Source organism: Stylophora pistillata, chromosome 3, assembly GCF_964205215.1.
Source record: "Stylophora pistillata chromosome 3, jaStyPist1.2, whole genome shotgun sequence".
In the NCBI taxonomy this organism is placed as follows: domain Eukaryota; kingdom Metazoa; phylum Cnidaria; class Anthozoa; order Scleractinia; family Pocilloporidae; genus Stylophora; species Stylophora pistillata.
The window spans coordinates 43,413,254-43,468,746 of NC_142521.1; the positions used below are offsets into that span (position 1 = coordinate 43,413,254).

Here is a 55,493-nt window from a genome sequence, read left to right on the forward strand (position 1 = left end):
ACGTATGTAAACATCAGATCGTAGGCGCGCGCGCGAGCACACGCAATTGTCAGCGATAGCTATAACAGATCATGAGCAAATATCGATCTTATAGAATCCAGATTCTTAAATGCGCGAGAACGCGCGTGGAAATTGCTAAACTCACGAAAGCTATTGCATGAAAACAAGTCCGGTGACCCCTTCTTTTTATTTTTCAAATATGATAATAACGTCGAAAGGAATCGTCGGAAAATAAACTGGAAAATTCTACGGAAGGAAATTTGCGATGTCTGAAAATTGCCTTCTTTCTAGATTTTCTGAAATTCTGCTCCACAGAATTTTTTAAAAATCTTTGTGCATTTTCCTTTTCAAGTGCCAAAAGCAATCACTGAAAAAAAATCATGCGGTCACCGGGTTAGTTTTCGAATTATTTAAGCTACAAACTAAAACATGCGTCTGAACAGGCTTATGAAAGCGTTGCCATAGAAACTGCTAGAGACGAAATGACACCTATTTTTGGATAACCAATGATTATATAATTTAAGCCCGTAAAAGTGTTCAACTGGCCTTGGTCAGTCTTTCTGTTTTATTCTTTCAAAGTTACAAACCATCAAAAAGATGAAAACAGGTACCAGCCACCTCAAATCTTTGCGAAGGTTAGAACTCCTGTACAAAGTTGGACCAACTTTTCACTAGTTTAGTTCTTCCTCACATGACGTACGGTCTTCCTGTGTGTGGCAAAGCCGAGCTCACCAGAATTAGAAGCTTTGAAGATAGATTTCGTAATCGCATATTTATGTATCTAAGGCCATCAACGCATTTGAAAAAACTAGAAATACAGCTCAAACATATTTTTCGAAAAAGTGGCAAAATTAACCTGTTTCAATCCTCTTAGAAATTTAATTCTAAAGAACAAGGAGACGAATCAAGCCATTGCACCATGGTTAATACAGACGGTTTATATATCTTATTAACCAAGCGCGAGGGCCGTACAGGGAGAATATCGGCCCGAGGTCTTGACAGTACGGACCGAGCGCAGCGAGGTCCGTACAAAAAAGACCGAGGGCCGATATTCTTCCAGTGCGGTCCTGAGCAAGCTTGGTTAATAAGAGATTTATTATACAACTGAAGTTCAAAGGGACACAAGTGCGGTATCATTCGGGACCATTCGGGAAAGTGCCCGGTCCAATACTTAGAGAATATCGGACCGGCAATAGAGCATTTTGATTGGTTGATTTCAGTTATTGGCCCTCTGACTGCCCGGGTCTTGTAATAATAAATATTATTATATAAATCGTCTGATGTTTGAATAAAAGGTAGCGTAGAAAGTTTATAAGTTCTTAGATGTTTTTTACCATTTTTGACCACATTGCTACTTTTTAACGTTTTACTTTGTAACGCGGTAAGGTCTGGAGTTTTACCGGCCTGTGAGGAGATAAAGACCACTTTTAGTATTGCTACACTACTATTCTAGGAACTGGAGTTGGAGGGTGAAGACACTAGTTTGTTATCCTTTATTTGTTTCAACTCCCAAATTTTAGTTAAAAATTTGAATAGATTTAAATGTTTTTATAGCGCGACAAACAAAGGACTAGAGGCCTTTACATTTCGACTGTTTCTAGCTACTTATCCCCTAGTTCCAGTTTGTCGTACTTGCTGCATGCATTGATTCCTGAGAGTTTCACTTGGTGGAGCGGGCGAGGATGCTGGCACCTTATGAGCGTGGAGTCCGCACTGAAATTTAAATAATAACAGATCTAGAGTTCCCCGCAAGTAGAACCTTATAAGAAGAAGCGTTAAGGTTCATTCAGCAGTATCATTGGGTATTGCAATAAAAAAGCTTCAAAAAAGAAAGAACATGTTTTATTGCTTGGCAAAAAGAAGTAAAACAGACCTGTTGTAAACTCAGTTTATTTTGTTCCATAGCATCTGCCCACCATTTTCATGCTCAGCTTTTTATGAACATGCATAAGTTTTAACTCCACAATATTTACAAACTCAGGCCTTAAAATGTTTCAAACAAGAGCTTATCTATACTATTTGCTTAGGCAGTATTCCCCTAATCACATTTTTTTCGAACACTTCCTCATAACTTGGTGGTTTTTTTCTTTTTTATTTTGCTCATTACTACAGCATTGCAAAGCGCACACAAATTGAAAAGCTCAACAAATCGAATTTTTCTTAAGATTTAATGACCTGGAGTGAGAGTGCAGGATTTTTATCCTCTACTTAGCATACCACGCATACGTACATTCAGTTGGGAATGACCCAAATAATTGATCAAATCAGGATATTGAAATTTTACAGTCAGGACGAGTTTAGGAGATCTTTTCCCACAATGGAATCGATCGAATGATTTATATCAGTTCATTTCTCGAGCGCCTAGTCAACATTAAAACTTTTCCATTAAAGAAGGATCTCAGCTAGCTTCTAGTGTACGTAAGAAGGACTCTGATATACCCAGTATTTTCGCCAAGATTGCAAAAATCTCAACATTAATTGGCTAGCAGTGGTTAAAATTGTCTCGAATTGTTGAATAGTGTCAATGTACCAAATAAAAAAAAATTAAAAAAAGGAGACATTTTAAGTCAGCATTGTCATGCAAAAATACTGTATAACTGAATAAAACATACCCCTGATACCTAATTCTTAAAAACCCTGATTAGGCCTGAGGCTTTGTGGAACAAGTTTCCTATAAACACCTGATCCGTATTAACAAAAATAGTTGTGTCGATTTCCGGATGAGCATGTTCGTGTAGCATTATGGCTTACTTTTGTTATTATGATAGTCAAGATAAAGACAGGATTATAATCCGTCAGTAAAAAAATATCCTGTCCAATAAAAGTGCGGTTCTGGAATTTGTAAGTTACATTACTAGAAACATAGGCATCCAGTTGTCTTCTCCTCTTTTGCTTCTTTCTTTTTCTTATCGTCGTCCTCGCACCAAGCAAGGCAAGGACACAACTCCATGATGAAATTATAGAAGATCTTGTAAGCCAGGAAGCCGACAATGAGAATTACCCAGAAAACCAGTCCAATCATGAAGATGATGTCGGAAGGTCCACCGACTGCACCTGCCAGATCTGGGATTTCTACCATGACTCTGAGCTTTGCAATGCCCATACATGGAGCCAGGATCATCACCATAAAACCAAGCCCGGCTGGTGCAGCGATCAAGAACCTTAAGGGATAACAGCTCCAGCAGAACGGGTTCCCAATCCAAAAGTATAATGGAAGGATCCCTGTGGAGAATTCAATAATTGGAGAAGGAATCGACAATAGAACACAGGAGTCTAATTTTAAAACTTAACTTCTCCATATGACCTATATCTAAAAGTTCATCCCACTGAGGTTGTTATTGAGCTAAAAAATTCTGGCCTCCCTGTAACTAATTCCACAAATGGCACGGAAGTTTGGTGAACACCAAATAGACATCGGGTAGGATTCCTACAAGAGCAGAATCAGTGAAATTTGATCTGTTTTCTGATAGCTTCCCTAGATCACCAAGAATAGGGATGATTTCATTCTCTAATATCTCTCCACCATAACATTTAAGGAAAGCTTTTTATTTCAGTTCAAGGGTTATTGGCTTACTAAAAAAGAGATGATTTAAGTGGTACATTGTAAACTTTAAACAAGTATTGACTCGCAAAACACGGTAAAATATATTGGTTTACATTTCAGCTAGTCATTTCAGAGATCATCAATAAGATCAGAAAAACAGAATGCTAGAAGTGACGTGATTTCACTGTCATTGCAACATTTCATGATCGTCTTGTGGCGACGTTTGCAATACAAAACAAAATCAGACTATTTTTTTGAGCCTTCGGGAAAAAAAAAAGGAAAAGAAAATAGCAAAAAACCATTAATTATGAGTTTGGACGTAAACAGTGCAAACAGAAGGTGGGCGTTCTTTGTTTATGTCCCACACATATTGGCCTGCCTATAAAAGCAGCTTTATTTTTTTGTATTTTTTCATTCTGATGGATTTTTTCTTTTCTGAGAAAAATCTTTTGGGTGGGCCGAATACGATCTGGACAATCGACAAAGACTAAAACCCGCCAAATTTTCCTGCTGCGTTGATTTTAAGTTTAAAAGCTTTCCTCTTCACCCCTGTGGAACAGCCCAAAAGAGTTTATCAGTAGGTAAACGGTGTCATCTCTTTTTCAGTTGTCTTACCTTTATAGATGGTGATTAATGCAACCGCTGACACTTTAAGCCCAATCCACAGACTACCTCTTTTCAAAGAGAGCTCGGCGGGAACCGAGCTGGCGCTTATTGCGCATTCCCAGCAGTTTGCTGACCCAAAATAATGTACGCTCAACTCCACAGCCAAACAGGATACGGGAATGTCATGAATAAATGTCTCTATGCACATAAACATGGTGTGAATGTGTACAATGCTTCGGTAGTATTTTGGTGTATCTAGTGAGCCAAGGTCGTGTTCAAATTCTGGTTCTCGACAATGCTTGCATAAATTTGGCAGTAGTGTGCATACATGTGCGATGTACAGCGCAAAACCAATCCCAGAAAAAATTAGGAAAAACCATTGTAGAATTTCCAGAGTTGTGATATGCTTGTCGAGATCTGATGTTGTAAAGTTTCCTGGTGCCCTGCAATAGATCCTTGCTCCTCCCGGGTCGACTTGAGTTCCATTGGCATTCGAGTTCTCTTCCAGTTCATTGCATTTCCTTACAGCGTTGAAAACGTCGAAAAACATTCCTATGTCTGAGGCGACGTTGTATCCTTGTAAAATGCTGTATATGACAAATTGGACAGTATAGGCCGTCTTCATTGTCATTTCTCGGCAAAAGATGGCGCAGATCGTTGAACAACAACCGATGCAAAGCTCACAAAGCCTATCTGCCATTTTGTGTCGCGAAGATTTGAGAACTGAACTTTACGAAGGTTCAGAGCTTTTAAGATTTGTAGTCTTAGGGAGGCTGGGAATCTAAGTATTGAAAAGGAGATGTCAACAAGCAGTAGAATTTCATAAACTTATTTTGACAATTCCTGGTTTATCAATATTTTTGTTAACGCACTTTTGCTATTAATTGGCTGTCAATCACGTCTGAGTTCGAAAACAATCTTTCTCGTAAGTCATCTCACCACAGCACTAGATCTATTACATTTTGCTGGTTTTAGTTGTGGTTTTGACTTCACCTTTCACGGGAAGCTGATGTTTGAAAATACTATTTATGCCAAACTTATGTTTAACTGTTTCAGTGTTCAGAGCACGATACTTAGTCAAAACCAAGCACCGGTATAAAAGCATTTATCAAATACCTTTACGTCCAGAAAATGTTTGTCATCTGAAGGATCATCCTGGTCACCTTTTGACTATTAATAACTTAAGAAAAGCACCAAAATTTCCCTAAACATGCTCACTTGAGTTTTGTTGAAGGTAAGGTTCTAATTTATGCAAAGGAAGCGACGAACCCATGAGACCGTAAAGTACTTATTGTATTGCGCTGATGGTTCAAAGAAAGATATATTTGCATAAAGTTGCGAAAACAGGTCGAGCGTTACTTATTTGGGAAGTAATTATATTGGTTTAGAATCTTAAAATGTTTTCGCTTTCATATAAAAAATTAGCAAGTAGCATCGCTTCCAAAGAAGCTATGGTTATCAGGTTCTGGTCAAAAGGGGATGTTGATCAATGGTTTTACTTTTGAGATTCAAGCTTGAGAAAGCACAAACAGACGAAAACTCTAGTGAAGCGTGCGGTTTTTGTTGTGTAAGCAAGACATAGTGTGTCTCTGAATCGTGGTACCGATGGGTTACTTCGTTATGACGAAGCGTTCGTTGCTAGGGTATAAATTCCAGATATGACAATATTTTTTCTTCTTATTTCGGGAAGGCTTACAATCAATCAACTTAACCACAAACATTTCCAACATATTTCACCCTCACTTAAGGGCTGATTGTGTATGTTGTCCAAAAAGGATCATTTATTGAGCCGCGTGACTTTTGTAATAGTCCCTCCCCTGGGAGTATTTTCCCAAAACTTTTATAACTCGCTTTCATTGAGTTTAAAAAAAAATTCTTGTAAGGAGACGAAAGATCGATTCTGTAGAGGCAGGCAGGACAAGAGATAATCGCGTGAACCACATTTGCCGCACCAGTGATTCTCTGATAAACTCACTATTATTTTGTATGCTTGAAAATGATGATGTGAAAACTGAACCGTTAAGTGCAAAATTCTAAAAATGAACTTCAGAAATAACAACACCGAGGCGCCAGAGAAGAGCTCTTGATAAACATAGTTGATACTGGCTGTTGCACGATGGCCCTAAAATATGCCTAAACTGGGGACTGGTTACTCACTTCTATGCTCCAAGAGATTATAAACTGTATACAATCTCTTGAATGCATTTCAATCACTCTTAAGCCACTTGTAATTTTTAAGTGTCTGTAAACGAGATTCTAGAAAAAGAGTTGTCATTTAGCTAATAGATTATTTTCCAAGCTCAGAGATGCGTGTAAACAATATTTACTGCAAAATTGTTTCGAAGATTGCTAGTCAGTGTTATAATCATTGGAGAAAATTATTATCTGCGTCTTTATCTAAGTAATGAGCCTAAATAATCTGCCATTGCGCTATTTCACCTTGCAAAGCTTGGAAGCAAACGTATTGTAATTTCAAATTCTCACGTAGGAGTTTATGGATTCATATTATTTAAGGTTGAGGTACGTACATATTTTGACACTATGCTTCGTACTGCACTTAAAGATATGGTTGGCAAGAAAAGGGAATAAAAGAGCGCATATCGTCATTTTGACGAGTGGCGAGAATCCGCAGAACTCGGCTTCTGTTTTTCCTGATACGTACTCATTCGTTCGACTCTTACAAAAGGGTGGAAATATCGTATTATTAAAACCCACTGACAGAACAAAGTATTCATTACTGCACGACTTTGAAAATAATAATTTATTGTTTTCGTACGATTTTACACTTAAGCAATACAGGTTAGGTTGTTTTTTTTTTTCATAGCAGGTCAAGAAATGTAATCTAAAGCAATAATATCAGTTCAATGAGCCGTTTTCAATCCAAGTGTAAACATAATGCTGTGTAAAAGTAGCTAATTGCAAGTTAAACGATGATCGTCAATCAGCACCTCCTGTTTTATCACAAATTTGTAACCGAAGCATCGCACTTTCAAGATTATAAGAAATTGAAGGGGTGATTCGTTACCAAATCGTCACTCTAGCGATTTTTCGCCGCTATAAATCCCTTGCAATCGTGACAACCATATCTCAAGAGCTGTAGATAAATCATCGAGATTTGGTTTTCTAGCAAGATATTACTAAAGCGATCTATTGCAGAGGATAAGATACGTAGCAGCGTTATGTGTTAGATCTAGCACAGCAAAAATAAACTCTAATGAGCCCCTTTTACCATGATATTGTGAGTGAAAACTACCTTAAAGGAAAATTTAAATAGAAGTATGTTCTTAACCACACAAATGTATCTATTTTCCTTATTTAAACTAATTATTTAACTTTATAACATAACCAAAGATCAGCGCGCGCTCTGATTGGTCAATTTAGCGTCCCCCATTTGCCCATGGGTGTACGCTGCCGACGTGAGCAAATGCAAAGACTATTTTTCCGCGCGCGCTTGTTTTTTCTGGTCGCGTAAGATTTGTTAAATAAAAGGGAACTCTTTAGCTACAATGAATCAATGTTATGTTATAAAACAAATGGTAAACACCACAGCGTACACTATTGAGTTATGGATGCACTTGGGAGGTTTGCTAAGCACTCAAGAAGCTAGAGTCGCTCTCGGCTATCGAGTCGAGCGACTCTTACGCTTCTTTCGTGCTTAGCAACCTCCCGCGTGCATCCATAACTCAATAGTGTGCGCTGTGGTGTTTACCATTTGTTAATTTTGGGCGCAGTTACTGCCACGCTCATCACTGTTATCTTGTTACTCCAAAATTAATCTTTTTTTCCCTCCAGGAGATTATAACTTGTAACTTTTGCAAGGAACTTTTCAGCTAACCTCCTATTAGCCCTTCCACCTTAAATTGGTTTGCAGTTTGTAAACACTCTGGTTTACTTACGGGTTAGCTTACTTGTTTCCATGTGAAAATTATTTTTTTGAAGCTTGCATTTCAGTCAAGTTTCAATTTCTCACTACTGTATTATGAAAATAGTTCATTTAAAATCATTTGACAACTGCATTTCCCTGGCTACCCAGTAAAATGCCTTTCTCATTTGAGATCAACCTAAAGGAATACTTCTTAAAGTATAATAATCCATGCCAGATAAATGCAAGTTGTGTCAATTTGATAGAACAGTTTTCAGTTGAGCGTCGAAACAACAAAACCAAAGTAATCTCAGCGATAAAAATAATAAAATAAAATAAATAAATAATAAATACGTAAATTGAAGCTCCCCCTAAGGGGCTTTTCAGCCGCAATGTAAACTGACTAAGTGCTTAAAAATCTTCACTGGCAGGAGGCAGGCCTGTGAGCTATTTACAGAGCGCAGCCGAGGAGTTGAACCAGGGGCAACCGAGAACAAATCCAGCGAGTGGCAGGGTGGAGGACACCGGATTACAAGTCCAGCACCCTAACCACTCGGCCACGCCGCCTCCGCGATCAAACAGAAAAGAAGCTTACATCAACATTAACCAATGAGAACTCAAAATAAAACAAATGGAAGCACGGGAAAACGGGAATGACTAATTCGTGATTGTTTTTAGTTTTACATCTGATTGGTTGAGAGGTTGGGCGAGTTTTCTTGTCAAATCGAAGTGCAAAGTTTAATAAAACCAAAGCGATCCCGGACTACTTTCGGCACTCAATTGAAACTTGCTTTATGAGAGGTTCATGCAACTTATATTGATTGAATATGTCTTAATTTTTTTTTTCCAAAAATAATAGGTCAGGTTGAAATGCAAGTGTAGATACATGATTAATTTGTATTTTTTTTCATATAATGACTTTTCGGATATTGATAATAGTAAAAAGCCCATGTCCAACTAATATATTCCACAAGATAGAAAGATAATTTCCCAATCACTTTCATCAAAGTCAACCAGTTACATTTACAAAATTTACATAATTTGCTTATATTATTTAATACATATTTAATGGATGTTAACTTTATAGAAATTAAATGAAATTAAACCGGCGATTACTTTTCTAGCGAGTAAATTACAAAGAAACTGACTGTTTTAAGACTTTGAAGTACTTCCCAAGTTATAATTATTTGAAGCAAAACCTCTTTCCTAATGTCCGTGTTCTTCCTATCAAGGAGATTGTATTATAAATACCTACTCAGTGTTTTGGTTTAGTGTTTCCATTTTCATCTGCTTTTTCTGCTTTAGTCTATCGCAAAATAAAATATTATATCTTTACTGAAACTTTGTACAAAAAAAAAATGGTGGAATGTTAAGGTGAGAGCTAAGAAAAAAAAACCTTCAAGAGTTTCAAAGCAGCTCTTTTTCTGCCTCGGTAAAGAAAAGGGCTGGTCTCCTAAAGGAAATGCGATACCTCCACATCTTATTTTTATTTAACTTTATACATGACTTCAATTAAAATAATGATAATAATAATAATAATAATAATAATAACAATAGTAATAATAATAATAATGAAAATAATAATGATAAAATAATAATAATGTATCCTAGCAGCACGAATATCAGAACACTGAAAATCTCAGGATGACAGTTTAATGTTCTGAAATCTTCAGATATCAGCATTATTTTTTCGCAATAAGACGTGAAGCAATGTTATAAAATACATAAATATATGGAAAATATAATGACAACTAATATAACTTATTCTAATTTCAACAGGCCCATGCCGAACACTGGCATGATCCCAGTGGTATATTTCTTTATTCTGATTGGCTGCTGCGCTTTCTTCGACTTTTGCTTTTGGTGAGCCAAGGCCACTACTCCCTCAGAGTGTGGAATTGGGTCACGGTATCTCTAGTAGTTGTAATAAGGATTACTCAAGCCTCAACCTCGAAAATAAACTGATTCTTAGTATTCGGGTTGATGAGATTCCACTTAACTATTCGAAACAAAAGACTGGATAGGACCACCCTTTTAATCGAGTTACCATGCCATCAAAAAAAATTTGTTGAGTAAAAAATAAAATAGCTTTCAAAACGTAAACAAACTAGTGTTGCAATCAAGAAACTAAACAAATTCGAAACAATTCGAAACGAAACAATTCATATCTCATCGTCTTGATCTCGTTAACAACACAAACATCCCTCCTTGGAGCCATCGGCTTTTTCCTTTCTCTCACAAGGACAACACAACATACATAGACATTTACCACAGAAATACCAATAGAGGAAGGTCAGCAAAAAGATGATACCCCAGAAGAACAAGCCAAAGGTCCAGATGGTTGATGCTATGGTTCCCATTTCGTCCTTCATCTGGGGTGCCACTTCGAACAGGCGATTTATGGCCACTCCCATGGCAGGGGATAAGGCGAGCACACAGTAAAGGAACCCAGCTGGAAGCACCACGCACACGCGAAGCGGATAGCAGGCCCAGCAGAAAGGATTACCAATCCATGCATAAAGGGGCAAGATACCTGAAAAGAAAATTTCATTTAAAGATAGGGGCAGTTCGTCAAGAAAAGGTTGTTTGCAGTCTCGAGTTGATAAGTAATTACTAGTCATAAGTCAAGTGAACCGTTATTAAAAATTAAAGAGGGTAAGTTTCTAACGAAACTGTGGTGCTGTATCCGTTAAGATAATTTGATTTTATCAGCTGAGTTGTTAAAATAAAATGGCCAACGTTAAGACTTTCTAAGCTGAGGTTTGGAGTGAGCCCTTCGTCAGAGCTAAAGAAACTTCACCGAGGAAAATTGTGAGCGAAGTAAATAAATGATTACAAATAGGGAAAGACTTTTAATTTTAATTCTGAAACTATATTGAAGTAATACAATGTTCCTGTAAATAGGTTTTCCATTCTTTGTTTTGTTTTAGTCATGTCTTGTCTTGCTTTGATTCTTTTTTTTCCTTTTCAGTGTCTAGGTCTATGTTCCTAATCAAAGCTAAATCAAAAAATTAAAAAACGATAAAAATAACCTCTTCATTACTTACCCTTATAAATGCTCACAATTGCTATGGAGCCCAGGAGAAGTCCCAGCCACATCTCACAATTGATCTGCGCCATGGGATTTTTAGGTAGCTCTTGAGGTGTCATGGCGCAGTCCCAGCAGTTTATGCCACCGGCTCCCCACATCTGCGCACAGAGCTCTACAGCCAGACACGACATGGGTACATCGTGAACCAGCGTCTCCAGCAAAAGAAACAAGGTGTGAATTTGAAGGATCTTCTGGTAGTAAGGACCAGCCTCGCTGACCATGTTCTCGAAGTTTTCGTCCTTCCAGTGTTTGCACGTGTTCGGGAACAGCACCACTATGTGGATCACGTAGATCCCTCCAGAGAGGCATATGAAGAAAAAGAAAACACCCTCTAGGAGTTGAAGCGTTGCCGCCTTTTCACCTAGCAACGCCTGCGTTGCGTTTTCCGTTGCGACGCAGTAGGGACGCGTTAGGTTTGTGTCGTTACTTAGAGGTTGAAGTATTCCGGTTGAAAGCTCATCGCAGCGCGCGTACGTCTTAGACGTTTCCAAAAAAACGCCGACGTCTGTGCCAATGTTGAAGCCTTGGAATATGGCGTAAAAGATGATTTGCAAAAGAAAACCACAACCAGGAGAAACGGCGTTGCAGAAACACCGGCAAATTCCCCGGCATATTGCCATACAACTCTTGCCAAGGCATTTGCAACAGTTTGACAGAAAACTCTGGATGCAGCTACAAAGACAACTGCAACACATATTGGTGACTCTTTACTCAGTCTACGGATGAAGTATATTATAAACTAGGAATTCCAACTGCGTTTTTCCCTTTAACGCAAGTCCTAGGTATGTTGCTAAAAGCCTTTTCACTTTGTTGAAGGCTTTTCAGTTCTGCCAGAAGATTCCGATTCAAGATTTCGAGGAAAAATTGTTCGCCCAAGTTTATGATTTTTCGACCCAGATAAATCAATATGGCCGCCGCTCAGACTGTCACAACTCGTCGCGAGAATTGCCAAGGGATTTACTTCAGTTAGCGAGAAGGCTGACCGGGTCAAACTGATGAAAGCATCTGATCACCAGAATTTTTGACCACTCGAGCCAGAATATTTTTTAAAAGCTTAAAACATGGTATACGATCCAATCTTTCTCAAATCAAATAAATTTACTTTTGTTTTCTCTCGGTAGTTTAAGCGCTCTTGTTCGATGATTTCTGGATGATAAATCACTGCTAACTTCCTGGGAAAGTCTCTCTTGATTCTCTGTTGGCTGGAGTTGTTTTTCTTAAAGGCTGACTGTATTTTGACTCAATCTGCCGAATTGTACTCTTGTATTTTCAGATTTTCCGTAGCTATCTTGACCTCGTAGAAATTTGCATTTATCCTGTGCGTACGATTCGATGTGGTTAGTTTACAGCTGCAAAGACAAAAAGGCGAAAAAAGGTGATTGATTTCGCGATAGTACATAAAGGTTTAGCGGGAAAAAAAATCAGAAGGTTCTACTATTTCCAACAAACCTTGAGAGAAGATCGCATAAAGATTTTTATACAGAAGGACGCAAAAAACTTCGATGTTTTTAATATTTAATTAGACAGTTTTTATACCGACCTGTCAAACAGAGTGGAGGCGAGCCTTATGAATAACGCATCGAAAGAAAATATGTAAGCAAAGATTATGGTCTTGTGGAGATTAAGTAAACAAATCCGGGTAACGAAAGCGCTTTTGATATTAAATCGCAGTTCTTAATAAAATTAAGATTTTGAAATAATATCGAAATAAACTAGATTTTACCGCGAGATAGCAACTTTTTTCTTCGAAGTTTGTGAGCGAAATTCCCACTAAGACCGACGGTATATCATCCGATTCATCCTAAGATGATTTGCATAAATAAAAACTCCGGCATAAAAGGAAATACTCTGAAAGCGATAAATGATGCTATTTTCGCTCATAGCATCGCATAGATTTTTTCCTTAGACGATTTTAGAAATAATGGTTTCTATTTGACAATCAATTTAAAACTTGACAACTATAAAAGAAAGCATTGAAATATTATAGAACTATTCCTTCAGTGTTTGGTACACATTTTAAAGGGAAAATGAAAATTACGCTCGCTGGTAATCGAAAAACGAAAAAGAAAAGTATAGCACTAGACGAAAATACAAATTTCAATCAGAAATCATAGAAGAAATGCATTTTGTCGGTAAAAATGATACCACCAAACTCAAACTCCATATTGTTTTTTTTTATCTAATATGAAATGGTTTACGTGCGCGTTGCTTGTTATGCTAGTAAAAGAAAGTTCGAATGGTCAGTGTTACAGCTCTTTTGGGGAAAATATATCTCGGTATTTCTAAAATATACGATCGCCTGCAATTTTTGATATTTTAAGGAGATGAACAACACACACAACAACAAATTTGGCACTTGATAGTTTGTTTGGAAGAAGTGTCACACTGGATAAATATACAAGGCAAATATACAAAACATCCTGCCCCGTTTGGCGGTCAGACACAGTGGAAAATTTGAAATTCAAATTATAGATAGACCGTGGGCATTTCTATTGGTCTAGTAATATTGATGTTAACAACAATGTGACATAAAAGAGGGAAGCATCAAAAGAATCTGATCGAATATTCTCGCCGAGGTAGACAATATCTATGGCACTGACTGAGAACTGCCGAAAGTGAATTCGTTGTAGGTGTCGTCTAGAGCCCCAAAATATTATTTTCATCTCGACATTTTGGAATTTGAGATCAAAATAGCTGGCCCTACAGTTGTTTTTGACCCAGGTTGAAAGTAAAAATCAAATTTCGTTCTGCTAGTACTGATGCAAGTATTGTTAAATCAAATCGTTCAGGGCTTCTCATCCTTTGTTTTAAGTTAATCGCGCTGGTTTGTTTCGTAGCTGGCTGTCTCGTCGCTTCCCTTTCCTGATTCAAGCGAACGAAGAAAAAAAAAAAAAAAAAAGAAAAAACCCAGCTACGCTACGCTGGCTATTACACTAAGTCCTCATCACCACGGGGGAGAAGGCAAGGAGAAGGGTGGGGAGGGGGATGATTGCTAAGCAAGGAGCGCTCCTTACCAGGCCATTCTCACTATGTTTTAATGTTATATCTGGGTACCTTGACAAGTGAACCAGTTATTTCTATTTCGCCTTAGAGTGAACTTAAGGAGATTATACTCTTCTTTTCGATGATGAAATGCTACTCAACCGCACTGGTTCCTCCACTCCTTTCCTATTCCATAATTTTTCAGAATTCCCCAAATTAACATTTGGAAAGATGATGTTAGAAACGAGTAAACTCTGCATGCAGATCTCATTTTACAAGACAGTTTTAACCAGTGATTTCAAGCCTCTCAGGTATAAAGAGATTCGTATTTTATTACCCTAAGGAACCAGTTACTGAACTCTCGGCGCTTACTTATACTAATACACAGCTAATTCTGGTACCCGCTCACAGTATACCGTAAATGAGAAATTGTAGTAATCTGAAATACTCTAAATGTAATAAGTAATATTCGAAACCAAATTAAAATTGGCAGAACACTATTGTAAAGGTTGGCGGCTTTGTCTATGATAACCTCATATGTTTATTCAGAAAAAATGACACTCACAAACGGGCAATTTACCCAATAGAAAACTGTTCGCTAATTTACTCTCGAAAGACGACAAAGAAAGATGAGTTTTTAGGTTTCGCGGCAAAGTACGTTGAATCTGAAAAATCGATTCGCAACTGGAGGCCACGTTCTAGTTTTGTGAAAGCTTTTTTTTTTTCTTTTTTCTTTTCAATACCGTTCACAAAGCCAAGCCATATTGTCATGATATGGTAGCCATTTGATTTAAGTTGGCGAACGCCAATGGCGGGGATATGATAAACTTCAGCTTCTCCCTATTGCATCAGGCACCAATTTACAACATTCAAAGAAGTAAAACATTTTTGTTTAGGGTCAGAAAGACTAAAGCGATCAACCCGTTCTCTTGCGGATAAAATGCAGTCCTTCAAAGTTCTCGCTTTATTCTGATCTGCTTTACTTTGACAGCTGTCGTACAACTGTTGTTGATCGTGGTCCAAATCGCTGAAAATCGCTTCATTGAAAAAGCAAGGAAATTGGAAAAAACCATTGCTAACCACAGAAACGACTAGAGAAACAGACGGAAAAACATCTAACGTAAAACTAAAACCCTCCATTTTGATCATGAATCAATATGAGGCTTGCCTCAAATTTCAAATCACCTCCGCTATATTTTAAAGAAACACATAAATCTATCTTTTATACAACAAATCGGTCAGTTACACACAGTAACTTACCTAAACCAATGCTGTCTTAGAAGAAAATCAAACGGTTTACCTAGCTTCGCCCTGACTTCACCTTCAGATTTTCCACAGCGACCGAAGGCGAGCGGAAGCAAGCGAAAAAAGTGTTTTCTGTCAGCGTTATCGTATAAATTAACGATGGAGCAGGTGTCTTAGCTATGACAAGTTTCCGGCCCTTTTATGTGGTTGTTTCGTTCATTATTCTTCTTTTCCCCTTCGCTTTATTTTCATTTTTAATTCAGATTTTTACAAACCGCGACCGAACCAGTGGTGCACAACGTTGGAAACGGTTGCCGAAGATTCACGCTGACAAAAAATTTTAAATCTGGAATAAACCCATATTGGAATTTTTAGTTAAAAATCTATTGATCAACCTAGAATAGCACCCCCATTACAACAGATTGGATGTAGCTGCGAAGAACCTATCAGTGAACCGTTTTTGTGTTCTTGTACTCGCTATAAAGTGCCCTTACAGGTCTTTAAATTTTGTCCAAGCAATTCTAAACTTTTTCCACGTGGTTTCCTGTGCTAAGGCGTGGTCCTCGAGATCCCCACCGAACACCCAATGAGCTATAAAGTGCTCTTACAGGTCCTTAGATTTTTTCCCAGGAAATTTAAAATTTTTTTCCACGTGTTTTCCTGTGCTAAGGCGTGGTTCTTGGGATCCCCACCATACACCCAATGCTGCTTAAGTGTCTTCATATACGCTGCATTACATAGTGGAGTATAGGGGGGTTCAATTATGTGACCAGCATTGTGCTGCCGTAAAATGGTACAAAATGATTCCTTTCCCTTTGCTTTCAGACATCCAGATATACAATTTGTGATAAATTCCGAATCAATATTCTGATCATCAGTTCCGTAAACAAGCAAAATAGGACAAGTGATTCGTTCCACCGGTGTGAGTGCTGGTAGCTCGGCTGAAGCAAGAGCAGTTTCTTTCGCACGAGCAACACAATTCTTCCATATGATGCCTTCATCAGTTACTTTCATCTGCGCATTTTCCACTTGAAATACATTTGACAGTTTACCTTTATATCGGTAAGGTTTCCAGTAAGGAGCATTCCATGGTGATATTGCTACCACAGCTTTTACCAGGTCATTTCGGTAGCTTGCAAGAAGAAGCGCAAGCCAGCTTCCCATACAGATTGAGTGCAAACCCACACCACTTGACACAACACTGGGATAATTGCGAAGCCATTCTGCTGCCTCTGCAAAATAATCAAGATTAAAGTATTCTGGTTCGACGGGAAGATCGTCGTATGCAAAGTAAGCCAGTGCTAGTGCAGCAAAGCCATGAGAAGCCAGAAGACAAGCCTTGTATTCAACCAGTCCACCGACTCCGCCCAGTAGATCTATGATACCTTTATAAAAAAAAAAAAAAAAAAAAAAAAAAGCAAACAAATATTTTAGACCAGCATTGCAGGCTGTAACCATTTTGGTCGCCACAGCAAGTGATAATAAATTTTTCTCCGTTGGACTTTTAAGCACAAAAACCAGAAATCAACATTTTCAGTTGGGCCAATATTGCGAGCTGCAACCAATTCGATCGCCACGGCAAATGATAACAAATTTTGTCTGTTAGATTTTCAAGCACAAAAACAAGCAGACAAACACTCAGGGACCAACACTCAGGGTCTTAAAATTAACTGAGAAGAATATGCTTCCTTTCTTTAACATCTAGAAATGGTTAGATATTCTAGTCTTCTCGGATAGGGACGAATAAATGGAGGTCCCGTCTCCTGCAGGGTTAGGGGCAGGAGACGTTAATTTCCCACGCACGAGATTACTGTGTGATGGATGTCCTCCCCTGGGGTGGGATGGGTGGGTTTCCACATTTGCATTTAAACGAGCTATAGCTCATATGCGATATGTGGTTAAATAAAATTACTTACTTACTTACAAACAACATTTTAGACCATGGTAATTGATGACGACCCTGTATTAAGCGGTTACATGAGCACCTCAGCAGCTGTCATGTTTTTCATCATCCCTGTTCGGGGCCTTAAGTTAAAGCAATAGAAACTTTTGCATTAAATTTAAACCAGTATTTTCTTTCTTTTTTTTTCCGTTTTCTTGGCTCTCGAAAAGGCTCCACACCACGGATCAAAATTAGCTACAGTTCTATATATATGGTGTGTCCATCCTAATATTTCAACTTGACCCTAGTGCAATAATATTGCAAGTGGACGTTAGAGGGGCGCCGGGGGATCACATGGTTTCCAGGGAGATCAATCGTTGCCTACAGAGTATAAAGGGGAAAAATAGGAAATTAGGTGCCAATTAAATTCCAGTGAGGAGAGATCAAATAATATTATAGAGCCTTAAAGGGAAATCAAGTAAATATCATTGTGACACAACCAAAATCCTCCAATGCAGCCCCTCTCCTTACCCTCCCCCCCCCCCCAGGGCAACTAATAATGACCAGTCTCTAAGTGTAATCTGAGAAACCGTGGGGTAATGATATACCAATTGAAATCATGTGACTGCATCTTCCAGAATCCTTTCAAATTTTGCATTTGTGTGCAAATAAGAACTAAACGGTTATTCTAGCCTCACTAGGATTGCTGAATGCAAATATACCAGTAATTGGAAGAGCAAATGAATTCTGCTAGCTGTAGCATAATGACATCATTGGAAGTTGGCTGCTATCACTTTTAAGTGCTTGTACTGGTTATGGTGGATACATTGTAGTTCTAGTTGTGATCTATGAATTTCAATTCTAAATTTTAAATCTTGTGTGCACCTTGATCAGCACAGACATTAAATGACTTTCGGCATTTTACTACCTTTAATCTGAGGACCTCTTTCTTCATTCCAGGCTGACATGGTCTAATATACATGGAGCTTACAGTAACCTGGCACCAAAATGTTCCCTTAACTTTCTTTATCTGTTGTTTCCTCCATGGCATTCTAATTTTATTAATAATTATTTCCTGGTCTGTGACTGGTCAAAGCCTATGATAAGCAACTGTGCAAAAGCACTGCTGATGTCATAGAAATCCTGTTTTCTTTGTTTTGTATGAGGCTGGAAATTTAGAAAAAAATGCGAATTTATGTGCTGGAAACGGGCACAAAAAGTGACATTGGAGACATGGAAAAATTCTCACAATAGTGCAAATGTTTGACCAAGCTGACCCCTTAGCCACCGGTCATCCACAAAGCAAAGCTCTTGGCCACCTGTGGCTTACCAAGCTAAGCTGTATTCCACTGTTCTGCATGAAATTACAATTATAATTCCTGATACAATGAATTGCAGATTGCAAAAGAAGCTCATCTGGGCCAATAGCAGACAAATCACTGAAGGAGGGCTAGCAACAATTCTCAACCGCAACAGTGAGGTGGGGAACTCAAGTGGAAGGCAGTTACGGGCAAATTTTTAACGAAACTTATTCAATTACTGTAAGGAGCGTGTGGGGGGGGGGGGGGGGGGAAGGGGGAGCAAGTTGCCTGCAAAGGACTGGCATTCCATCAGAAAAAGGAAAAAATAATCCTTGTTTCTTTGGGAAACCCATGAGACCCAGATAAGCTCTGACAGTGATGGATAGCAAGATAGCAGAGGGATAGAAGGACAGTGGTAAGGTTTAATCTTAAAATCAGAGTGAATGACCCAAATTTAGACTTTTTTTGCAGAAATTGTTAGGTACACATATTTTACACAAAGCCCAACAAATCAAATAATCCAGAGATTAAAAAACATCGAGACAAACACTTTGCATTTTAAACATAAATTCAAAATAATACAGTATCCCAAAGGGTCCTACTTCTATTACTGGCCAGACCAGTACAAGAATGCTTAAAATTAATAAATGTTGGTTCCAACCTCATCATGTTGATTACATGTGCATGAACCTCCTTAGAAGTTGAGAGGTTATTTTCGTCAAAGTGGGCATCTTCCATTAGTTCAAAGTTAAGGTTGATTTTGAAAACATCATTTCAAAATGTCGATTCAAGCAAATGCTGCTAGAAATATGCCCTAGTTTTTCTTAACGGCATAAATAAATTACAGAAATCAAATGCATAGGCAAAAAAGAAAATGAATACATAAGTAAATGAGTAAATAAATACACTGCTGACATATTTGGTCAATTTTATCATATAATACAAAAGAAATTGCCTTCCAATTTCACTATCTTGTCAGTTACCTATCAAAAATGGTTTGGACTTGCATAAGGAAATAAGATAGGATGGGTAAAGAACAATGTATCAATCAAAGTGTATTACTGTTAAATTCTGTGAGAAAATAAACAAGAGCTTATGCATTTCTCTTTCATGGTTTGACTTGTCTTGTTTGGTTTTTCATTCCTATCATGTTTTTTTTGGCAGTTTAATGTCATCGAAAACCAGTAAGTTATAAGTTTTGCCCCTAATATATGGTGCACCATTCAGAGTCACTCCTCTATTTTTACTTTCACCCCAATGTATCAGCCAAGTTCCTTCCCTGCTTAAATCAATTCCATAAAGCTATAACAGATGGCTACAAGTTTTAAGAATACTTTGATTTTGAGTTTTTGAAATTGATGCACAACAGAGGAAGAACTCAGAATAGCAAATTAAATTGAGGGTGAAACACACCTTCCCTCTCCTTCATTTCACATTTGTATTCTTGTTCCATTGTTAGTTCATGTCGCTTTTTTCTTCTAATGTGTCGTGGTTACTTGTTTGTTTGCTTTTCTTTATTTAGGTTTTGCTTTCTGCATTTTGCCTCCTTGTGTATGATTTTTGTCCCAAGCTATACACTATGTGAACTACAACCACACTCCCAGACACATTGCAAGATGAATGAATAAAGGGGGTAAGTTTCTAAAGAAACCGTAGTGCTGTGTCGGTGGGTGTAACAATGTAATTTGGTTATATCAATGAAGTTGAAATTGAAAGTTGGCCACTGTAAAGAGTTAGTTGATATAACCAAATTACATTGCAAGATGGCATAGACACATTGGTAAATAACAACATTGTAAGGGGAGGAGGAGCAAAAGAACATCATAGACGTTGCAGTTTTGAGCTTGGTAAAGAAATAGAGAGAGATGTTTTTCACGTCGCCAGTGTGGGACAAAAAAAAATTCTTGGTCTTAATGAAGAATCTAACCTAAGACCTTTAGATATATTTCTGCACTTCTATGAACTTCAAATTGGGCCTTGCTCGCCATGGAGTCTGTGGTTCAGCAGTGGTAGAGCATCAGAGCCCAGAATAGGGAATCAGAATTTTGTCTATGTCTCACCCCCGTAACAAGAGGAAAAACATCTTTCTCTATCTCAAACGTTGTTATGGAAAATTATTCTCACTAATCATGTCGGGAGAGCACTCACATGTAGAGTGCTCACAAGTTAAGTCAAACAACTGACTCACAAAGCCTACTGGTTTAAACTTCAACTCAAATTACCTGGGAATGGTCCTTTACCGGGTGGTAGAAATAATGTTCCACGGATTCTTCCTTCTTTCACAGGAATTCGCCTCACGCCATTAGCCATGTACCCCTTCAGAAATGTCGTGATAGCCATGGGTTGATTGGATGTTTCGCTCAGAGTTACGTGATCACTGAAACATTTCAGTTCGATAATATACGGTTTAGTGACATCATATTTCATCAGTCGAATTCCTTTTCTCTGTCCTGGTGCTGGTTTCATGCTCCATAACAGTCCCATGGCTGAAACTCCGCTGTAAGATCCACCCACAGACGGGTCACGACCAACGTCAACCTGGCCATGTTTATCAGCGATGAAGTGCGCGTGCGACTCGAACACTCCGCCTTTATCACCCACAACTTTTGCCGTAAGTGTAATATTTTGCAGCGGATTGAGTTTAGAGACCCATATTGTGGTTATTTTGTCGATTAGCGAAAATTTTGGCTCCACAGAGAACATCATTATAACCAAGAGGTCGGTAAAATTGTGGTAAAATTTATGGTCAGGTGATGATTGAGCAGGCCTGGGCACTAGGGCCGTAACAGCCCGCGATTTTTCGGACCGCGGACTTATACATAGGTAGGTATGGTGGTGTAACAATCATATGGTGGCTTCGTCTATTGGAAGCTTCCGCCTAGACGAGCGTGAGAATAGGAAGTGAGCGAGCGGAAAATAGCAGCTATCTCGACTGAAAAGGATACAAAAAAACGTAATCTTTTTCAGGAGAGCTGAGGTGAACACAAGGCGAACCCAAGGAGCGAGATCCACGCGTGGGGGAGAGGTATTTCTTCACTCTGCTCCACATGCGAAAGGGGGAGCACAAGGACTACTGACAATGAGCGCACGCGCGCGTAGCCCTAAATCCTGCTTTGAGCTATGCTTTGTTGTGAGCTGTGTGCGGGTGGACGAGGGTTTTAGCTTGCGTTAGTCTATCACTGCAATTTCCAAATTCCAATATTTAAAAACTCCGTGTAAAAGAATAAATTATACCACGTACAAAGCTACGAAGAATAACCCCTCAGCTCAGAATGACTTGTAAGATATATTGATATTTGAGCCCTATTATCATGGGAGGCTTATCAAAGAGAGGATCTTTTGAAAATATCATCTTGTCCTTTGTTTTCATTGACGAGCTTTTAGTATAACTATGTCGATATCTTAGTATCTAAATGCACAGAACACTTAGCTTGCAGAAAGGGTGTGTTAAATGATGGGCTCCTGATGTGATTCCATAAATGGGTGCAGCATTTATAATTACATGCACCTCAGTATCTCAAATAAACATCTCCCTACCTCCGTCTCATGGTGAAAACCTCTTGTGCGTCATTCCTTAGTAAGGGCTCTCATTATGATCATATATAAGTTTTTAATGTTATTGAAAGTGAGCACAAGCAAAGTCATTGATGAACAAATTTTTGATGAATAAAAAAAAAAAAAACAGAAGCTTTGCTGTGATCGGAGTACCAGTCCTACCGCAAAAATGACGCTGATTGGCACAAGAGATTCATGCCGTAAAGAGCGTTCTACGCTCCATATCTAATTATTCTCTAAGTGAATTTCAAATTTCCTGTGGTATAAACCAGGATAAACTTCAAACTCGTTCCCAAGGAATCTCTTCCTCTCTTCTTCTTTTCGCTCCCTCTCTCTCCAGTTTCTTTCGCTCCAAGCGGCAGGGAGGAGAGAAACCCTTACAACGATCTAGTGTCACTGCATTTTAAGACAAAGTTTGAAAATGAAACCAATCTTCCGTTTAAAACCGTCTTTGTAATGAAAGACTATTGTCGATATTAACCATTGGAGTGTGAATACAACAAATACAAATGTAATTCCTAAATACGCTTTTAAATATGGGTATCTTGTGGGCAATGGTAGTTCGGAGAAAACAATAGAGCCATCCACACCTATGAAAAGACAAGAAGTAACTCAAAAGAAATAAAAGCCATATCAGATAAAGATAGTAATGATTAGGATAACGAAAATAAAATAATCAACATTGTCACCATAATGTTAAAAATTATGATGAAGATAGTAATAATAAAATTTGAAAACAATAATAATGATAATAATAATAATAATAATAATAATAAATAATAATGATGACATGATCAGAATTGTATGACAGACAGTAGAGAGAATTGCTAACAGGGTTTATGTATTTTTTCAGGAACCTAATTCAAGGATTTTCAAGGACTTCTTAGGTCATTTTCAAGGACCTTGACTGTCAAATTCAAGGACCCTTTACATAAAATAGGAGCTAATAGAAATAGCATGCACATCAGAGTGATCACGTGCCAGGTAGCCAAGACTATTTTCGATGGACCAATCAGGTACAAAATGTCTAAAAATCACGTGTCAAACATCATAATGGGACGCAGGATTTAAAAGGAAAACTCGCTTTCGCGATTTGTGCTAGAAACTTAGATTTTCAACACCGAAAACAAAAGAAAACTTTGACTCTGATTCATATGCACTTATTTTCAAGGAATTTTCAGAAATATTCAAGTACTTGAGTCTAAATTCAAGGGTTTTCAAGTCCTTGAAAACAAAAAACTAAATTCAAGGACTTTCAAGGTGCGCAGGAACCCTGTACTGATGAGATCGTGGGAGTGAAAAGGGTTAATTCACGTAGCTTTTTACACCATGCGTATTGAGTCTATTAAGTATTGATTAAAGACGAGTGGAAAAGTTCGAATTTTTGCTGTTCTTCTTCAGAAAACCTACCAAATAAAAAAATAATAAATAAATAAATAAAAAAACAAGAAAGAGAGACTTTACCACATCAAGGCAATTCAAGCTATTCAGCATCTCGGCAGTACAAACCAGAAAGAGCTTGCCATCCTTTTTTCGTTTTTTCTTTTTACCTCTTCAATGGATCAGGTTTCGAAATTTCATTTATTTTGTGTCATATTAGAAAATTCCTAAGCTAGAAAAAAACCCTACCTAGTTTTTCGAGGCGTTTGCCACTAAATATAATTAACAAAAAAACCGAAACCAGGAAATTGTGCAGAAAAACGGAGAAGGCTTCCACAATTCTATATTTCGGGAACCTTTACTTCTCTTTGTAAGGTATAACGATATCTTACTTTTAACCTACCGATGACTGCTACTGCGAGGCTCATCTTCTCTGTCCCCATGCGATAGCTGCACGTTGGAACAACGTGCTCTGTAAATGTCACTTTTCCGATCTTGTGGTCGATGGTTGCTCTCTAAAAAAGGATGGGAGAACTCACTAAGTTTTGTCTGGTTTTAAAAGTTCAGTTGTTAGTGACGCCCTGTTAGTATCTGAGAAGCATAAAAAAGTGAATTTTTTGAAAGTTACAGTTATGTAGTACTGTGTCGATAATGATATAAATACGCGACCTGCTATTTTGTCTTCAGGTCAAAATATCATCGATTCAGTTATATTTGTTCATAGTTCTGTAACGAAGCATGTAACAAAGCATCTCTTTGAGATTAAAAAAGCACCTAAGTGGTAAACTGGATCATTGCAAATCGATTCAGTGAATGAAATACAGTAAATAGATCGTACATTGATAAAAATTCCAAGCTGATGGGATAGAGAAACGAACTAAATGCTATTTGAGGAGTGAAGGGAAAGAGTTAATTAAACTTCAGACTATCGAGAAACACTTTTAGTGTTAAAACTGTTATCACAAGGTTTACTCCTGTTGCATCACTCCTTAACCGTGTCCCTGACAACGGGTTCTCTCGAGGATGTGTTGATTCACTTTCGTTTGTCGAGGTTTATTTCTGCTTTCACTAAAATGTCCACTAAACTTATTTACCTCATTACCTACCTCGTGAATATGTCCTGAGAAAGCATGATATGGTTGAACAGCCTCTATTAACTAGGAAATGAGATGGTAAACACATTCATTTGTAATAAAAATCATCGCATCACTTTGCTTAAACAAGTTAAACAAGTTTCAGTTTAGTCTAACTGAAGCATTGATCAGATTACTCAGTTACTACGTACTGTGGCAGTGGAAAATGAACAAAAGTGATAAGAACAAAATCGATGCCTTCCAAAGCAGATGTCTCAGACGGATATTTAAGATACGCTGGCAGGAAAGAATTACAATCAAAGAAGTCCTGAAGATGGCTGAGATGGAGAACCTCAGTGAGGATGTGCGAAGGAGACGAGGGAAATTTATCGGCCACATCACGAGGAAAGAACCATATAATGACTACAGAACTGCATTAACCTGGACCCCAGGAGGGCGGCGAAAACAGGGCAGGCCAATGACAACATGGAGGAAGACAGCAGAGAGAGAAAGGGAAAAAGCTGGACGGAAGAACTGGAGTGAGGTACAAAGTCGCAGCGGCTGACAGAGCTGGTTGGCGGGATTGTGTTGAGGCCTTATGTGCCACATGGCATGAAGAAGATAGGTGAAGGTGAAGGTGACAGTATTCTGTACTCGAGAGAAATGAAACGAAGACTGGTGCCGAGCCGAAGACCGAACATCCCATCTCTCAATTTTCAATCTTACTTTGTGAAAAGTCTTAGAGACTGAGTTTGTTATTTTTTTTTGAGGGGGGGGGGTATAGATTTTCTGGTTGAATTACACCAGCTGCAAAGTACCCTCTCCATGTTAATTTCAGTGTTTTTACTCAGCCTTGATTAGTGACGACTATGCCTATATAATTATTTAACAGTCCTCTTCATTTGTTAAGTAATTAATGGACATGCTCCGTAATTAGGGCATAATCTCTGAAAAAAGCTCACCTTTATTATTGGAACTATTTGACTTCTGCTCGTATTATTAAGCGGAACGTGTCCAATAAGAATAGAAATCCTGTTGGGATCAAGCCTTGAGGGCAAATTGTCAATAAAGGCTATTGTGTTGTTATAGATATCCCATTCCGATGCTAAAGGCCTCCTTCTTAGTAAACTCACCGAATTTATCTGTGAAATATCCATAACAACATTTTTCATGAATGATTACAAAACAGAGAATTATTATTTGATAATGACAATCAATCATCGAACTACATTTTTCCCCAAGAGTATTGAACAAAGAAAAATAATTACCTTCACCATCTGAAAAGTGTTCTTGAGCTTTATAACATCGTCTAGTGAGCCAAAGTTTTCTGAAAATCTTGCCACTTTTCCTTTTGTGATAATATCGCTCGATTCGCCTCCAATGTCATTGTCTCCAGCGATGTGAATTCTGCAAATTCCAGCCGGGGTATCAAAGATCCTATCATGTCTGGTCTGAAATAAATATAATGCGCTTACTGAAACTGGGATCTCTCTAATGAAGATAAAAAACCTTTTTCTTTACGCCCAACAACCTATGGTAAACTTGGCACTGTTCTGAATTCCAGTTTTGTATGCAATGTTAGAATCTCTTTACCAAGCGAAAACCACAACAATAACTTAGTCTTCAATTAAAGTTAATTCGCCGCCTTTCCGAACCTTTTTGACAACTTCGTTATAGCAACATAATTTCGGTTCAATAGAAATCAAAAGTTACAAATTATTATTGCCTTAAAAGACATGTTATAGAATACCCGTTGTTAGGATATGATTCGCTCCGACAAAGGGCTAACGCTCGAAACGTCAACTTTTGTAATCGTTACGGTGGCCAATTTACCCTTTAAACTTTGTTGATATATCCAAATTGTTAGGATGATACTATTATGAAAATGTTACCTTATACTCTTGAAATTCCTCAGCGGTAGCAACGAATCCTTCATCTAATACATCACCTATTCCAAGCGAAGATGTCTGTAATGAGCAATTACAACAAGCACATACTTTTTTAAAGAGACAAATCAGCAAAAATGAATCGAGTAATTAGTCGAACTCGGCAACGGGTTCTCAGTAGCTCAGTTGGTTTGCTGAGCATCGATTCCGCTGAGAAATCGATGAGTTTGATGGTCGATTTTTAATAAAGAAATGATTATTTTTGTTCTTCGGCACGTAACAAATGTTTCTAGACCATTTTTAAATAAATCTTACCAACAACTATTCTCTGCACAAACCTAAATGAATGACAGCATCTGGGTAGAAACATGTCAGTGCCATAAAGAAAGCCTTCTTCAGGTACCAGTCGGCATCAAAGCGCGTCATATAACCAAGAATCCCTGGACGTTCTCCTTTGTAACCCTAACAAAAGTACAAAAAAAAAAAAAAAAAAAATCCGTGAGTTCAGCAGAAAAGCCAAAGAAGAAGAAAACAATAATTGGACGTCATAAATCAAATCTTAAACACAGTGTGGTTACAGCCCTCATTAAAGGTGGCAGATCACCGCTGAATCAAGGAAAAACTTGTGCTCGAGGCAAGCGGCCCATCCAGTCGCAGCCGATACACTGATGGTATGCTAGTCCATAGAATCACGTAACATAATATGACTTGTTATTACATCGCTTGCAGCGCCCATAGGTAAGATGAAGTGAATCTTGTGTTCTGATTGGCTACCCGAGTGAGCAAGATGGGCCCATCTTGCCCGTTCGGGATTGCCCGCATTGATCCCGTGAATGAAAATAAAAGAATTAGATTTACGCTCGGCGATGGAAAAGCAAAAAGTGGCAGAAGAAACAAAGATAACAGAAACGACTCTCGTGTGTTCGTTGTGCTACAAACACAGCTGGCTTTCTTTCTTGGCTCTCGAAGTAAACAAGTCATTCTTAATCCTTAATAAAGAGAAATCATTTTGATATATATTGAACCTTTTACCAACCAAGCTTGTTCGGCTAAGATGGTTGGATATAAGCCTCGTTCTTTTTTCGCATTTTTATGGACTTCATCACTGTCCATAAAAATGCAAAAAAAAAAAAAAAAAAAAAGAACGCGGCCACTATCCAGCCATCTTGACCTCGCGCATGGTTAATAACGCATATCATATGAATAAACAATAAGAGGTGGTATTGTAGGAGACTGGATACATATAAAGATTACATGAACATGAGCTATTCAGGCGGTTTTCTTTCTGAAAGTAAATAAAAATAGGTCTTTACCATATTTTTAAACAACCTGCATATATGTTCGCAATTTGAAAGTGTTTCCACTTCTTACTTGAAGCAGGAGACTGAACCACAACTGATACGTAAATCAAGTTAAATCGTTTGACTCCGCTCGCCCTCCAGTCATGCGAGTAAAGGCAAGCAATATTTTTTTTCAAATTTAGCCAAAATGCATCGTATTTTGGCCTGCATAAGAACGAATTTAAGAAATGATCCTCACAGCTGTGTTACAATTCAAGAAATTCGAGTCCGCGCCTGCCAGAAACTAGCTGGGCGCTTTAACCAAATAAGCCACAAATGCCCCATGAGTGGAATTTATATTCTAGAGGGGACTCAATGCGTGATCATAGATTGAGAGGGAAGATGATATCTATACAAGGAGTGAGTGGGCTATTTATATCGATGCTAATGATCTAGCGAATGATCTCAATACTGTACAATACAAATGCACACAATATATGTATCTTATTACCTCTTATTGAACGTTTTGTTTTGTAGTATCGCTGGGTATTTTACTTGTTTGTCTTTTGACGAGCCCGTAAGGCGAGTCAAAATACGGTACAACTCGTAAAATACTCAGCGATACTTCACATGAAACGCAGGGTAGTTTCTTATTAAACGTTTCATGTGAAGTATCGCTGAGTATTTTTACGAGTTGTACCGAGTTGTACCGTATTTTGACGAGCCCGTAAGGCGAGTCAGAAGACAATTAAACAACGAGTAAAATACTCAGCAATACTACAAAACAAAACGTTCAAAACGGCTCGAACTTCGATTGTTTGTAAACTGCTGATGCAGTCCGACCAAAGTCGAATACCATGTTGGAAGTGGCTAGTACAGATAATGGGTTTATGCTGGAGAAATGGCCCACTCCACTCCCACTCGCAGATTTCAACACCGTAATATGTGACGAGTTTGTTTACCAATCGTGGGAATGGGCAATTCTGGTTGGTCAGTTTCGAAATTCTTAAAACACTTTCGCGAGATCTATGCCTGCAGAATTTCTAACACTCTAGACGTTACTGAAGATGAAGCAATCTACTCGGAAGAAACAGCAGAACTAGCGATGAGGAGGAGGTGGACGACGAATTCGACGCCGACACCAAGGACAAACAGTAAGCCGTCTTTACCGAAAACGACAAATCGGGGCGATTTGTCGTTTTCGGTAAGCCACCACATAAATAAATTCAATCACCAACTTCAACTTGTTTTGTTAATTTATTTCTGCATGCAATATCTCGGCTTATCCTTGGGTTTCACCCACGTGACCAATACCTTAGCAACGGTTACTATCCGCCATCTTGGTGTCCCTCGAGCGTAAACAAACCGTATCTAACGAAGAGTTCATGTGAGAAAGATGGGATGGTTTTATGCATTATTGTTGGCTGTTCGAGCAAAAGTGGAAAGCATAAAGACTAAGGATTTTTTCGTATAATAATTTAATAATTTTATTATTTCTAGAGCGCAAAATTCATTATATATATATATGATCTAATGCGCTATACCTAAGATCATCACAAATCAAGGGGAAGAACAAGAGGAACTAGAAGTTGTTATATTGTTCGAGGCTTGCGGCTGTTGTAGATCCTCGATTTTTTGGTCGAGCTTTTCTTTGAGCTTCTTAGCCGATGAGAAATCGATGTCTTTAGCCCTCGCATACGGCACTTCATTGACCTATGTCAGCAAAATCCATGAGCATTTTACCTGAGTGCAAGTAAGCTTGGGGTGTCACGAAAACTCACACCCCGAAAACTCAGACTCCTCGAAAATTCAAGAGATAAACTCGACTAATGATCACTCCTGGTAATCCCTCTTGTATTTTGACCTTTTGGGTCTTCATCCAACTGAAGCAGCAAAAGCAAGGCCGCAAGTTGCACGTTTCGCAAAATCGTCCTATGGTTGAGTATTAAAACATTTTAGAGTGACACAAGACTTCATTTAGCTTAGATTTCCTCTATTTTTCCCGTTAAGTTTGAACTTTCCATTCACAGTTAACGAGATCAAATGCGCTCGCTCCAACAAAAAAAAAAAAAAAGTATTAAAATGTGGCGTGATTTTGACGAGCCGAAAGGGACGTTTGTTTACCTTTTTGTACTTCGTCGCACAGATCCTTGTTGTCGCTCTGTTAAAATTTTTAAATATTTCGCGATAATAATGGATACAAACAGAGACTCGGCCCACCAGTCCCAAAACGAAGACAATTTTGCGACCCTTGGGCTAGAGTTCTTAAATGAGGCAGAAAGAGAAAAACAACGCAAAAGAAGACTCGGCATCAGCGCCGTCACGATTCGCCTCACTGAAGAATCACTCTTGATATTGTTGTTCGTCTTTCGCGTCGGATTTGTTGCATTATTCCACCGGTTATATTATAAAAAAATTATTTCATACTTTATGCTATGCAGCACTTCGGAAGCTTGGAGAACACTTCGAGGGACCTGAGTTTTCGGTGTCTGAGTTTTCGTGACACCCAGCGACCTTGCCATGAATTCTAGTAGTTGCCTCTAACATAAATAAAACACTCGCGATATGTGAGCATGACTCAGCCAGTCCAGCTTTGCATCCCAAGCAATGGGCTGACAAAATAGTCCCATCGTTTTCGGAAATGACCCAAATGTTCACTAAAGGATCATTCATATGCTGTGAATGCCAAACTCGTGCTCTCACGGCATACTTGCCGGCGATTACTTTGCCTACAACTGAGGTTACAAACCCCGACACCATTTGATTAAACGCCTCTAGACTCTTGAACGCCTTGAACTCCTTCTTGGTGTAGAAGCTGGTCTCAAGAACGAGGTAACTCAGCAAGTCCGACGCTTCCACAGGAGGCAAGCATTTTGGACTGAACTTCTCGGCTGGTATGCTTGCAGGGTCAACCCCAATGACCGAGATCTTTTGCAAACATCTTTCCTTCCAACTCTCTAAGCTTTCGGCATACTCAGAGAGCACTGGGATACCTTAAGATGAATGCCAGATACTTTTATCGCTTTTTTCTTCCTGGATATTCATGTAGTTGGCGAAATAATACGGCGATAAGAGAGAGGGCTTCACTATAGAAATCGACTAATTACTCATAAATTTGACACCCGAGGGACACCAACATGGCGGACACTAACTTCAGCAAAGCTTGTGACGTCATCTGAAACCCAACCATAGAGGAATATATCTGTTTCCTTTCAATTTGCTGTTTCGAAAAAAATAATTATGTATGGAAAAACACTCAGCTATAAGCAGAGAACCCTTCTCTAGCTCAAATTTTCGAGATTTTGGTAAAGTTTTATGAAAAAATCGCTCGGCTTGAATAAATAATTTTACATGTGATCGATTTTTAAACAATATCGTCTAATCAAGATTACGGCTATTCTTCTTCGATGAAGAGCACTGTGTTTCGGTTGTCTGAGCAAGAAACAATACTTGCGAACACTGCGTGACGGGGATTACATGATTGACAATCAGATTGACAGGCCTGCATGAAGTTACGCATGCTCTCTTTCTCTTTTCCAGCTTATTTGCATTTTCTCGTGCGACGTTTTTCGATGGACGCGATTCCGTAATGATATGCACAATGCAATCTCAGCACGAAGTTATCTAAGGTAAAATTTTTCGTCATATCCAAGGCAAAAGAATTTTTCAAAAAAATTGATATAAACATAAAACACTCATGTAAAGAGACTGTAAAGGGTAGTTTTTGAGTTATTTTTTTTAAAAAAATAACTATATGTTAGCGTATAGATTGGTGTATTGTGGTGTAGTGTAATCTGATCAGCGCAATTTGGTGTATCTCTAAGCAATCTGATTGGCGCATCTTTTTTTTGGTGTATCTCAACGCAGTGTGATTTGCCCAATTTTTTGGTGTATCTCAAACCAATCAGATTGTAGTATTTTTCGATGTCGCACCAATCAGAGCGTTCTTGCTAATTTGTAGTTTGACAGGTCTTCAAATTTCAGCGAATCAACGCTTGAGTCGGAGAGAGCGGTTCGCGAATTAAGGAAATGTATCAGTCGTGTTGGGAAAGTGGTGGAGTTGTGATCGTTGTACGACTATGCTTATTCTTCCCTCTGAAGGAGACTGAGTGAAACATGAGAAAAATTTTGAATCAAATATTACTTCAGATGTTGATAGGAACAACTTCAGGATATTTCATTGCTATTTATGAGTTAATCAGCGATTCCAATTTTGAATTTCGCTCAAGGAACGAGGTAAGATGACATCTACAAGAGTTGTAAGACCATCTATTCAGTGTAATGGCTCATGTCCTTCGTGAGGATTTTATCGCTATGATCTGTCTGGATTTGAAAGGTCGTCAGGGAACTTTTTCTACCGATTAGCGAGTTAAAACATGCATGTTTTGTGTACCGCTCCTTCACTTACGACGCATACACCTTCAGCTGGAGGCCTAACACGAATTTAGCGCTATAGCGTGTTGTTTCGGAAAGGCTAGTTTTACTGACTCTGGTAAATCTTGCGCAAGATATTTGCGTAAATCATATTTGATTGATAATCTTTTTTTTTTTGCCGTATGGTTGGTCTTTTAGCAGCGGTTGAATCGACCACCAAGTTACATTTACTTTCTGCGTCGACTGCCATGTTACATATCCGTTTCTTTGCTTCTAAAAGTCCTCCATGAATTAAATATTGTTTAAACGATACTTTCCCGTTACAATTGCGTGTTACTTTTTACTCGCCAGTATGGATTAGATTTTTTTAGACGAAATGCCATTTTCCAGTAAACAACGCAAATTTTATGACATAAATCTACCTCAATGAAAAATATTTCACAAGGGACAGAATGATACGGTCGGTTAATTTTCCACGCAACTCTCACGTGCTTAGACGTTTTCTACCAATAAAATTCGCTTATAGCTAACCTGGACTTTACCCCATTGCGTGTCAATTTCCTGTAAACAACCTGCATTTTATCACGTATTTCGCACGCAAAGGGCAAAGTCCAGATAGGCAACAACCAATCAAGTAGCCCACCTTATTATACTTTGAATAATGATACTTTCTCTTGGTTCAATCGACTTTCACTTGTTCAAAGAAGGGAGACCGGAAAATATCTTTGTCCAGAGGCTGTAAGAGATAAAATAGAGCTTTCCACTGCAAAATTATACGGAAGAGTATTTTGAGGCAACCTTCTGTAACTGAACAAGAACCTACACGGAGCCTATATTTGGGCCGGATTTGTGGATCAGCGGATTGGATTGAATTGGTTGGAATTGAAGGCTTTGCTGTTTTAGCAAAATCGCTGTCGAGTGCGTTTCATGGTTTGTTAACATGGAGAGTTATGGAGGCTAAGACTTCGGAACAAGTTGATGCCATCCATGAAAATTTGGAATAACTAAAATCGCCGGAGGAAAGGCGGGATCACTCAATAAAAAGTTGTATTTGAACGCTATGACTTTATTTACTAGGATTTCTCTTGCTTACATCTAATAACAAACCTTTGAATTTTTTTTTTGCCTCGGAACGATATATCACAGAAGGCATTTTATAGACCTCAAGTTTTTTGACTGATTGAAATTAAAGGTATGTGGCAGTGACTTCCACAAGTTTTTTTTTTTTTTTTTGGTGAGAAAAGTACAATTGTTTTGTTCGCAATATTTATTTACGGATGGTTTCAATCGCCAACGTTTACATAAGATGGTTGTATTACTGTTCCCAAGGGTTGTTGTTTTCATCAGTACGTTAACAATAGTAGTGATTCACAGTATTAGGCTTGTATTATGAATAAATATATTTAAGTTCACTCCAAAGATGAGTATAAACTGTAACAAGCTTATCGTTGATGCGCGGCCAGTACTTCAAATCTGACTGACACTCGATGCCAAAACTCAACCTCGTTGCCTGGATATGCCACTACATTACTTAACGCCAATTAAAAACTGCGCGCTATTGTGCATTTTCTTGTACAGGAAAAACCAAACAGAATTTCTGATTCTGGCCCTTAATGGTCAGAATAATAATTAGGACTTTGTCTCTGACGAAGGAACGGCAATAAGCACAATTTTAACCTACTAGCAGGTTGTTGTTTAGTCTCGTCATGAGAGATAGCGTTGCGTGACAAGTTCAAATTAGGGCTGTGGAGGGGACTGCAGGAAGCGTTGTACGAATGCAGTTTGTTTTTGCCAACAATTATTCAGACACCAGCATCAGTTATATAGTGTCCCATTTCAACCTACGTATCCAAAAAAATAACTCCTGCATGCGTAGCATGCCTATGTTTGATACATGTCGAGGGCTTCGTTAAATGGTAAACTGCTCACCTGGATTTGAGAATCCGAAACAAAGAGCAGATTCAAAGAGTCGCTGTAAGCTTGAGGTATCCGCCATGTTGCAAAACACAACCAGAAACATCCAATCTCCCCAGTAAACAAAACGATAACAAGTACAACTAAGAAAAACTTGAAAATATGAACATTGTACTTGCGCCAGCGCCTCATGCACATCTGAAGCAAATACTGCAACAAAGATACAGGAATCCATAAATATAGGTAACGTTTTGTGAATCAGTTGCTTTTCAAACCTCAAGACTCGGATATGTACTAATTAATTCTCGCCTTTGAATAGCGAGCTTTGGAGTCCAAAGCTCTCTACTTTTATCCTCTGAGCGGTCGCAACATAATAAATTTTTTTCATTTGAAGATTTTCTTGCAGATGGTGACTTGATACTTTCGTGAGGAGACTTAGCACAAAATTGTGTCCCAATATCAAATGTCGCTCTTGCCAAGAGTGGTCCTCTTGACCTCGACACAAATCAGTGCGTTTAGAGGTGGGTACATTTCGCTGACCACCAGTCCATGGACTACCCTCGATGGACTACCAAAATGGACTACCCATATGGACTACTCTAAATTACCTATCTTCACGCGAGCGAATCTAGCAAAAAGAGGAACTTAATTTTCTTTTGTGCCAGAGGCACTCAACCGGTGACAACCTGTTAAAAATAAACCGATCTGTCACTTGATAACCAATAACTCCAATTTGTCGCCCGCTGTATTCCCATGGCTGTTATTAAAGAGAAAAAAAAGCTTCCATCACTTACAAAGTAAACAAAGGTGATCGGAAGGCGCCTCCTCGATAATTTTCGTTAAATCAGGCCAGGAACCTCTCGCCCAGATTAGCATTCACCTGATCATTGTGAATTACGGACAGACAGCTGAGCTTACAAACAAATTAAAAAACGTCGCGGTGTTATTTCCAAATGATACGCATAAACGCTGCAATAATTCTTGCAGTTTCTCCGAGATTTAAAACACGGAGCGAATATTTATAATCAGATAATCAAATTGACCCACAGACGAGATACGGGGAGATTTTATCTAAGGCAACGATACTCAACATAACTAGTGCAGATACTTCGAAATGAGTTTTCAATGTTCTTGGTGAGAGTTTTTCATGGCGTGATAGCGAAAATTATGGGTTACCACCGACTCTACAAGCGAGTAGCGTGGTCATTTTTTTCAAGTACACACAAGTACATATGATCTAGAAACCCGTAAGTAGACTGAGCGAAAAATACTGCGTTCTTTATTCCTTGTTTGAAATAGTTGTGTGAATACAAGCAAAGAACAAAGCGTCTTGCCCTTATTTTGTGCAAACTTGGCGCAGACACAACACTGTTTTCAAATTTTTCTGGTCACTTCAAGTACGCACGTGCGTATATGCGTAGAGGACGCTACGCGCCTGCTCTACATCTTGAAACAAGAAGCAAATCAAATCAAAGGAACCATGGAAAGAAACAAGTTGGGACCAAACCTAATACTGGATCGCAAACCTCACGAAACAGCAAACTTCAAAACTGCGACATGTAAAGGAACTTTCTAGTCTGACTTGTGGGTAGTCAAGATGTAGAGAGGATCGAAGTTATCATTTCTCTCTTCCATAGATGAATAATCCATGCACTTTCGCCATGACAGAATCGACTGAACTTCCACCTTTTATTCTCCTTTTACGAGTGATTGTCCTGAAAACCGTTTAGAAGGATATTCTTGCAGCTATGCCTACACAGTATGTATAACAACCTTTCGAGTCATCGGTATACAAAACTGAATGTGGTGTAACAAAATATTCAATTAGCTGAACAATATATCAGAACGAGCGTGACCGGCTCGTATGGTATTGCGTTACTCCCTTTTTTTTCCCATTTGAATGTAACGTACACAAAGCTCATTTCAAATTTCAAGCGAGCGCGTGTGAGCAATAATCTCCCCACCGAAACGATAGTGGAAGAGCTATTTAATGATAAAAGCTTCGCTGATGAGATGGAAAGGGGATAATAAAGCGATTTGGACCGGTAGCTGGCAAATGAGAGTGGAGAATCGAGGTAAGAAGTCTAGTAATGCCACAGGGTCCCCAGAGAAGCGACGAGTCTGGTTGTTCACTCGAAATATAAAGGAATGTATGGGAGAATATTGAGAAGTCTTATTATCGTAAACTTATATCATGAAATTTCTGAGTTAAAGCTCAGAATAAATGTAAACCTACCTCACTTGCTGTGTATTGTCGTTTCTGTGGCTCTAAATGGCGAATTTGAGCGATTTGTTGGGTTTTGCGTCGACTGTTACTATACATTATAGGAAGGAGACAAGGGTGGAAGCTCATTTTCGACCGCTCTAGCGCGAAGCCTTTCACCCAGAAATAAGAATCGCCCGGCTTCCAAATCGAAAACCAGATAAACTGAAAGGTTGATGCCTCTTCTCGTCGCATTCAATCGAAGATCCATTCAAAATGCAAGCGCTAAACGCCAAAAAAATTTCGAGAAATGCAGCTTTCGAAGCGATCAGCATCCGCGGCCCCGATTTCGTGTGCCAAGGATCAACCGTCACACTGTTTGCCTCACGCTGATTGGATGATGCTAATCAATGCGCAATTACAAATGCCTCATGTGAGGGGGGAATCAGGGGCATATTCGCGCCGGCGATTCATCTACTGACCAGCCTGGTGTGAGGTTGATGGGGCGTGACGGAAACCCTATACGACCTCAAACTTCTTTGTTCGCGTAAACCGTCTTGGAGAAAGTTAATTTACCCTGTGATGTTTTGTAACCTTCAGTTGTCATTTTTCTTAACGCAGAAAACATCGCCTTCCACCAGAATAGTCAGTAGATGAATCGCCGGCGCGAATATGCCCTTGACTCCCCCCTCACATGAGGCATTTGAAACTGGGCATTGTTTACCATCATCCAATCAGCGTGGAGCAAACAGCGTGACGGTTGCTATCTGGCACACCAAATCTGTTCTCGAAAGTTTTTTTGGCGGTTAGCGCTTGGATTTTGAATGGATCTAGATTGAATGACACGAGAAGAAGCGTCAACCTTTTGGTTTATCTGGTGTTCGATTTGGAAGCCGGGCGATTCTAATTTCTGGGTGAAAATCGGCTTAAAAAGCGGAGAGGTCGAAAATGAGCTTTCCACCCTTGTCTCCTTCTTGTACAGTAGAGTGACAGTCAACGCAAAATCTACCAAATCGCTCAAATTCGCCATTTAGAACCACAGAAACGACAATACACGGCAAGTGAGGTAGGTTTACATTTATTTTGAGCCTTAACATGGGCATTCCTCGATATATGTTTACGTATTAGGACTCTTCAATATTCTCCCATACATTTCTTTATAATATTTTGAACCAACGACCAGACACGCCGCTTGTGTGGGCCCCCTGTAGGGCTAACAGGCTATGGTTTATTGGTAAGCTAAGTTATTGGTATTGCATTGGTGGAATGTAGAAAACACGTATTTAAAAGTAACATTTTCTTTGAAAAAGAAACTTGCCTTCTTTCCCGGTGTCAAAATTATTTTAATCTGTTTGGTTGCGCACAGAAAAATGGTTTCTAATTGAACTATGGAAGTGGACGCGAACGTGTCATTATTGAATAGCTTGACCAGCCATCTAAAAAGCGTTCATAATTCAACAGTCCTTTACATTAAAGTTATCAATGTTGTGGCAATAGGAACAGGTTTTCCTTATATCCCTGCTATTTAAGAAGATGAGGGAGGAGGCAGGGGGTGCTTATTCTGGGAGGGGACGCTTGTTTCATATCATGGACAAGAGCGTGGGCGCTTCTTCAAGAAAATTCAGTATGTCGTTTTATCTTAAAATGAAATACATGGAAAAAAAACAAAATAAACTCTTAGCGGTATGTGATAGCCTCCGGCCATTTCTTAGTAAGCTATATACTATGTGTATCCCTTGACCATCGGCTTACGTAGTTTCCAGTCTTTCTTGGCCGGAGCCAATATTGAGAGGGCTCTGAAAATAGAAGCAAATTTTTGTAGTAAAAAAAAAAAGATGCTTTATTTGTTTATCAAAACGCTAAACTAAACAATTTGACTATACTGGATTAAGCGTCCACACACTGCCCGCCGAGACTAGCTATGCTATTTGTGGGTAGTGGTTGATTATGTTTAGTTAAGTTAAGTGTAAGCATCATTTTAGTAAAAAAAAAAAAAAAGCTAAACACCGAATAGAGCGAACAAACTAAACTAAAAAGCCAAGGAGATAAAAAGATGAAAATAAAAGTATCGAACCTCAGCATCAGTTCAAGCTCAAAGCAAACTTTACGCTCAAGTTCAAGTTCAAATTAAAGATTTCTGCGAGACTGAAATGATTGGATGAAGGGCTCTATGAGGTCTTGGCTTGCATGGCTAACGGAAAAAGAATGTCAGCTTTTAATATTCTCTTGCTGCGGTTCAAATTTTGGCCAGTTTACATTCTACGGCTGACAGCTGACTTCCTTCCCCTGTGACGAAAAGGTAAATTTTTACAGTTTACTTTTTTCTGCGAAAAGCGATTAAACTTTGACAATTTTTACGCCTAAAGGCTACATTGTGGCCGTTTTACAGCTAGTGGATAATTGAAGAAGAAGAAGAAGAAGAAGAGGATACTTTTATTTGGTTAGGGAAACTCCTACAGTTACAAAAACTGATATCCTTAGAGGCCTCAATAAAAAGAAATATAAAAAAAGTTAAAAATACGTAAAGCTAGTCCAACTAAGCTAATAGAAAGATATCTTAAAAAAGGATTAAAATTATTATAACCATTGATAAAAACTATAAATTATGATTAAAAAGTTCACATCCATGATAATAGAAAGCTTTTTTCGGACATTCTAATTTGATAGAAGGAAAACGGAGATGATCATTTTGCCGCGTTTTTCTCTGTACAATATCTCTATCAAAAGAAAAGGAATCCACTAAAAATTGCGGGCAGCGCTTATTTAAACATTTCCTCACAAGGTTTAACGCTTGAGTCTCCCGTCTAAGCCCCCTCGTATCATATCTAATGTGAGCTAGTGCTTCACCCTGCTGTTGGTTTGCATGATAATCCTTGCCGCACGTCTCTGTAGTTTTTCTATATTATCAGTATTTATAAGTCCACAACAATTCCAAACGGTATCACAATAATCAAGAACAGGAAGAATAAATGATTTATAAATTATACCAGCAGTATGTATACTAATGCTGCCGTTACTGCGGCCAAGAATTCCTAATTTCTTACTGGCTTTGTTAATTAAATAATTCACGTGTGCGTTCCATGAAAGCGACTCATCCAAAATTACTCCCAGGCAGTTATACTCAGCAACCTGTGTTAGCTCCTTACCATCGATATTCACAGAGAGATTAGCATTTGCTAACCTAGAACCAGTTCCAAATAAAACACATTCCATATGATGCACGATCCTCGCAGTAGATAGCGCTATTTAAGCAATAGCGAAAATCAGACCTGAAAAAAATCAGGCCTGTACGGGATTCGAACCACTGACCTCTGCGATACTAGTGCAGCGCTCTACCAATTGAGCTAACAAGCCAACAGAGAGCAGGCCGTTAAGTTGATTCGTAATAAACCCGTGAAAGTGATAAATGAGATACAATGAAATATATGAAGTTCATATATTTTGTACTGCGGTATTAGATACATATGATGCACGATCCTCGCAGTAGATAGCGCTATTTAAGCAATAGCGAAAATCACATTCTGTTTTTCCTTGGTGAATAAAAAGACTATTGTGTACAACCCAATCATTGACCTTAGCAAGTTCAGTGGTAAGAGTACCACTGATTTCTTGGGCGTTGCTAGCGGCGACATACACAACTGTATCGTCAGCTTACATAACAATCTGGCATCGCTCTAAAACTATAGTAAGGTCATTGACAAAAAGGACAAAAAGTAAAGGGCCAAGGATTGAGTCTTCAGGGACACCCGATGTAATGAGACAAGGAACAAATCTCTTTACCAAAACTCACGAGTTGTTTTCCATCTGTCAGGTAGTTTCAGAACCAGTCTAACTCAATGTCCGTAAGTCCATATGACTCTAGTTTGCTAATAAGTATTTCGTGATCAACAGAGTCAAATGCATTGCGCAAGTCAATAAATACCGCCCCAGTGAGCAATCCGAGGTCTTTAATTTAATTTAATTTAATAACTTCTAGAGCGCTATTTTCATTCAATGATCAACAACGCTTAACAACTTAGAATACTACAATAAATTCAAATTTATAAAACTAATTACATGTACATTAATATTAACAATGTATGTTAAAAATAAGAATTATATGGAATATCCATAATAAGGATCTTAATTAGGAATAAGGATCTTAATAAGGAACTTAATTAGTAATACTAATAAAAGTAATTGTCAGACAGGGTCCTTTGAGAAAGCTGCACGAAATAAATAAGTTTTCAGCTTACATTTAAAAATGGAAAATGATTGAATATCGCGTAAATCAGCTGGCAAAGCGTTCCATAAGTACGGGGCAGCAGCAGATAATGATCTGTCCCCCAACGTGGCAAGCATTTTCCCCTTAGGAGGGTCAAGTAATAAACTTTGATTTGATCTAAGATTATATGCAATATAATCTTAGATCAAATCAAGTAATTACTGATTATATGCAATGGGTCCATCGAGACCCATTGCATTGAGAATCTGTCTCAATAATCAGTAAGTAATTCTCCTTTAAAGCTGCTAAAACCTTTTCTCATAAATCAGTTGGGAGAGTTTTTTCAACCCCATTGAGACTGTCTTGGATAAACTGGGAAGGCAAAAAAAAATCAATCCATGATGTTTGCAAAGAAAACTTAAGAAACCTCAAACGATTGGCAGCAAAAAGTAATGAGAGCTATTTATAATTAGAAACTGCAGGCACAATGTTTAGGGGCATTGGGCCGAGACGATTCATGGATTCTTCATCCTCACTCTCAGTGTCTTGTTGGAGATTTTTTCGCAGAAAGTGTAAGGTCTTTGGCCAGAAGTCTTCTTGTGCTCTGGCATGTGCACCAGTCTCCCCTCCCCACGCTACGTAAGAGTCACCACCCAGTTCTTTAAAAAATTTGTTGAAAGAGGAATCACAGAGAGGAGAGTAAGGTGGTTCGATGAGATGTCCAGCTTGGGGATAACGCAGATTAATGCACAAATGTTCTTTTCCATTCTCCTTCAAACGATCAACAATGAACTTTACCGCAAATTCGGCGGGGATGTTCAAGTCGTCAGTTCCAGAAACCAGCATCACTGGGCAATTGATGTTCTCAACTGGTGTTATAGCTGAGTATTTGGAGACTGTTGGATTCATGCCGTCGATATCAGTTGATACAGCAAAACGCCAAATGCTACCTTTCTCTGAGGACTGCACTCTGCTATTGTTAGGAGGGATCATGTCAGAGACTCTCCCTTTTAATTGAAAAGGGTGAACGTAAGCGATTACCAGAGGTGAAATAGCAACAATGGCCTTTACAGGTGCGATCTGATAGCTTGCCATCAACAGCCCAATCCATGACCCATAGCAAATGGTGTGCATGCCTATACCATGTGGAAGGACTTTAGGGTGACTTACAAGCCAGTTAGCAGCTTCTTCAAAGTAATCCAAGTCTATTGAAGATGGAGACAATGGTTGATCTTCATAACCAATGTAGGCTAACGCAAGAGTAGCGAATCCATGAGATGCCAATAGGGAAGCCTTAAATTCCACTATTCCACCTATAGTACCAAGCAGATCAATCACTCCTGCAAAGATAACATTGACTAACTCAATGCAAGATATGTCAAATATCAATAGCGAAAATCATATGATTATAAGACGGATTGGTAATAATCTTTTGCCAAAGAAAGGCGGCGTGGCAGAAACTATGAAACGTACATGGTCCTCACCAACTTTGAAGAGCTCAAAATGTCGGATACGCGACAGAAAATGTCTTCACGAGCGTCTTGGTAACATATCTAAAAGGTTGCTGTTACTTGCGTCGCTGTGTTGATTTGTTTGTCGCACAAATCATCTTACTCCAAGGTTTTCAACTTTTCGCTGCTGGGCTCTTTATGCAGCTTCTTAAGAAAAACTAAATGGCGTTAAGACTGGCGTCAACAGATGTGATTAAATTCGTCCTTTATTGTAAAGTTGTTCAAAATGAAGCTTTTCAAGAAACAGACAAGTGAAGACGTAAAATGTCCGCACCCTAAAATAAACTGACCGGGACACCGGTCATCGAATACACTGTTTCTGATTTTTAACAAATTATTTGTAACTGAAGGCTAATGCATTTCTGGGAGACCTTCTCCTCCGACTAAGGGCTAACGCTCGAAACGTCAGGTTTTTTAATAGTTACGGTGGCCAATTTACCATTTCAACTTTGTTGATATATCCAAATTACTTCTTAGTTTCTCTTCTGTTTATGTCTCCTATGTACTTTATTGTGATCAAGTGTATCTTTAAGTAAAAAATAAACTTGCAAAAAGCACAAGTTTCTAAATTTGCATGAACTAAGCTAAGGTTTAATTTTCACATAATAAATTAACTAGTTTCTCATTCTCGGTTGAACACAGGCATTCTAAATTTGACTATTCAAAGCTTCCTATTCTACTGTGGCCCTGAGGTGCCATCCACTTTTTAAGCGACTTTTTGAGTCATAGCGACTTTTCGAGTCATAGCGACTTTTTTAGCGAATTTTTAGCGACTTTTTTAGATAATTTTTAGCGACTTTTTTAGGGACTTTTCTAGCTACTGTTATAACGACTTTTTTAGCGACTGATTTTCCGCTGGACGTTTTATTGCGGGCTACTCCCTCAGCGTGGCAAACTGTGAAAATGGCGGAAGATATGAGTAAGTTAGACCGTGAAATTCTCGAGGTAAATACCTTATATTGCTTACTTGTCTGTTTTATTAATTGTATAAATTTGCACATTCACAAGCTGTTGATGGAAGATCCATTTAAAATTAAATATATCATTTATTTTTTCAGAGTTTTGAGGAAAAGACGGAGCATATTTAATAACTGATTTGATCGAAAAAGTTAAAGATGACATGATAATGAAAGAGCCCGTGTCAGTTGTTATGGTCAATAGCTTTGGAAATGAAGAGCGTGCTGTAGACACAAATGATGTTTTCTAGATGCACTTTCAGCATTTTGGAGCTCATTCTTTGACTCATGTTCAATTGGCGAGGAAGAGAGAGTCCCGATTAAACGACGACTTTCAGTCCTCTGAATGGGAATTTGTTGGGAGAATACTTGTGAAAGGTTATCAGCAGCTGAAGTTCATCCCAGTGAAATTAAACAACGCATTCTTTGTCGCAGCCCTGTTTGGAGAAGGAGACGTCACAGATGAACTGCTGTTAAAAACTTTCCTTGGTTATGTTAGTCAAGATGAAAGGGATTTGGTTAACCTTGCCACTGATAACAAACTCACTTAAGAACAACAGGAAGAGTGGCATGAGTTTTTGGATCGGTTTGGCTGCAAGTTCTTCCCTAGGCATGACTAAGTGAAAAGCATAATCCAAGAAGTTGCCCATAAAGAAATAATTCAGTTTTCTCTGTATATTATTGATAGCTGGAGCTCACTTCTAAGTGTTATGAGGAAAGCAGATTTTCCAAATATCTACCCAGTAGAAAATTTATTCGAGGAAGCAAAACTAAAAAAAAAGTCTTGGCACTTATATCTACAAATCTCATCAATTCTGCTGGGAGAGAAGCACTTTCATATCTCCAGCGCTATATCAGGAGTGGAGAGGGAAAACTCACCAATAATCTAAGATTTTGTACAGGGCCAACTATGATTTGTGTTCAGAAGATCACATTGATGTCCACACATTTGGATGGTTTCCAAAGAAGACCCGTTGGTCATACATGTGGCGCAATCTTTACCCCCGTTGGTCATGCATGTGGCGCAGTCTTTACCCCAGTTGCGTGAGGAAATGAACAACATTTTCTCCACCGAATATTGGGAGATGGATTTTCTTTTTGTACTGGAGAACGTGGCGAGAAAGGCTAATTTAAATTTAAATAAAAGAATATTAATCCGGCAGCCATTGTATCTACGTAGGTTGAACCTTCCGAAGAAAGAAAAGCTTCGAAAAATTAAAAATAATGCTCCAATAAACAGTTAATTGATGGAAAAAAGTAAAAAAAAAAACCATCTCTAAAAGAACCTTAACTATAACAATCTTATGTCTCATTAATTGCATGATTTGTCTCTGGTTAAGCTTATATAATGTTTTTACTACACTTATTTCTAAAAAACACAGCAATACACAGTCCATGAGTTTGGCTCACTCTCCAGTCGTTCGGGTTTTGTGCGCCCACAATACTCTTAGAATATTGCTGGTGCACGAAACCCCTATGTCTGAGCAGTTAGTATTTGAATTTAAAATCAAACAAAACTTAAATGCTTTGAGAATTCTTAAAAGTATCCCTAAAAATTCCCAGCTTTGAAAGTCCACTTTGACAAATTTAAAAGTTGTTGGAAAAAGTTATGGCTCCCAAGTTCAAACCTCTTGCTTCCTAGAACATGTGTTTAGAAGTTGGGAATTCTTAAGAATTGCTAGGAATTCTCAGAAAGTTTAGAATTCATTTTGCAAGTGCTTCTAGCAATTACAACATCTCAATATGACTTAAGTACTTTTTTACAAGTCCTCAGCATTGGTTGGAGGTTGTAACTTTTCCTCCTTCATTATCATTTCGGCTAAATATTTGAACATCCAAATGTATTTGGTTCTTTAGCACATTCGCCTTTAGCTATATCAGTCTCATCTAAGCCTTCTGGGATCAAATAGTCCTGAACAGTACTTGATTGTGGTACATAATGTAGCATGTTGGGGCGAACAGGAGGAGATTCTGTGTTGTTTTAAGGGTCTAATTCTGTGTGAATTCCAAAGTTCAGCAATTTTATAAAGTTCCTTTTGGAGAATATCCATGTAACAAAATTTTAAACACCTCTATTATTGTTTTGATGCCGACAGCGCGATTCGCAAAACGGCGTGACGTGACTAAAGGTCAAGGGATCGGCGTCAACTACGCCAAAATTGGAAGAAATGGGCCATGAGACAAGCACTGAGAAATTTAGATGTTGAGGGTCCATCAACACCCGTAAATGTATACGGTTCACCTGTGGCACCACACGGCCAAAGAAACGAGGAATCCGTCGCATCAACATCTCACGTTGTCCCTTTGCCTTTGGCGATCGTGAATCGAGTAGTAATCTCAATACTACATTTTCCGCGTGAAACTATAAGACCAGAAATCCTTTCTTGAAATTCATCGATTTACAATAGCAAATATTTTCTCCTGTCACAGACCTGTTCCTGTAAGAATTCATGTATCCGCAAAAAAACGGCTAAAACTCCTGGCTGACCATGCAAAAATGCGTCGATAAAATGCTCCAGCAGCTGTTTCAAAACATCTGCCTTGACCGGGAAGTATTGACGTTAGCTATCCGGGCAAGGCTCGACATACTGGCTGAAGAACCAGATTATTCTACCAATTCCCTTAGAAAGGTAGCCTACAGACAGTACTGTTTATGGAAATACGAGAAACTGGGAAAGGGAAACCGACGAGTTTTGCCTTCATGCGTTGTTCTCACAATGAGATTCTATCCTGCTCCAGATGGCATTTATATGGGATATAGGGAATCCTAGTTGCTGAATAAGCATTTTTTTTATTCATTGCTCTTGATGAACTGTTGTAATCTTGCAAAAATTTTTGCAAAGTGTACCACAATAGTAAGCTCCGAGTTACTGTTATTCATCTTGTTGACGTTCAAATGTCTGATGATATTTTTTTAAATGTTGGTTTGGGTAAAAAAGGTTTCCCCTTTCTCTTTCCCAAGTTTATGAAAAAGAGCTGAAACATCTGCGAAACAGGCAGAAGACTAGATGACCGATTCCGAGAACACCTTCGAGACGTGGAAAGGAATGACAAGGACACATCGAAACCAGTCGTTAGACATTTTAATTTACCTAATCATTCTAAGCAACATATGGCAATCTGCGGTCTTTCCTTACACTTAGGTAGAACGGAAAGCCGTAAAAATCTTGAACAATAGCTCATCTTTCAAACCGGCGGTCTACATCCCACAGGGATCAACGAACGCTTTTCATTCCACTAATTTACTCTTGTTTTTCTCGTTGCCATGTTCCCACCAATAACGTAGCTCCATTTTCTGCCTTTAAAAGCACACACAACCCACAATTCCTCTATTCGCTCCGACGAAGGGCTAACGCTCGAAACGTCAGCTTTTGTAATCGTTACGATGGCCAATTTACCATTTCAATTTTGTTGATATATCCAAATTATTTATGAATAAGAGTTGTTAGACAAAGACCAACTATGATTTATATGATGATAACTTCAAGGAAAAGACCGGTTTTTCAGAAAAGTTTTGGTCTATTTTTACACATCTATTTATTTGCAATTATGGATTGGCCAAGGGTAAAAACATTTTATTACAGTTTACATATTGTAGTAAAAAAATACCTTTATTTGAAAGTTCCTTAACCATTTTTAAACTTGTTGTAAGAATTTTCTAAAGTTTATAAAGCAATGATTAAATCATCCTCTCAATTCTTGAACATTACAATTGTTACGGCATGGGTTTACTAAGATTTCTGTGTTTGCTTTTTGAATCTTGACAATCTTGCAGCGACAAAATCTCCAGTAGTTGGTGACTCTCTCATGGCTATGGTTGGGGAAAGATGCTGTGGATTTTTTGGAGACACAGTTACATGTCTTGCTGCAGTTTCCAGGTCCTGGGCTCTCTTACACAGCATTTCTGCATTTAGTGCTGGCCAGTAGCTATAGCTCTTGTCTTCTTTCACCAGAATCAGAACTAGGAACAAAAGACAAAACAAAGCTTGAATATTGTTTGTTAGAGACATTAAAAATAATTATGAGTGACAACTTGAAAAGGAAAAAACTTTTTGTTCACTGCACTTATCAGTGGAATAAAAGATCAAGACATAACCAAAATATGATCCAAAATTTTCAGTAGAGTAAAATCAATTAAAACACATGTACATACCTCATACTAAAAAAAGGATCTCCACTGAGACTCCCAAATTCAGGATTGAGGGTAGCCATACTCTGCACAAGTGACACTGCAGACACTGAAATTTCTTGAGCAAGAGAATCATCGTTTTGGGGTCTAATCCAACAGATACCCCAGTTACATCGACACTGAGAGGAAAATAAAGATAACAGTATTCAAAAATTACAATACAGTGGTAATTAAAAAAGATTTGTGTGAATTTTCAGTGCTAAAAAATTAAGTAAAGGTACTACAGCATAATTATCTAAAATTAATGATGTGTAGTTCCAGAAAATGTCCATACCTTTCTCGCGGAGGGGATTTTTTTTAAGACCCCCAACCACTCTGGAAATTCCAATAAAGCTTCACGCATTTCTTTAAATTTTTGGGTCTTACAGAACCCCCCAGCCCCCAGGAAATTCCAATTCTTTCTGAGGGGGGAGTATCGATACTTTCTGGACGTGTACAATAATCATCATCATGATCATGATCATAATCATAACAATAAAAAGACAACTGAAACATAACCACAAAAAGTTGGCCAAGGTTTGTGTATGTAAAACAAATCATAATAGACATGCCCTGGAAGCACTATTATCGTATGTAATAAGAATGATGTTATGTCCATTTGCATGTCAATTTGATGGCAAGCAGATCAGAATAATATTTTCAGCTAGGCATTCATCCAGCCTTCCATTAGCTTAAACCTAAACGTTCCGTGAAACGGATGTAAAACGTGTGTGTACTCACAGCGTATTTGTGTCCTCTTCACTTCTGCCTGGAACTACAGGAGACACATCAATTTCGATCCTTGCTCTTTTACTCAAAGGGGTAGATTAGAAGAGCTCACTTCTACCTATACAGAGCATCATTAGAATGAGTCGACCAAAAATCAAACTCCATGCTAAAAATTGGAAAATAGTTTTAGTTTACTGGATTTTGATAACACAGTTTGAAAAACCAAAACGAAACTACACAAGCCTTGAAGAGAAATAGACTGATGAATAGAACTGAAATCTTACTTGAGCTGGGTCCGTTGTCGATAGAGGTTTAGCTGGCGATTCTTGAGAGGAACTGCTCCTCAGCGTTCTCGCACGAAGCTCCTCAATGTTCTGATGAAGCAAAATCTCAGCAAATTGGCTGTTACTTAACCCCTTGATATTTAAAATTTCTTTCCTTTCATTCCACAGGCGAAAAGCTGACTCTCGAAGGATAATTATTTTTGTTCCTTCGGTTGCCTGTGGTCGTCCGCGCTGAGGAACATGACAGGCCATCGAAGACCTCCGGTTTAGCCGATAACTTTGCCCCCAAACAGAAAAAGGAAGTAAGAAATAACTAGTGAAATATAAGGACCGATAATTTTAGAACGCGATTGAGGAAATTCAAGACCCCAGTGACGCAAATGTACAAGGATGAACGAGGATTTCTTTTCACTTTGCGACATGTCCAATACCAGATGGCACATAAAATGGCAGCTTTCACATTTCCCGCGCGCAAGGTATTTTGGTTGGAAGGGATACTTTAAGTGTTCAAAGTATCTCATCCACCAATCAGAACACTGCTTTCGTAAAATACCCCACCAGGCCTCGATTCTTTGATTGGCAGTTGATCTATCATATATAAAGCTACGTTCTCCACTAAACTCATAAGTGGAATCTCTTCGAAAGAAATATTGAATTCATTCAGTACTCCCATTCTCAGTTCCTCTATCTGGCCTAATGATACGAGCGGTGCCACTAATAAGACTAACATACTCCAGATAGTATTTGGATATGTATTGCAGTAAATGGTTTGAACCCGGGGGTAACATGTGAAGGTGTAGTCTGATCGTCCGGGTGAGTGTAGTCCTGAGAAGGACTGTTGTCGGTGGTAGTGACTGACGTTTCGACAACCTGTGCGGAAGTCATCATCAGAGTCAAGTGAATGATTGATGTCAACAATCATTCTACTGACAACAATCATTCACTTGACTCTGATGATGACTTCCGCACAGGTTGTCGAAACGTCAGTCACTAGCACCGACAACAGTCCTTCTCAGGACTACACTCACCCGGACGATCAGACTACACCTTCACTTGGATATGTATCTTGGGTTATTATTTGAATCGGATACCTCTAACCAAAGGAATTTCCGACTGTAACCATCTATAGCCCCATGTATACAAAATCCATAGGATTTTCATTTATCATAGCCATCCATGTGCCAAAGGTGATTTGGACCCTTTGTTTTGTATTTCCTTCTACGTAGTCCATGTCAAGACCTTGCTTCAACTCCTTCCGGGTCGAGCATTTTTAAGACTTTACGAACGGTATCTCTAGTAACAACCAAATTGTGATTCGCTATTAACCTCTGATGCCTTGCTCTGTATCTTATGCTACCACTACCCTCAACTTCTTCTTCAATTGCTGTTACAACGACATCGATGTCGTTAAAGTTCTTCCTTCTTTCACGTCCTCGTCTCTTCAGTACTCTTCTCAATTGCCTTAAACTACTTTTACCCCATTAACATTCCAAAAAAAAAAGCCAGAATTTCAGTTGCAGTGTACCGAAGAGTGAAGTATTCTTCGATTACTTCGTTGCGTGCACTATCTACTTGATCAAGCAACAAATCTTGAGGAAGAACGCTTTGAACAGCCGTTAATTTCGAGGAAAATAAAGATGATAAAAAAATGAACCACTTTTTACTTAATTGACTGAGTTTGTCAAGTTGATAGAGTAAGTCCGCAGTAAAACGTCCAATGGCAAAGCAGTCGCTAAAGCGGTCGCTAAAAGAGTCGCTGAAAAAGTCGTACCTCAGGGCCACCGTACTATTCCCTGCTCTGTGCTTTCAAAATATCATCTCTTCGTCACTTCCAAAGCGTACTTATTCCCACTTCGTTTGCGAAAATTTTTATGAACATCGCTTGAGTTTTACAGATGTTGAAAAACCAGGGAAAAGTTCGCAGTAAAGCAAGCCTGCTAGAAATGCTCGTAAGGCATATAGAAATAGCATTCTATTTTAGAGTTCTGATTGTTTTTGTTAATCCATCTCTATCTCCTGCTTTGGGTTGCTTGACATCAAAGATAGTTTATCTGTTGAAAAACTGATTCGTGGTAAAAACCTTAACGATTTACTTTGAACATCATAGTTTTTAAGGTTACTTTCTACCTTCCCGGGTGTTCTCCGGAAAAAAATTCGTACGCGCGCTAGTTGGAAGAAAACCCTAACAAACTATATATCAAAACAAAGCATAATAAATGCAGTTTACGATAAAAATATAATTTAGGCGATATTTACATTTGGGAAGTGTCAGGAGCCAGTAAGGCGTAAAACGACCAAGGGTCCTTCTATTGAATTTATCGGGTATCGGATCCCGCGGCACGAGAAAAATGGCTGCAGTCTCATTCACAAGGCATCAATCAACAAAAGTATGTCAGGCTTTTCCAATATTCTGATTGGTTGTCTACATATTTGCATCTAAAGTTAAAGTAGCGAAAAATATGCAAAACGTGTTGCGTAAATGGACATCACGTAAAAAATATTACAAATATCAAAATTTCCTGACAAACTTTTGTTCGTCAGCATCTCAGGAATATGCTAGCGGAATTTTACGAAAATCGGTCAAATCTATATTCCTCTCAAAATCAAAGGCGAGATTTCAGCTTGTAAATGTTTGTAAACAACTAGCGCCACACTAGGAGATTATCTCGCCTCCTGAAACCGCAAACCGATGAGAAGACGAGACCACCTAGCGTCAATGAAGATGGATGAAGATTTTCCCGGGAAAAGTATCGCGTAGCAGTCACGTTTTTTTATCTCCCTCTGTTGATCGTCTAGTAATGGAGAAAGTCGGCGAAGGAAGAACCCGCGGCAGAAAGGGTAAATCTTTCGCATTCTTCTTTTTCTCTGTGGGTTTCGTCTGATTCCGACGAAGAATCCTGTTTACAACCTTCTGTGGTGCTGACTTTAATTTTTAAGCTGTGCCCCAAGGATAATCGAAGGCTGCCAATCTTCAGTGGATGCCGGGCTTGTCGAAGGCTCCACGCCAAACGAAGAGCCTTTGTCGCTTTCAGCAAAGATTGTTTTTTTTTTTTCGACAAAATGCTGCCATGTCTCTCTAATTTAGGCCTGTTTTCTTCTTTTTCTTTACCCAAGGACTCCTCTTTAATTTTGAGTTATGTTTTTTATCCACGAGAAAAGACTTTCCAGGAGTAGATAACTTCCACGTGTGAATTTTTTCATGTGCACGATGTAAACAAAATATGAAAATACGTATGATGCACGATCCTCGCAGTAGTGAGCGCTATATATGCAATAGCGAAAATCAGACCTGAAAAAAACATCAGGCCTGTACGGGATTCGAACCACTGACCTCTGCGATATTAGTGCAGCGCTCTACCAATTGAGCTAACAAGCCAACTGGGAGCAGGACGTTAAGTTGATTCGTAATAAACCCGTGATGATAAATCAAATACGATGATTTATCTTCATCTGATTTTATACTTCATATATTCATCGTATAAGATGAATATATGAAGTATAAAATTCGAATAAGCGAACCATTCGCCATTTCCCTTGTAGCTCTCAAAGAAGTGGAGTTTGTTTGTCTGAGTCACGCGGGGGTCTAAAATTTCATGACGTCATTAGTATAAAGCGCTATTGGTAGAGCGCTGCACTAGTATCGCAGAGGTCAGTGGTTCGAATCCCGTACAGGCCTGATTTTTTTCAGGTCTGATTTTCGCTATTGCATAAATAGCGCTCTCTACTGCGAGGATCGTGCATCATGCGTATCTATAGCCGCAGTTCAAAATATATGAACTTCATATATTCATCGTATTAAAATATGCAAATGACATGAAATTCCCGCGAATATTCCCCTGGGGGGTTCGCCCATACACCTTCCCGATTTATTAATTTTTATTTGAAAATACGTTTTTTCTAAATTAGTCAGACGCTTTTAGAGATTTCAATTTTTTTTTGTACACGTTAGTTAAAATGCCTAACTTCGATCTAGTCTAAAAAAAAAAAAACCATTTTTTCGGCTTCTGAAGGTTGGCAGATTCTTGTTGCTAGTTAATCAATTCCCTTCGAAATGTAATCGATCAAAGTCTAATCTTGTCTCGACAAACTACGTTTTGGCGAGAGTTCCATATAACCCCATACAGTAATTATGCATTCTATTTCATAAAGACTAAATATAAAGGTTTCTTTGCAACACTCTATGTATAATTAATGTACGGTGTTGTATGGAACTCTTTCCCTTCGTTTTCTTTCTTTTAGATAAACCTCAAACTTTGCTACTCACCGGGAAAAGTTCCATCACCCGGAGGAAGAAAAAGAGTTCCACGGATTCTTCCTTCTCTCACAGGAATTCTTTTCACTCCATCCGCCATGTACCCCTTCTCAAACGTTTTGCTCGACAAAGGCTGCGAAGAGCTGGATTCCTGCGGATTTATGTGACCATCAAAACAGTTCAGGGCGACATTGTAAGGTTTGGTGACATCAGATTTCATCAGTCGAATTCCTTTTCTCTGCCCTGGTGCTGGTTTCATGCTCCATAACAGTCCCATGGCTGAAACTCCTCTATAAGATCCGCCGACAGACAGATCACGACAAACATCAACTTGGCCATGTTTATCAGCAATGAAGTGAGCGTGCGACTCAAACACTTGCCCGCTTTCTCCAACAACACGTGCTCCAAGTGTAATCTTCTGCAGTGATTTGAGTCGGGATACGTTTATCTTGGTTATTTTGTCGACGAGTGAGAATTTCGGCCACAAGGTGAGCATCTTTTTTGAAATTAAGGACAGAATTACTTGAGATGCTCCGTGTCCACGACCTTTGAATAAAATGATTTGTAAGTCTTCTTGTTTGATATATTCAGTTTCGCTTCTCTGCATAAGTCATAAATATGCAGTGATGTGTTTTCAATCTTTGTTTTCAATCTTTGTTTTCAGATAGGGTAGACGGTAATATGATAATAAAAAAAAATTAATGAAAGAAAAGAGGACCATTTTTACAAGAATAGGGAGAAACAGACAGAGAAAACTAAAGCCATAAAAAAATTCCAGGTTCAAACTCGTCATGAATGGTCCAACTATCTAATTGCTGATTGAATGCGCATATTAGACGGGTGGAAGTGCGAGGGGAAAGGGATAAAAAAACGCCTGCCTAGTTAGACTGCTTGACATCTCCGAAATGACACACTTGACGGAATGAAATGCAACCTCTTGTCTAAAGCTGATAAGCGTATTATGTACTAAAACAGAATATTCACGTGCAGCGATTGGGGATGGAAAATCAAAGAGTAAATAGCTAAAATGATGAAATGATTGTTAAATGATGATAAAATGATGGTTAAAATCCAGAGAAAATTTGGAAAGCCAGCAATGCAGAATTTGCAAAACCAGGCTAGTCCTCCGATATGGGAAAAATAGTTATACATCAATGGGAAATATTTTTTGATCCCCAAAAGAAAGGAATACAGTAGCCCCTAGTTTCACGTTATGAGTACCTATGTTGAAGTCCTAAGTGTAATAACTTTCCTAATGTAATAAAGTCCTAAATGTAATAACATTTGGTCCTAAATGTTATAAAGTACTAAATGTAATAACATTTGGCCTAAATGTACTGCATAAGCCTCCATGCAATAGTCGATCTAACTGTGCTCGTGCAGCCACATTGAGATTTTAAAGTGACAACTGTTGCACCAGAGAAACCTCGATCTGACCAAAATTCATGGCGTATTGTGGCTCTCTCGCTCATTTTATCAGGGTCTTTTTTTTGCTTGAGATGTAGGCCGAGAAGCACTGCCTACAAACCTTCTTACTGATGTGCTTTTGGCATCAAATTGACAGATCTCAAAACAATAGAACGCTGACCAATCCGGCCATCTTGACCGAACAGGCTTGGTCAAGAGATTTTACATTCGGAAAATAATGCATTTTCTTTTTATTAATAACGGATAACGGAAAATAGTGTCTGTTTCACGTATCGCGACTGGCATATCATTCGCAGTTTACTGCTTTTCACTTTTCACAATCACGAGTCACGGCAATTAAAAGCAGCCAATCACGTTTCACTGAAAACCCCAACATTTACATTTAGAAATGGAGCCGAGACGGACAGACGAAATTATTTGTCTGACCGTTTACTAATGCAGATTTAAAGGACATTGTCCTGCGACTAGTTGTTGATGAATTAGAGCATAAAAACTGAAAACTCTTTACCTCGGGATCCTAAAGAAATTTATGAGAAGACAAGTCCGAATTTGGGGAAGCATTGTAGCAGTTGTAAACGAACGATGTAGTTCATCTAATATTACCACTAGTGTTGCTTACCCATTCAGCCTAGGAACAATGCAGGACGTGTGAAAGAACTGACGCGGAAACTGTTTCCAAAAAGAAGTTATATAAACTTTAACATTACCTATATTCAGGGATACAAACCGTTAATCGACAGCAGATAAAGGCGTATTCTTTGCATTTTCTTCTCAATACATAGGACATTGTATTTTAGTTTCTCCTTAGGGTCTTCTAAAATATACCACAGCCTGTGGTGGACATTATGTTGGAAGACTGAATCGAAAGTGATGACGCAGGAATCGGCAGCTGAAGGCTTTTGAAAAGTCCCGCAATATATGTACTTTCGTTAGTCTTAAAACTCATTAAATGTTCTTAAATGTGATTATGTGAATGTAAATGTTTGTTTATTTATACCCCTTGCAGAAAATCTGTCAGCAAATTGTATACATAGAAGTAAGCTTACAAAATACAATAATAAATAATAGATTTTTATACATTTTTATTTAAATAAGTGGCAAACTTGTTCGTTACAATCTTTCCATTACGGTCAGTTTTTGGGCTTTTCACATAACTAGTAGAAGACCTGAAATTGTATTTGATACTTGGTTGAGCGAGGCGGCTTTTGACAGTATCAAAAACGGGTTTTGCTTCTACTTTTTGTTAGACTTTGAGAGATATTTCTTTTACTGTGCGAAAAGGTTGGAAATTGTTCTTGTTTTCCGCGATGAACCATGGTCTCGGTATTTGGTGAAGGTATTTGCTTTCTCTATTCTGTTGTGACTGTTCAATAAGGGAATAATAGGGGACATCGATCAGAGAGCGACAACATGTAGCGATCTTTCTTGCTCTGTCAAGAAAGATGCATATAAACGGTGGTTACATTAACGGTGGTTTTTTAGTTGATATAACCAATTATCTTGTTACCCCCACCGACGCAGCACCACAGTTTCTTTAGAAACTTTCAATCTTTAAACGGTGGTTAGTCTTGTTATATACCTACCTTGAAATTCAAGTTTCTTGGCGGCACACAATGAGTCTAATCAGCGTAATGATTTGTACATCGGAAATGCCCCAGTACATCACGGAATTCATCCTAAAACTTGTTCTCAGTGTTAGCAAGGCGACTGAGGTTGCGCTCCGACCGAGTCCTTCTATTGTTCTTGAGAAAGAGTAAATGTAGCGTGATGTGCCTTAAGAACG

General features: G+C 38.6%; 5 protein-coding genes, 2 long non-coding RNA genes and 1 other non-coding gene across 13 annotated transcripts; 2 read left to right on the forward strand and 6 right to left on the reverse strand.

Annotated features, from left to right (window-relative positions):
* Nucleotides 1-546: 546 nt before the first annotated feature.
* LOC111339339 (uncharacterized) lies at nt 547-5,480 on the reverse strand. The gene is made up of 3 exons (XM_022945989.2): nt 5,267-5,480; nt 4,160-4,931; nt 547-3,222 (listed from the first exon to the last, which is right to left on the reverse strand). The coding sequence occupies exons 2-3, from the start codon at nt 4,848-4,850 to the stop codon at nt 2,855-2,857; spliced, it is 1,059 nt and encodes a 352-aa protein (XP_022801724.1). The 5' UTR covers nt 4,851-4,931; nt 5,267-5,480; the 3' UTR covers nt 547-2,854.
* A 1,413-nt stretch (nt 5,481-6,893) lies between these two features.
* LOC111339330 (uncharacterized) lies at nt 6,894-12,662 on the reverse strand. Its single transcript, XM_022945973.2, has 3 exons — nt 12,553-12,662; nt 11,060-12,452; nt 6,894-10,545 (listed from the first exon to the last, which is right to left on the reverse strand). Exons 2-3 carry the CDS (start codon nt 11,796-11,798, stop codon nt 10,199-10,201), a joined length of 1,086 nt encoding a protein of 361 aa, XP_022801708.1. The 5' UTR covers nt 11,799-12,452; nt 12,553-12,662; the 3' UTR covers nt 6,894-10,198.
* Nucleotides 12,663-14,392: 1,730 nt separating this feature from the next.
* Nucleotides 14,393-21,271, reverse strand: LOC148736237 (peroxisomal succinyl-coenzyme A thioesterase-like). The gene is made up of 2 exons (XM_022945971.2): nt 20,736-21,271; nt 14,393-16,715 (listed from the first exon to the last, which is right to left on the reverse strand). The coding sequence occupies exons 1-2, from the start codon at nt 21,217-21,219 to the stop codon at nt 15,922-15,924; spliced, it is 1,278 nt and encodes a 425-aa protein (XP_022801706.2). The 5' UTR covers nt 21,220-21,271; the 3' UTR covers nt 14,393-15,921.
* Nucleotides 21,272-22,103: 832 nt separating this feature from the next.
* LOC111339336 (metallophosphoesterase 1 homolog) lies at nt 22,104-34,424 on the reverse strand. 6 transcript variants are annotated; one of them, XM_022945980.2, is made up of 9 exons: nt 34,285-34,424; nt 33,991-34,185; nt 26,746-26,869; nt 26,414-26,469; nt 25,790-25,972; nt 25,484-25,663; nt 24,555-24,605; nt 23,852-23,963; nt 22,104-22,658 (listed from the first exon to the last, which is right to left on the reverse strand). In XM_022945980.2, the coding sequence occupies exons 2-9, from the start codon at nt 34,171-34,173 to the stop codon at nt 22,462-22,464; spliced, it is 1,086 nt and encodes a 361-aa protein (XP_022801715.1). In that variant the 5' UTR covers nt 34,174-34,185; nt 34,285-34,424; the 3' UTR covers nt 22,104-22,461. The 6 variants fall into 6 exon arrangements, with proteins under 6 accessions (XP_022801715.1, XP_088609658.1, XP_022801721.1 ...); XM_088753532.1 differs by lacking the exons at nt 33,991-34,185; nt 34,285-34,424 and adding an exon at nt 28,544-28,638; XM_022945986.2 differs by lacking the exons at nt 33,991-34,185; nt 34,285-34,424 and adding an exon at nt 28,199-28,336.
* LOC148736238 (uncharacterized) lies at nt 28,701-36,215 on the forward strand. The gene is made up of 2 exons (XR_015998798.1): nt 28,701-28,841; nt 34,382-36,215. It is a non-coding gene; the product is annotated as an uncharacterized LOC148736238 (long non-coding RNA).
* A 3,982-nt stretch (nt 36,216-40,197) lies between these two features.
* LOC111339322 (bile acid-CoA:amino acid N-acyltransferase) lies at nt 40,198-52,834 on the reverse strand. The gene is made up of 2 exons (XM_022945950.2): nt 52,295-52,834; nt 40,198-41,722 (listed from the first exon to the last, which is right to left on the reverse strand). The coding sequence occupies exons 1-2, from the start codon at nt 52,776-52,778 to the stop codon at nt 40,842-40,844; spliced, it is 1,365 nt and encodes a 454-aa protein (XP_022801685.2). The 5' UTR covers nt 52,779-52,834; the 3' UTR covers nt 40,198-40,841.
* Trnai-aau (transfer RNA isoleucine (anticodon AAU)) lies at nt 51,334-51,406 on the reverse strand. The gene has a single exon. It is a non-coding gene; the product is annotated as a tRNA-Ile (tRNA).
* Nucleotides 52,632-54,787, forward strand: LOC148736239 (uncharacterized). The gene is made up of 2 exons (XR_015998799.1): nt 52,632-52,770; nt 54,508-54,787. It is a non-coding gene; the product is annotated as an uncharacterized LOC148736239 (long non-coding RNA).
* Nucleotides 54,788-55,493: the final 706 nt, after the last annotated feature.

Coding starts and splice junctions, on each gene's coding strand:
- LOC111339339 (XM_022945989.2), bottom strand. CDS start 4,850: ATGGCAGATAGGCTTTGTGAGCTTTGCATCGGTTGTTGTTCAACGATC. Junction 3,223..4,159: donor ATTAATCACCATCTATAAAG/GTAAGACAACTG, acceptor AATTCTCCACAG/GGATCCTTCCATTATACTTT.
- LOC111339330 (XM_022945973.2), bottom strand. CDS start 11,798: ATGTGTTGCAGTTGTCTTTGTAGCTGCATCCAGAGTTTTCTGTCAAAC. Junction 10,546..11,059: donor AATTGTGAGCATTTATAAGG/GTAAGTAATGAA, acceptor TTTTCTTTTCAG/GTATCTTGCCCCTTTATGCA.
- LOC148736237 (XM_022945971.2), bottom strand. CDS start 21,219: ATGATGTTCTCTGTGGAGCCAAAATTTTCGCTAATCGACAAAATAACC. Junction 16,716..20,735: donor CGGTAAAGGACCATTCCCAG/GTAATTTGAGTT, acceptor TTTTTTATAAAG/GTATCATAGATCTACTGGGC.
- LOC111339336 (XM_022945980.2), bottom strand. CDS start 34,173: ATGTGCATGAGGCGCTGGCGCAAGTACAATGTTCATATTTTCAAGTTT. Junction 26,870..33,990: donor TTTCGGATTCTCAAATCCAG/GTGAGCAGTTTA, acceptor TACTTTTGTTAG/GGTTACAAAGGAGAACGTCC. Junction 24,606..25,483: donor AAATAGTTCCAATAATAAAG/GTGAGCTTTTTT, acceptor CTCATTTCCTAG/TTAATAGAGGCTGTTCAACC.
- LOC111339322 (XM_022945950.2), bottom strand. CDS start 52,778: ATGCTCACCTTGTGGCCGAAATTCTCACTCGTCGACAAAATAACCAAG. Junction 41,723..52,294: donor GGGTGATGGAACTTTTCCCG/GTGAGTAGCAAA, acceptor TTATCTTTGCAG/GAGTGATTGATCTGCTTGGT.